Genomic DNA, 72,089 nt, shown 5'->3' with positions numbered 1-72,089 from the left:
TAGCGGGTCCCGCCCGCTTGTCCAACTGGTGGCGTGTATCACGCCGGCGCTCAATAGTGGTCCGAGCATCTTCGTGAGCTCGTTCTCAAAGAACTTGGCATTGGTCGCGGTGGGTCCGCGGGTCGGACGACCCTATAGAGATGTTATCACAAGCGTCGTCACGACGGGCTGACGCCCGTGGCGGCTGGCGAGGAGGAGGAGAGTGCACCGTGGCCGCAGCTCCCCTGGTCCTCCCAGCGCCAGCATGTGGTGGCTTGGTGGAGCACCGACCCGAGGGCCCCACCGGTCGCGGACCGTCTTTATTGGCGACGGCGACGAGGCTCCGGATGGTGTCCCTCCACTCGTCGAGCTTCCCTGCAGCAGGAGGGAAGTCAAGGAGCAGCTGCGCGTGCGCCAAAGCTTCCGCTGGCGTGGGTGGCGGCGATAGCTGCGTGGACCATGGCGTGCTTCGACTTCTAATCATGTTAGAAGGAGCTCCACCACGACCCAGCGCTGCGCGCCCTTTTCACCAGCACTTCGGCGGGCATGCTGAACTCCTTCATCCCGCGAACGACGCACATGGCTCTTCCTACGGCGGTGCCCAGGGTCGCCGGCGTGGTGACGCTGTTCGCCGCACACACCATGGAAAGAGCGCTCAATGGTCGCCGGCGTGGGTGTCTTGGAGGTCGCTGCGCCATCTGGAGGTGGCACAACGACACCCCTGGAGGGCCCCGCGCCGCCTGCGGGGGGGCCAGCTCCGTCTTTGGATCTGGCGACGTGCGGCTGGTCGTCGGGCGTGCGAACGACGCCGCTCACCAGGCTCTGACTGCCAGGGTGATGCTGATGCTCGCGGATCGCGGCCCGTGTCCTGTCCGCGACCGGGCCGCTGCTCGCCCGTAGTGGTACGGGCCGTTCAGCCCCTGACAAGCCGATCGCCGTGGCCGTGTTTTTCTTGGGAGCCATGGCGATGAAGAAACGCTAGGCTAGCTACTAGACCAGATTCTCACAATTGTGCCCCCTACCTGGCGCGCCAAAGATGTTGGTGTGGAACGACACCTATGGGATCACAAGAATCCCTACTACGGTTGCCGGGGTGCAGGGTTGCAAGAAGAGCAGGATCAGTAGTCAGCACAAGGATCGTTTACCCAGGTTCGGGCCGCGAGGATGCGTAAAACCCTAGTCCTACTCTGGTGGGTGTATTTCAGAGAGTTCTTGAGCTCTCGAACTAGCTGTGGTGAGTGTGCGGTTCCCAAGAGCCGAATCCTTCTCCAGTATGCCATGGGCCTCCTTTTATAGTCGAAAGGGGCTGCCATAGTGGCACACAGGAGGTGGAAAGGCGCACAGTGCTATGAGCTTATCGCTCATATTACAGGACACGACGCATTTAATGCGTAGCTTAGCTGTCCCTAGCTTTATCGGGGACGGGGACGAGGCCCGTCCCGTCCGTCGCCGCTCCTCCTTGCTTCGACACGCGCCCTAGCTAGCGACGCATGCGGCCCCACGTAGGCAGGCAGGCGGCTGAGGTGGCGCGGTGGTGGAGCCTCCACGAAGATCTGCATGCCACCACGCAGGCGCTTGATGAGTTGGCCTGGGAGCTGCATGTTGCCACGTAGGCACCCGCCCAGCTGGTTGGGCTGGCAGCCGCATGCGAACGGTGGAGACTTGGTTGGTGAGGGCCTGGCGGTGGCCCTGCTGGCATCTTCGGCGAGAGCCTGCCGGGGGGCCCGGCAAGGGTCTTGCCGTGGCGCGCTGTCGTCCCCGGCAAGAATCTTGCCGGGGGTCTCGTGGCTCTCCTCGGCAAGGATCTTGCCGAGGATCGTTGTCTTCTAATCCTCATCTGATCTTGAATATGTCTTCACAAAGATCTGCATGCCACCACAGAGGTGCCTCCCGAGCCCTGGCCCCACGTGGCTGATGGTGTTGGGGACGTGGGCTCAAGGGTGGCTCGCCCTGTTTGCGTTTGGGTGCGCTGCCCCGGCAAGGGTCTCGCCAGGGCTGCTGAGGTAGTCCCCGGCAAGGGTCTTACCGGGGGAAACTGCTCCGCCCTTCTGCTTCTTTGCGTTCTTGGTCTTGGCGTTGCTCTGGCTGTCTTGGGCTTCGGTTTTGCCTTGGTTCACCTCCCCTGCTCTATTTGGTGTGGCTGTGGGCGCGGCTCCGACTGCCCGTGCACAGGTAAAGGGGTTCAAAGGGGCGCCCTTTCTTTTGTACACCGACAGCAGGCAAGTGCTCCGTAGTTCCCTCGTCTTCCGGCAAACAACGGATCCTTTCCCCCGGTCAGATCTGACACCAGCTCTCTCCGCCGCCATGGCACCAAGCCGGAAGACGAAGGGGAAGAAGGAGTCCCGTACCTCGGATCCTATGCCACCGGTCTTCAAACCCGCTATCGAGCGGTCGGTGGTGCTCAACCAGGAGGCGATGGGCAAGGCGCCCAGCGCTCGCCACCGATTCCAATGACTGGGGGGGTGACGGTGGCCTGGCCTGCTTCCCGCGCTGAAATCGACATGACGGCCACCGAGGTCCCCCTCCATCTTCGTGCCCTCTGGGCTGGTCTGATCCCTCCCTTATCCAACTTCTTCAATGCGGTGCTTTCGCATTGTCAGATCAACGTGATGAACCTTGATCCCCAATCCATCATCCTCCTTGTTGTCTTCGCATTCGTCTGCAAGGCCATGGTGGGCATTGCCTCTTCCGTGGCCTTGCTCTGCCACTTCTTCTCTCTGCATCTGACAGACGCTCTCCAGCGCTCGGGATGTGTATCTTTCCAAGATGTGGCCGCGATGGCTGACTCGGGGATCAACTTCGAGCTCTCGTCGGTCGTCAGAGGTTTTCGGAAGCGATGGGTGTTTGTGGATGTTGGTGTGTGCAATCCCTTGCTGCTACTTCCACGGATTCCGGCTGCCCCAAGCTCCGGCTAGGGGCACGCAAGGCTCGCCGACCGGCAGCTCGCCCATGTCTGGCACCGGCTGGCCAGGCTGAAGGGCCCCAGGGTGACGGGCGCCTATGGTGGTGAAGGAGTTCATCCGGTGCCGTATTGCTCCGCTTCAGCGTCACTCTCAGCCGATGTGGACCTTCTCTGACTACCGGGACCGCATGAGGCTTCAGGTGCCGGCTCTTGCCCCTGAGGCGCGGCGCACGGTGCTCGAGCTCCTGACTGGCGACCCAACGCCAGCCAGCCTGCCGGAAGAAGGTTGTCTTCTATACTGCTGCTTGAACAAGGTGGAGTTCGCGAAGCAGATGCCCCCTTCGACGAATGGGGACTACGTCCGGCTGGCCTTGAAGGGCCTTGCGAGAGCCCTGTCTTCGTGGCTCCCTTGCCTACCGCCGGCGCGGTGATTTCCTCGGAAGTGGGCGCAGGGGGGCGACCATCGTCGGCTACTGGCGACGCGGCTGCTGAGGAACCGGCGCCTCTCGGGGCTCCTGAAGGGTCGTCCCACGGGCCGCTAGAGAGCCGTCCTGAGGAAGCGGCCGGAGGGCGACGCAGTCCGATACTCCTGAGGCTAAAGCCCCCGAGGCCCCGGCGAGTCGCCACGAGGCGGGGCCCGAGGTCTCCACGCAGTCCAGCACCCCTGAGGTCGCCTCCTCAGGAGCCACACCAGCCTCGCCCGGCGCTGGTGACCGCACCCAGGGCTTTGGCTGGCTCCGATCGAACTTCGACGTGCTCCGGAAGAGGAAGGGATCTCCAAGTTGCAGCGGCGATGCCTTCGGACCAGTGAAACAGAGGAAGTACATTGCCGTAGACGAGTGAGTGCCTTATCTTTGTAATTTCTCGAGGGCTGCTTCCCCTCCTGACTGTGGTTCCTCAGGGCCCCTTCTGCTAAGGCGACGAAATCTCCCGAGAAGCAACCTCCTCCTGCATCGAGTCCTCTGCTGACCTTGAGCGCCTCAAGCCAGCCTGCCACACTTGGCGCAAGGTCGTCCCGAGAGGGAGGCGTGCCGACCTGGCGTCTCGACCCCGCGTTATTGCCGTCCCTCCTTCGTGGCCCTACCTGCGATGCGAAAGGTGTGCCAAGGTCTCCTCCTCTGGTTATTGACCACGGCTGGGTGGCCTCGGCACTGGCCTCTTCTTCAGGCAACGAGCCTCCGCCCGTCTGGGCCCCTGACGAGGCCCGAAGGGCGACTGGAAAGGCGCCGGCCCCAGTCCCCTGCTGGGAGGAGGCGAGCTACCTCGGACCTCTTCAACGACTTCCGGCGTGGAGGACAAACCCGTTCGTGCGTTCGAGCTTGCGCGCAAGCGGGGTGCCGTCTGTCACGAGCTCTTCCGAGAGGCGATGGGTGCACTGAGCCGGCTTGGGCAAGAGATCGTGGACATCAACGCCCGCCTTGAAACCAAGGGTCTTCGGCTAGTGGACGAATGGCATCAACTGAAGGTGGCCATCAACCTCAGGCGTCTCCAGCGCAAGTGTCGGTGTCAAAACCGGCGGATCTCGGGTAGGGGGTCCCGAACTGTGCGTCTAAGGCGGATGGTAACAGGAGGCGGGGGATACGATGTTTACCCAGGTTCGGGCCCTCTTGATGGAGGTAATACCCTACTTCCTACTTGATTGATCTTGATGATATGAGTATTACCAGAGTTGATCTACCACGAGATCGTAGAGGCTAAACCCTAGAAGCTAGCCTATGGTATGATTGTTGTTGTCCTATGGACTAAACCCTCTAGTTTATATAGACACCGGAGGGGGTAGGGTTACACAGAGTCGGTTACAAGGGAGGAGATCTACATATCCGTATTGCCAAGCTTGCCTTCCATGCCAAGGAGAGTCCCATCCGGACACGGGATGAAGTCTTGAATCTTGTATCTTCATAGTCCAACAGTCCGACTAAAGTATATAGTCCGGCTGTCTGAGGACCCCCTAATCCAGGACTCCCTCAGTAGCCCCCGAACCAGGCTTCAATGGCGATGAGTCCGGCGCGCAGATTGTCTTCGGCATTGCAAGGCGGGTTCTTCTCCAAATTCTGAGTACCTGTTGAGTAGTGTCCGGCTTCCCAATATTGCACTCCTTGGCTTCCTTGCCTAATAATGGCTATCTTCCACGTGTCGAGCGAATGCGAGAAGCCAGGGCATTTTTGCATTTGCCACCCTAGCCATGTGAGTAAATCGTCCATTAAAGAGACGGGGATTCTCAGATCCAGATCACACCATCCTCCCACAGCGAGTATCCATCAGAGCGCGCCCGGAAAAAATCCATTCCAACATGGCCGGCCATCGCAGCTCCTCCTCTCGCTCCCGTAGCCCTAAGCCCGGCAATTGGAAGAAGTGTTCCGTCCGCCACAGCCAATTTGTAGAGTTACAGACCTAGGGATTTCTCCCTCCAGCGTATACGGTCCCTGTTCGAGCCGGGCTCGCCACCTACAATGGCGAGGAGCAAGCGGAGAGCTTTCCCAACCCATCCATGGGGGAGCGGGTATACCTTGTCCCTTACTTATTAAGAGGGCTTGGATTTCCAATTCATTAGTTCCTCCGCGGGCTCCTGGAGTTCTACGGCCTCCAGCTGCATAATTTTACTCCCGCCTCCATATTACACATCGCTGGCTATGTCGCCCTTTGCGAGCTATTTCTGGGCTGCGAAGCTCATTTCGAGCTATGGAAGAGGCTATTCTGCCTCGTACCCCGTACACAGGAGGGGTCAATATACCAAGTGGGTGGAGCCGAAATATGGCGCATCGCCGGGACCGGATACCTGTCCGCTACTCCGAAGAAGACATCCGAGGACTGGCCTTTGGAGTGGTTTTATATGGAGGACGTCCCCCTTCTGGACCCTATTCGGATACGCCTTCCTGAGTTCGACAACGCTCCCTTGAAGAAACACCACAGCTGGCGCCCTCGGAGCCCTCAGGAGGAAGATAATGGGGAAGTCCTTTACTTGATGAGTCAGATACAGACGCTGGCCCAGCTAGGTTTGACAGTAATTGAGGTTATGTCAATATGTATAATGCGGGGGTACAGCCACTTCAATATCGGGGGCAACCCATGTGGCACTTCAACGGAGAAGACGATGCCACCCGCTGCGGTCGTAAGGGACCGGACTCAGTCGCTGCTCTAGCAAAAATTATGTCTGATTTGTACAAAGGAGAGGAAGAGGAGTTCATCGGCATTAAGCCACGGGATGGATTCTTCATGTACAACCCTCCAAGCTGGGTGAGCTGCCACTTTTTACTCCCAACCTTCCCGCATTCTTCGTCATAAGTATTTACCTTGCTGTTTCATAGCAGGAACTGCGAAAAGCTGTAAGGGAGGTCCACAGCCCGCCTCCACAACCGGAGGACCCTGACCGGGCCCTCGACCCCGGACTTGAAGAAGATCCGGACACATTTGTGGACCTTATTGACAGGAAGTTCTATCAATTAAGCTGCGACGGTGCCATTGTGGCCATCATAGCCGATTATCCGGGACTACTCCCTACATCGCATGTAAGTAAAACCGGAGTCCTAACTTCCAAGAAGGATCCCTTTTTCTGCACTTCACCTACCGCACACATATGATGTTTTACAGGGAAGGCCCTCGGGACGCCATGCCGAACCCGCAGTGACTCACCAACAAGGGGCGCCGAAGCCAGGTAGGCTTAAAAGGAAGGCGGTCCGAACTGAGACGCCATCGCAGAGGTATGAAAGAGAACCCCGCTCCGTGGTGGTTGTCTTTTAAAACATAATAACGCCCATGTTTCCTAGTAGGAAAAACGCTCGCCGGACTATATCCGGAGAGGTTGCCGGTCACGCCTCCACCAGTCGGGTTCCAGAGCCGGACATAGAGGCGGACGCTAACATGGGGCGAATGCCGGATGTTCCTCCTACAGAGGTTGTGGATAGGCTATCCACTACAAATTCCGAAGTGGAGAGCGCCATGAATCACAGGCGTCGTCGGGCCGTACTCCGTGACGCTTGTTTCTCCCAAGAGGCGTTCGATGCCTTCAACTCAGGAGACGCGTACATCCGAGCTGCTCAAAATGGTCTTGCCAGAGCCACGGACCAGTATGTAAAGGATATACGGGCAAGGAAATCTAATAATTATGTATATCAGTAGCCCCTGAGACTTGAAATAGTTGGCACAACTGATTTAAGGATCATTGTTTGCATAGGTTCTTACGGAGAAGAATACCCTGTTGTCTCTAGAGTTGGAGGAGTGCAAAGCCCAGCTTAAGGCTGCAGTTGCCGCAGTGAAGGAGTCCGAGAAGGCCCCATCAGGTAACACTTGTTTTCATTGCAAAGAATGTCGTGTATCAGGTAGTATGCGGCATGCGCGCAAATCTGACTATAGATTCTGCAGAGGACTCTGGAGTGAATCCGGAGGTCGTGCGAGGGGATGAGCAACATGCTAACCGACAGCTAAAGGCTGGCGAGCGCGTGCTTACACGGGTTAGGCGGGAGAAAAACGATCTCGAAGACGCCAATACCCGGCTGGGCGTTGAACTTAAAGATGTTTGAGCCCAGCTTGCTGACTCCATAAAGGAGAATAAGAGGCTTCGACGCGGCATTTTCAGTAAGTGCTTGAACGAACTTTTAAAGAGTTTGGCAAAGAAACCGGTTGACAGAGTTATATCTGTAGGTATGCTGACGGGTCGTCCCGCAGAGGAGATGCCCGGGTCTACAGGCGATCTTCTGCCAGAGCTCTCACAACTGCACGAACAAGTACGATAGGTGATGCAGGGTGTTGCCCAAGCCTTGTGGCCATCCGCCTCCTTGCCAGGAGGAATGAGAGAGCTTGTAGAAAAGCTCAAGGGAGCGCGGCGGCGCTTCCGATTATGGAAGATATCAGCCTGCCGACAAGGTGCAAGGGAAGCCTGGGCCATGGTGAAGACGTGATATAACAAGGCTGACCCGAACCTCATGGTCGAGGTCGGACCTATGGGGCCTGACAGGAAAGAGATCCCCGTCAGTTTGGTTTATGACCAGGTAGAATTAGCCGCAAAGTATTCTCAACAGGACTATAGGCTAGACAGCCTGTTGGATGGTCTAGAAGAAGAATTTAGTCAGTCTAAGTGACTGTGTACTTCAAGTGACATATATTGTCCCTAGCCAGATTGTAAATCATTTGTCATGGCAGACCCTTTCGCTTCAACCTCCGGACCCGACAGTCCGGAGTGTATCAGAATACCCGCTCAGTTATGTAAAAACCGGGATATGCGTGGAAACCAGGCGTAGGGGTCATAAGTGCTTGAACAGACAAGTACCCAACTAGCTATGTTATATTACATGGATAGTAAGAAACATCTTCCAGGGAGAATAGTTCCGTTAAGGGTTCCTTTCCCTGGGTACGCATGCATTAATGTGCATGTCCGGACTGCGAAAAGAGACGCAGGATATAAACTTCTGGGGGCATGTAGTACAATAAATAGAAATCGTCTTTTGTTCACCGACCGAATATTCCCTTAAGAACGCTAGCTTTCAGCTTCACCCAGTCTGAGGTACACATCCGGCTGACCCGGCAGTAACAATCGCAAAGGTGCTCCCGTTATGCCCTAGCCAAATTAACGAGAACATAGGGCATAAACACAAGAGCCACGCAACCCAACTTGGCCAAAACTTAAGTCATATCGATGCATATAGTGGCGAAAAAAGGTACATGTGAAAAGTAACACATGTGTGGGGCCTAGAGCCCGGAACGTAGATATATTAAGCTTCTGTATAAGAAGCCCCGAGGTATCATGAGCGCAGCTAGCGCGTCAAGATTGTGTACTCAAGACACATTTTAGCCTTTGAAGGCCTTGAAGGAAAAAAGGGGAAGAAAGAGAGAAAGAAAGATAAGACAGATAACGAATATATAAAAAATTGACAGAGGTAAGGAGACGAACACCGAGTTGGGCGCTAGGCGTAGAACCTTCGGAGTCTGGCTGCGTTCCATGGGTTTGGCTCTAGTCGATTGTCCAAAGCATCCCGCGGACGGTACGCTCCACCGGTCAGAACTTGGTCAATAACGAAGGGACCTTCCCATTTGGGCTTGAGCTCGTTCTTTTTATTCTCCGGTAGGCATAGAACGAGTTCGCCAACGTTATAAGTTTTGGCCCGTACTTCTCTGCTTTGATACCCTCGAGCCTGTTGCTGATAGAATGCGGAACGGGCTTTTGCCACGTCACGCTCCTCCTCCAGGGCGTCCAAACTGTCCTGTCGATCAAGCTCGGCTTCTTTCTCTTCATACCTGCGCACTCGAGGTGAGTCATGAATTATGTCGCAGGGCAGTACCGCCTCTGCGTCGTACACCATAAAAACGGTGTGTATCCGGTAGTGCGATTCGGCGTGGTCCGCAGCCCCCATAGTACGGAGTCGAGCTCCTCTACCCAGTGCGTATCAGATTCCTTCATGGATCGCACTAATCTGGGTTTAATGCCGCTCATGATAAGACCATTTGTTCGCTTGACTTGACCGTTAGTTTGCGGGTGATAGACAGAAGCATAATTGAGCTTGATGCCCATGTTGCTGCACCAAAGTTTTACCTCGTCGGCTGTAAAGTTCGAGCCGTTACCGGTCATGATGCTGGGGGGGACGCCATAACGGTGTACAACCCCGGATATGGAGTCTATCACTGGTCCAGATTCAGCCGTTTTAACTGGTTTGGCTTCTATCTATTTTGTGAATTTGTCCACCATGACCAATAGGTATTTTTTCTTATGGCTTCCCCCTTTAAGGGGTCCGACCATATCAAGCCCCCAGACCGCAAAGAGCCAAGTGATGGGGATTGTTTGGAGAGCGGTAGGCGGCATATGGCTTTGGTTTGCAAAAAGCTGGCAACCGACGCAACGTTGAACGAGGTCATGTGCGTCTGTTCGGGCCGTCGGCCAGAAGAAACCCATACGGAAGGCCTTGCTTACAAGGGCCCGGGCTGCGGCGTGGTGGCCGCCAAGTCCAGCATGAATTTCTGCCAAAAGTTTCCGTCCTTCCTCTTCGGAGATGCACCTTTGAAGGACTCCGGTAGCGCTTTTCTTATAAAGCTCTCCCTCGTGGACCTTGTAGGCTTTAGACCGCCGCACAATGCAGTGCGCCTCGTTTGGGTCCTCGGGTACTTCCTGCCGAGTTAGGTAGGCCAGGAATGGTTCTGTCCATGGGGCGATGACAGTCATTATCACGTGGGCGGAAGGTGTTATTTCGGTGGCAGAGCCTCCGATTATGTCAGAGTGTTCGGTATCTGGTGTTGTGGCCGGGTCCGGACTATTGTTACCGGTCTCTCCTTCCCATACCACGGATGGCTTAAACAGCCTTTCCAAGAAGATATTAGGTGGGACAGGGTCGCGCTTAGCGCCGATGCGGGCGAGGATATCCGCCGCCTGATTGTTTTCCCGGGCCACATGGTGGAATTCAAGCCCCTTGAACCGAGCTGACATTTTGAGGACGGCGTTACGATAAGCCACCATTTTTTGATCCTTGGCGTCGAAGTCTCCATTTACTTGAGATATTGCGAGGTTCGAGTCCCCACGCACCTCCAGGCGTTGAATGCCCATGGAGACTGCCATCCGGAGACCATGTAACAGGGCCTCATATTCTGCTGCGTTGTTGGAGTCTGTGTATTGTATTTGGAGTACGTATTGGACTGTATCTCCGGTGGGGGATGTCAGGACGACGCCCGCCCCAAGACCAGCCAGCATTTTAGAGCCGTCAAAGTGCATAATCCAATTGGAGTACGCGCCGTACTCTTTAGGGAGTTCGGCTTCTATCCATTCGGCGACGAAATCAGCCAGTACTTGTGACTTAATGGCTCGCCGTGGTTTGTATATTATGTCGAATGGGAGGAGCTCAATAGCCCATTTAGCAATCCGGCCCGTGAGCTCGCGGTTGTTTATTATGTCGTTGAGTGGTACTTCAGAGGCCACCGTAATTGAACACTCTTGAAAGTAGTGTCGTAGTTTCCGGGATGCCATGAAGACCGCGTATGCTATTTTTTGATAATGTGGGTACCGTGATTTGCATGGAGTGAGGACAGTGGATACATAGTATACCGACTTTTGAAGCGGGAACTTATGTCCGTCCATCTCTCGTTCGACGACGAGCACTGCACTTACCACTTGGTGTGTTGCCGCTATATATAGCAGCATTGGTTCACCGACATTAGGTGCGGCCAAGATTGGGTTTGTGGCCAAAACACCTTTTATTTCTTCTAATCCGGCCGTGGCCGCATCCGTCCACTCAAAGTGTTCGGTGCATCGAAGAAGGCGATAAAGAGGCAGTGCCTTTTCTCCTAATCGGGAGATGAAGCGGCTTAAGGCAGCCACGCATCCAGTTAGTTTCTAGATTTGCTTGAGGTCTGTTGGGACGGCCAACTGTGACAGAGCTCAGATTTTAGCCGGATTTGCTTCGATTCCTCTGTTGGAGACGATGAAGCCTAAGAGCTTTCCGGCGGGCACGCCGAAGACGCATTTTTCCAGATTGAGCTTAATGTCGTATGTTCGGAGATTGTCGAACATGAGCCTCAAGTCGTCTATTAAGGATTCGACGTGTCTGGTTTTAATGACCACATCGTCTACGTATGCCTCCACTATTTTGCCAATCTGTGTCTCCAAGCATGTCTGAATCATGCGTTGATAGGTTGCACCAGCGTTTTTGAGCGAGAAAGGCATGGTGTTAAAACAGAAGGGGCCGTATGGAGTGATAAATGTCATTGCGGCTTGATCGGACTCCGCCATCTTAATTTGGTGGTATCCGGAGTATGCGTCGAGGAAACATAATGAGTCGTTTCCTGCGGTAGCGTCGATAATTTGATCGATGCGAGGGAGGGGGAAGGGATCCTTTGGGCAAGCCTTATTAAGGTCCTTGAAGTCGACGCATAGGCGCCAGGATTTGTCCTTCTTTGGTACCATCACCAGGTTTGCTAGCCACTCTGGACGTTTTATTTCTCGAATGAATCCGGCCTCCAGTAACTTGGCTAGCTCCTCTCCCATGGCTTGTCGCTTAGGCTCAAAGAAGCGCCAAAGAGTTTGCTTGACCGACTTGAATCCCTTTAGGATGTTAAGGCTATGCTCGGCCAGCCTACGCGGGATTCCTGGCATGTCTAAAGGATGCCAGGCGAATATGTCCCAATTCGCGCGCAAGAACTCCCGTAGCGCGGCGTCTACTGTGGGGTTTAACTGTGCCCCGATGGATGCTGTTTTTGTAGGGTCCGTTGGATGGACTTGGAATTTGAATATTTCATCCGCTGGTTTAAAAGAGGTGGACTTGGATCTTTTGTCAAGTATCACGTCGTCCCTGTCCACTGTGGAGCGTAGCGAAGTTAATTCCTCGGCCGCGAGGGCTTCGGATAACGCCTCGAGGGCCAGTGCGGCTGTTTTATTTTCGGCGCGGAGTGCTATGTCCGGATCACTAGTTAGAGTGATGATTCCACTGGGCCCGGGCATTTTGAGCTTCATGTACCCATAATGGGGTATAGCTTGGAAGATCGTGAATGCCTCCCGCCCTAGAAGGGCATGGTATTCGCTATTGAACGGGGCCACTTGGAATGTGATTTCGTCGGACCTATAATTCTCCGGCGTGCCGAATACCACATCTAGTGTGATTTTCCCAGCACATCGTGCTTCCCTACTAGGGATGATTCCTCTGAAGGTCGTGCTGCTTTGCTCAATGCGGCTTTTGTCTATTTTCATTTTTTGAAGAGTCTCCTCATAGATGAGGTTTAATCCGCTGCCGCCGTCCATGAGCACTTTAGTAAGCCGGAAGCCGTCCACAATTGGACTAAGGACCAAGGCGGCTGGTGCTCGGGCTGTTCGGAATTTAGGTTCGTCACTGGCATTGAAGGTGATATCCGTATCGCTCCATGGATTTATTGCTGCCACGTGGCAGACTTCGGCAAGGCTGCGAAGTGCTCGCTTATGCCTATTATTTGAGGTCAAGGTCTCGAAGACTGTCAATATTGTATTGTTGTTCTCCACGGGATGGTGCTCTGCGATATTGTTGATGAGGAGATCCTCACCGCTCTTGGCCACCTGTCGGAGTACCCAACATGCTCTAAGGCTGTGTGTTGGCATGGTATCCGTTGTACTGTGAATTTTGCATGGCCCATTAATCCATCCCTCCAATACAGTTCCACGCCCTGTAGTGGGGTTTTGCTTCTTTGTAATTGGATCGGGTGACTTACGAGAGTGCACCCTTTTAGTTCGGACTGGGGGTTTTGTCAGAGCCGGAGGATCCCAAATTTTTGTTTGTGTTTTCTAGGCGCTGTCCATCGCACAGTACTTCCGTACTATGGCCGCCAAGTCAGTGAAGTGTGCTATGTCACGACGACTTATGGCGTTGAGGATTCCCTTGTCTGTGCAATTTTTGCAAAAGAATGAAATTGCGTCTTCCTCGCGACAGTCCTTAACCTGGCTCATTACAAGGAGGAATCTGGCCCAATAGTGGTGTACTGTCTCTTGGGGCTCTTGTCTAATGTGGGAAAGATCACTTATATCTGGGTGGGTGGGTAGATTTAGGTCCAAACCCTGACCCGATCTGGGACCCAGGGGCGGAGGAGTTTCCTATCTTGGAAGCTCGGGCTCCGGGATGTTGCCCGCTAGGTCTGGCCCGCTGTCTGATTCTAGGTTCAAGGCTTGGGCCATGTCCTCCCATAGACGGGTATCCGGCTCGGAGAACTCAGGAATCTGGACATAGTTCGTCCTCAGGATGGAGGAAGAATTGCTGAGTTGCTCCTCCACCACCGCTATCTGATGGGTGACCGGCGGAGAGTTAATCTCCCTTTGGTCGGGTTTAAGCCCAGTCCGATCATAGTCCGTAGCGACTCCCAAAGCGGCAATGCGATCCAAGAGCTCGTTCAAGGAGGAGAGCTCCATTGGATCCATCTGCTCGGCGAGTCCCGAGCCGATGCGGAGGCGGTTTTTGATGACCTGAGAGGTCATCGTCGGCGCAGCGGCCGAACGGGCGGTCATGATGAAGTTGCCTAATCGGAGAGTTTGGCCTATAGCCAGGGCTGCCCCGGAAGTGATGTTGTCCTTGACAACAAGACGAGCCATCAAGCCTTATGATGACGACACAGTGGAACTCTCAATGAAAGCACCAATGTCGGTGTCAAAACCGGCGGATCTCGGGTAGGGGGTCCCGAACTTTGCGTCTATTGCGGATGGTAACAGGAGGCGGGGGACACGATGTTTACCCAGGTTCGGGCCCTCTTGATGGAGGTAATACCCTACTTCCTGCTTGATTGATCTTGATGATATGAGTATTACAAGAGTTGATCTACCACGAGATCGTAGAGGCTAAACCCTAGAAGCTAGCCTATGGTATGATTGTTGTTGTCCTACGGACTAAACCCTCCGATTTATATAGACACCAGAGGGGGCTAGGGTTACACAGAGTCGGTCACAAGGGAGGAGATCTACATATCCGTATTGCCAAGCTTGCCTTCCACGCCAAGGAGAGTCCCATCCGGACACGGGACGAAGTCTTCAATCTTGTATCTTCATAGTCCAACAGTCCGGCTGTCCGAGGACCCCCTAATCCAGGACTCCCTCAGCGAGCATGCCAACGTGAAGGCCGAGGCATCCCTTGCAACCTCACACGAGACCAGTGCCCGAGCCTTGGAGGAGGCCAGGGAGGCTGACCACCGCCACGAGGTCGCAGAGAAGCGTAGGCAGGAGCTCCAAGCCCTGAACGCCTCCCTGGAGCAGCAGGTCGAGGCCCGTTGGGCTGTTTTGGCGTCGATAAAGGGGGCGCCTTCTGAAGAGGAGGAGATCTTAAGGCGCGAGGAAGTGCTGGTGCTGGAGGCCATGGAGCGCAGCCTCGAGCTTGAACGGTTGGAGACGAGCGGGCGCCAGATCGCCTAGGCGGAGGACGCCGCAAGCGCGCGAGAGGCCAGGATCCAGGAGGAGATTGACCACAGGGTGGCCAAGGGCCATGCAGATCTTGCCAACAGATACGACCTGAAGTTGAAGCTCTTGGAAGCCATAGCTGAGGGTAGAACCGCTGCCCTCCGGTCGAAGCTGAATGAAGCGGAGCAGCGTGAGAAGGCCGCTGCTGCGGCCTTGATCTCCGTTCAGGCCGAGTTGGCCTCCGCCCGTGTTGAGCTGCTCCCGCTTCAGCGGCGAGTTACCGACGCCAGGTCCTTCGCGCAGCAGAGCAGGGAATAGGCGCTCCGCCGACTGACGTTACTGCGCAAGCACACTCCCATGCTCCGGGACCTCAGGACGAGGGCCAACAGGGCGCTAGGTGTCATCTGCGACGAGCACGCCCCTCACCCCCACGCCGAGGACTATGCCAACCATCTTCGCTTCTTCACCGACGTCATGACGCGCTTGGAGGATCGGGCCGAGAGGGCTCGCGAGCTTGTCGAGGAAAAGAGCCGGGGCCTCCTTGGATGTGCGTTCTTCCGCGTCTTCAGCCATCTTCAGAATGCCGACCCCAACTTCGATTTCAACGCCACCATCGCCCAGTTCCCAGCGTTATCCGGGACAACCAGGCGCGCTGGGTGAACGATAACATGGATGCTCTGGTCAGGGCTTTTGCTTCTGATGACGATGCAGTGGTGGTCGTGGCGGATGAAGGCGGCGTGGTCGATGATGGTGAAGACGACGCCAGCGACGACGCCAGCAGCATGTCTGGGAGCGACTCGGGAGATGCTGCGAGCGACATGTCCGATTGAGCCTATGCTCCTTTGTTCTAAACCTGCGCGCAAAAGCTTGGGCACGACCCTTCAAGATGTAAGAGCATTTTGGGGAGGGGGAGCCCCTCATGTAATCATACTATTGTTTTATTCCTTGAGCCGGACTTAAGACGTGCTTTTGCGAGTCCTCAATTTTTTCCGCGAGCTTACTGCAGTAACTTACCTCAGTTCAGACAGACCTCGGACTGGTCTTGTGGTTGCCGGTGTGTATTTCTCCCAAGGGGAGTCCTTCCCGGGCCCGCGAGGTGTTGGGCTGCTGAGGATCCTGCTAGTCCGCCCAAGAGGGCCTCGCGAGAAGCGAGCGCCTGAGCACAGCAGGATGCACGCACATGACACGCTCAGCCCCCACTCGTGAGGTCCTCATGAGGGAGGGGTAGCAGGCGCGGGACTCAAAATTAGGCACAGGGCCAGAAAACTCAAGAAACCAATGCGAACAATAAAAATACGCCCCCACACTTGTCAACGAAAATAAAATTTCAAGTTCAAATCCGAAAAGGTGGCAAACCGAGCTACAGAAAAAGGGGTTGAAAGTAAATGGCCACATCCGGCACCTAGCTAGTCTTCTTGTATTCCCACCAGCGCGGAGCTAAGTGCTTTCACAGGCCGTGGGCATAGTCATTGGGGGACAGTGTCGACGGCCAGCGCGGAGCATGGTGCTTCCTCTAGGACGTGGGCGGGAGCCCCCGAGGCCCGAGGGCGGCTCTCCGGAGACTCCGGGGCATGTACAGCCGCACTCATTATTGCGTGAGAGTGTCACGGGCGGAGACCTTCACAGGCGTGAGCCTTGCTTCATATCTCCAGATGAGGGCCCCGCCTTGCGCCACCCTCGACCGCCGTTGGGGCATCCGGAAACCAGGACGGTGCCAAGGGGCAAAGGGGACGCTAGCAGCGCCCTCGGCGACCACGGGCCCTCTGCCAGGGGGAGGGCTCGCCGGCGCCTCACCGGTGGAGGACCTACCTCCGGGCTACGCCTTGCTCCGTGTGGCATGGGGAAGGACCTGGCTCCAGACCCCTCCCGTGCAGCCCCCAGTGCGCTACCCCTGGTTGGAGAAGGGCTGCCGCGCTGGGGTCACCGTCCGTCGCCGTGGCCTGGTTCACCTGCGACCCATGGTTAGCATAAGCTTGCTCCTGAGATATCAGTGGTACCTGCGGTTGTCGTCGTTGGCGGGGTCGGTGAGGCTCCTGGGTGGCCTGTGGGAGGCCTCGGCTTCCAGCATCTCTTCCTGCTAGCCCGGCTCAAAAAACATGTACGGGCCATCCTCTGGTGTGTACTCCCAATCCACCATGCACGACACATAAGCTTCTGGAATCGCCGCTCCGGGACCCCCACTGAGGCGCCTTGCGCCCCGCGCCGCCGGGCCCAGCGCGTCCCCCTAGTGGCCGTAGGGTGGCGCCCCATTGTGTCCGTGCGGGGGAGCGCCAGCACCCGCGCCACCCGGGGGAAACGCAAGAGCGGCCGGATGTTCGACACCGTCGGCCGTGCTGCCGCTGGTGAACCCTCCTGGTGCGCCTGGGAGAACGTGGGTGCGACGAGGCCCGCCGTGCAATCTGGCCACAACTTGAGACGTAGGTAAGGAGCAGAAAGGCGGCGTACCCCTAGATGCGGCGTCCAACAGCTCAAAGACGCGCTCCAGCAATGCATCACGGCCGCTCTTCCCCAGCCGGCACCGCAGCAGCTCCCGTGCCACTATGAGCGCGGCTCGCATGTTCACTTGTTCCCGCCGGGTGTGTGGTACCGTTGCTGTTGCGTAGCTTGAGGCCCTTGCGGCGGCTCGCGCACACCGTGGCGTGAGGGTGGAAGGTGCCGGTCCGTGCCGCCCGCATCCCGCGGTGTTCGGCAGTGTGCGGGCCGCCTGGAGTGCGGAGTTGAGGTCTTCTTGGGCGGACAATGCCGCCCTGACGGGCCAAGATGCCCAATGGTCGGCATTGGTCCTTGGGTCGCCGGACATCGGAAACGCGGGGTGTCGGCGGATCAGCTGACGGAAGAGGGGCTTCGGCGCACCCCTACCTGGCACGCAAAACGTCAGATTCTGGGTTCCGGCAAACCCTTGCGGTTCGAACACTGGCATGCGCACGAAGATCTCTCTCCCTAGCTCGCTCTCGCAACGATCTCAAGGCCTAGCTCGACGAACCCAAAGAACAAGAGACACGAGGGTTTATACTGGTTCGGGCCACCGTTGTGGTGTAATACCGTACTCCAGTGTGGTGTGGTGGATTGCCTTGTTGGCTGGGGATGAACAAGTACAAGGGATGAACAGCCTCCTAAGGAGAGGTGTTCTTGAGCTCGGTGAGCTGGTGTGTGCGAGGATGGTCTGAATGATCCGTCCCCTCCTATGGTGGTCGCTAGTCCTATTTATAGAGGCCCTGGCCCTCTCCCCAAATATCAGGCGGGAAGGGATCCCACAACGACCAATTTGAAGGGGGACAACTAGTACAAGTTATCCTGACAAAAGGTGGTCTTCACCTGCCAAAGGCTCCAGTGGTGACGCCGTTGTGGGCTCCGCAGTGACCTCCATCCTGCTGGTCTTGGTCTCATTGCACCAATATGGAAACCTTGGCCTGATGCCTCTGGACTCCTCGCCAGCACTTGCCCCTTTAGCACCAAAGAGGAAACGGGTGCTCTGCGCCCGCTGGCGCCCGCCTAGCCTTGGTCGTCACAGCTCACATCACGTGCACCTCGCGAGGTGCCCCTTGCATAGATATCTCCGCTCCTCGGGAGCCAGTCTAGGGAGGCTGCCCCTGAGGAGGTCTTGCATCGTCCGCCTCGCAAGGCTTGGCCCCTCGCGAGGGTCTTGAGTGGTTGTTGATGAATATGGGCCGTACCAGGCCAGTTGATGGGCTACGCCCTGGGCCACAGGCAGGCAAGTCTGGGTACCCCCGTTCCCAGGACGCCAACACCACCGAGTTGACATGTCAGTCCCATCGAAAAGCCTAATGTTCACATTTTGAACTAAATCGGTCTGACCGAGTTTCATGATTCGGTCCCATCGAGTTTGGTAAATTGTGTATAATGGTTAGATTTTGTGTGGAGGCTATATATACCCCTCCACCCACTCTTCATTCATGGAGAGAGCCATCAGAACGTGCCTACACTTCCATCATACATTTTCTGAGAGAGAACCACCTACTCATGTGTTCAGACCAAGATATTCCAATTCAACCACAAGGATCTTGATCTCTAGCCTTCCCCAAGTTGCTTTCCACTCAAATCATCTTTCCACCAAATCCAAATCTGTGAGAGAGAGTTGAGTGTTGGGGAGACTATCATTTGAAGCACAAGAGCTAGGAGTTCACCATCATCACACCATCTATTACCTTTTGGAGAGTGGTGTCTCCTAGATTGGTTAGGTGTCACTTGGGAGCCTCCGTCAATATTGTGGAGTTGAACCAAGGAGTTTTTACGGGCAAGGAGATCGCCTACTTCGTGAAGATCTACCCTAGTGAGGCAAGTCCTTCGTGGACGATGGCCATGGTGGGATAGACAAGGTTGCTTCTTCGTGGACCCTTCGTGGGTGGAGCCCTCCGTGGACTTGCGCAGCCGTTACCCTTCGTGGGTTGAAGTCTCCATCAACGTGGATGTATGATAGCACCACCTATCGAAACCGCGGAAAAAATCTCCGCATCTATATTGCGTTTGCACCCTCCAAACTCCTCCCTTTACCTTCATGTGCAATGTTTTACATTCCGCTGCTATACTCTTAGACTTGCATGTGTAGGTTGATTGCTTGACTTGTGCTAAGTTGCTAAAATCTGCCAAGACTTAAAATTGGGAAAAGGATAGATTTTATTTGGTCAAGTAGCCTAATCACCCCCCCTCTAGACATACTTTCGATCCTACACTCATGTTCTATTACGGGCTAGATTTCCACGATATAGCCCCGAATTCATTCCTCAACATCTCGACGTTCATCGTCGTGTGCGAGGTGTTCCTTCGCATTCCCCCCCCCCACTTCGGCCTGTGGCTCAAGGTCTTCAACGTGAAGCCAAAAGTGGTCGAGGGTCGGCACATGGAGTGTGGCGGTGCCATGGTGAGCAAGCTCCCTAACGTCACCTGGCCCAATGGGACTGTCGGTGTCAAAACCGGCGGATCTCGGGTAGGGGGTCCCGAACTGTGCGTCTGAGGTCGATGGTAACAGGAGACAGGGGACACAATGTTTACCCAGGTTCAGGCCCTCTCTATGGAGGTAATACCCTACTTCCTGCTTGATTGATCTTGATGAATATGAGTATTACAAGAGTTGATCTACCACGAGATTGTAATGGCTAAACCCTAGAAGTCTAGCCTGTATGACTATGGTTATGAATCCCCCCTCCGGTCTAAGCTCTCCGGTTTATATAGACACCGGAGAGATCTGGGGTTACATAAGGTCGGTTACAGACAAAGGAATCTTCATAATCGGTCGCCAAGCTTGCCTTCCACGCCAGGGAGAGTCCTATCCGGACACGGGTGCAGTCTTCCGTCTTCATATCTTCACAGCCCATCAGTCCGGCCCATGGCTTAACAGGCCGGACGCCCGAGGACCCCTTAATCCAGGACTCCCTCAGGGACCTTCATAGAAACCGTGAAGGGATGGCAACATGAGTGGTTCTACATCACGGAACCTCGTGACACCACATGGGCCGCCACTCATGAATTCAAATCCGGTCCTCCAATGCGGCTTACATCATGATTCAAAAAGGGCCTGGACTGGGCGTCGTCCGATGAGGTGATGACACTGCAGAAGCGGGTCCAAAGCATGATAGATAAGAACACCAACCTTGCCAATGTGATCCAGGTGATGCTTTTTCGCAGGATTCTCCCCTGCCAGCGCCGGACTCTCCATATGTGGGAGTTTGATCTGGCCAGTCCCCGGACCTTGCAGCGGTTCTTCAGCACAACGCACGAAGATATATGGAAGCTGCTTTTCAAGGCCCATAAGTCGTGGCTGAAAATGACCGATGAGCTCGGCCTCGACCGCGCTCATCCGACTACTCCAGTAAGTTTTTCAGATTTCCAAACATATCCTCAACTTATTGATCCAAGGAGCATACTAAGCCTTCCCCTTATTCTTCAGGGCTGGACCAAGAAGGCGCAGTGGATTCGGTGTCCGGCTCCATTGCCCAAAGACCCAGCTATTCCTCTTCTGACAAAGATGCTTGTTCCGGCGCCGTACCACGTGCCGGAGAAGAAGGCCAAGAAGAATGGCAAGGAGGCCAGAAGTGGCCTTCGCCGTAAAGGTACTTCGGACATAACGTCCGAAGATACCAAAGCTCCCTCCTCCCACTAGGGAGACGAAGATGAAGAAGAAGAGGAGGAGATCAATTCTCCCCTTAAGGAAGGAAAGAAGAAAAGGGGGGCTTCCGCGGACCTAGAGGAGGAGGCGTCCAAGAAGGGGAAACTCTCCCTTTCGGACGATTCGGAATCGGACGTCGAAGCCGTCCCCGAATGGAACCCCTGGCCGAAGCCCCTAGCCGAATCATAAGTATTCAAGTATAATGTATATATTCGGCTTTTTATAAATTGTAGGGTGATATATCATCTATGTTTTCCAGTCCGGCTCATGTTCTCCCGCAACAATCATTGTCTTTGGGGAATTCTTTGGCGCCGGAGATGATGGAGAGCGAGTCGCCTCCACGAGCCTCCCCTCCACATGCCACGGATGACACCGAGGTGTTATCCCAAAGGACCTCTCCGGGCCAGGGAGAAGTGCGGAGGGCCGTTGAAACGTCGCCAGAGGTCAATGCCTCGTTGGCCGGAAACATGGAGGGCGTAATCCCCATGGAGAGTGACGGCGGGGGCCTTGACCAGTCCGGCCACCAGCCGAATATTGCTCCAAAGTCCCACACGGCTCCGGACCCGAGCGAGCAGCCCCCTTCGAAAGAGAGGGGAGTGCCGACTCCACCGACGACATCCATCAATCCGGAGGCGCCGGATACATTGAGGGAAGCACTTCACCGTGCTTCCATCGTGCATGAACACCGTGCCCTGGGTATGATGGTTGAAAAGGTTCAGTCCGCCAAAAGTGGACTGAATGAATCGTTCACTAGCCCTAACAGGCTTTGAGGTACGTGATGTAATATTTGTGGTCGCTTTTGCCTGTATAATCATACAACTGTGTATAGATAGTAGCCCCTGAGACTATGTTCGGCTTTTTGAAGAAAGGGCCGGATGATACGTCTCCAACGTATCTATAATTTTTTATTGTTCCATGCTACTATATTATCTGTTTTGGATGTTTAATGGGCTTTAATATACCTTTTTTATATTATTTTTGGGACTAACCTATTAACCGAAAGCCCAGTGCAAATTGCTATTTTTTGCCTATTTCACTGTTTCGCAGAAAAGGAATATCAAACGGAATGAAACCTTCACGAGGATCGTTTTTTGAACAAACACAATCCAGGAGACTTGGAGTGGACGTCAAGGAAGCAGCAAGGAAGACACAAGGCAGGAGGGCGCGCCCCAGGGGGGTGGGCGTGCCCCCCACCCTCGTGGGCCCCTTGCAGCTCCACCGACCTACTTCTTTCGCTTATATATACTCTTATACCCTAAAACCTTCGGGGAGAGCCACGAAACACCTTTTCCACCGCCGCAACCATCTGTACCCGTGAGATCCCATCTTGGGGCCTTTTCCGGCGACCTGCCGGAGGGGGATTCGATCACGGAGGGCTTCTACATCAACACCATAGCCTCTCCGATGATGTGTGAGTAGTTTACCACAGACCTTCCGGTCCATAGTTATTAGCTAGATGGCTTCTTCTCTCTCTTTGGATCTCAATACAAAGTTCTCCTCGATTCTCTTGGAGATCTATTTGATGTAACTCTTTTTGCGGTGTGTTTGCCGAGATCCGATGAATTGTGGGTTTATGAACTTGATTATCTATGAATATCATTTGATTCTTCTTTTAATTCTTATATGCATGATTTGATATCTTTGCAAGTCTCTTCAAATTATCCGTTTAGTTTGGCCTACTAGATTGATCTTTCTTGCAATGGGAGAAGTGCTTAGCTTTGGGTTCAATCTTGCGGTGTCCTTTCCCAGTGACAGCAGGGGCAGCAAGGCACGTATTGGATTGTTGCCTTCGAGGATAAAAAGATGGGGTTTATATCATATTGCTTGAGTTTATCCCCATACATCATGTCATCTTGCCTAATGCGTTACTCTGTTCTTATGAACTTAATACTCTAGATGCATGCTGGATAGCGGTCGATGTGTGGACTAATAGTAGTAGATGCAGAATCGTTTCGGTCTACTTGACATGGACGTGATGCCTATATTCATGATCTTTGCCTTAGATATCATCATAACTATGCGCTTTTCTATCAATTGCTCAGCAGTAATTTTTTCACCCACCGTAATACATGCTATCTTGAGAGAAGCCACTAGTGAAACCTATGCCCCGGGGTCTACTTTACATCCTATAAGTTTCCAATATACAATTCTAGTTTACTACTTATTTTGAAATCTTTATTTTCCAATCTATACCACAAAAATACCAAAAATATTTATCTTATTATCTTTATCAGATCTCACTTTTGCAAGTGGCCGTGAAGGGATTGACAACCCCTTTATCGTGTTGGTTGCAAGCTTTTAATTTGTTTGTGCAGGTACTAGGCGACTTGCGTGTAGTCTCCTACTGGATTGATACCTTGGTTCTCAAAAACTGAGGGAAATACTTACACTACTTTGCTACATCACCCTTTCCTCTTCAAGGGAAAACCAACGCATGCTCAAGAGGTAGCAAGAAGGATTTCTGGCGCCGTTGCCGGGGAGATCTATGCACAAGTCAAGACATACCAAGTACCCATCACGAACTCTTATCCCTCACATTACATTATTTGCCATTTGCCTCTCGTTTTCCTCTGCCCCACTTCACCTTTGCCTTTTCTTCGTCCTTCTTCCGTTCGTCCTTTTGTTTGCTTGTGTTGCCATGTACCTTTTTGCTTGCATCTTTGCTTGCTAAAAGTTTATGGATCCTCATAAACATGCTAATCTCTTTAAGAGATCCAATTATGATGAACCTATTGCTAGTGAGTTGAGTGCACTAGATTATCTTTATGAGGTTTTGCTTGAAATTCGTGAACCTGAAAAGTGTGATGAATTACTTTATGAAGCGATTCACGATAGATCTTTGAATAAAAATCATGATTGCAATGATTTTCTTATAAATTCTATTGATATAAATTGTGCTAATAATATGCAAAACCCTAAGCTTGGGGAAGCTAGTTTTGCTATGTCCTCTACTTGTTGCAATGATCATGATTGGGGTGATTCTTCTTATGATCTTGAAAATTTATTTAAGCCCCATGATGAATATGAGATTGATAATAATGTTTGCAATAATATTGAAAGTCAGTTTTGAATAGTGTCAACTTTAGATCCCACATATTTGGAGAATGTTCAATTTTATGATAAAAGTGGGTTTGGAGAGGTCATGACTTTAGTTAATGTTAATCCCACTATTTTGGAAGAGTGTCAACTTTGCATATATTTGGATCTTGTTAAGAATATGTTTTGCGATAGCTATATTGTTTAATTTGCTTATGATCCTACATGTAGTTATTATGAGAGAGGAAAATATGGTTGTAGAAATGTTTATCTTACTAAATTACCTCTCGTCATGTTGAGATTGCTATCGTCTCTTTCTTCTTCCTTGCATATGCTAATTTTTGCTTGCTATGATAATTTGTTTGCTTATAAAATGACTATGCATAGGAAGTATGTTAGACTTAGATGTGTTTATCACGTGCTATATGATGCTCTCTTTGTGCTTCAATTCTTGTCTTTCATGTGAGCATCATTAAAATTATCAATTACTGGGTAGGGGCGTTAAACGATAGCGCTTGTTGGGAGGCAACCCAATTTTATTTTTGTTCCTTGCTTTTTTATGTTTAGTAATAACTAATTCATCTAGCCTCTGTTTAGATGTGGTTTTATGTTTTAATTAGCGTTTGTGCCAAGTAGAACCTTTGGGAAGACTTGGGTGAAGTCTTTGTGATCTTGCTGTAAAAAGCAGAAACTTTAGCGCTCACGGGATTAGCTGCAATTTTTTACTGGAGAGTGATTTTAGGTTGATTCATTTTGCAGATGATTAAAATATAAATTCCTCACGTCCACCAATTTATTTAATAATTTTGGAGTTACATAAGTATATGTTTGATAAAGATTGCTACAGACTGTTCTGTTTTTTACAGATTCTGTTTATCGTGTGTTGTTTGCTTATTTTGATGAATCTATGGCTAGTATCGGGGGGTATGAACCATAGAGAAGTTGGAATACATTATGTTTAACACCAATATAAATAAATAATTAGTTAATTATAGTACCTTAAGGTGGTGGTTTGTTTTCTTATAGTAACGGAGCTCATGAGATTTTCTGTTGAGTTTTGTGTTGTGAAGTTTTCAAGTTTTTGGGTAAAGATTTGATGGATTATAGAATATGGAGTGGCAAGAGCCTAAGCTTGGGGATGCCCAAGGCACCCCAAGGTAAAATTCAAGGACAACCAAAAGCCTAAGCTTGGGGATGCCCCGGAAGGCATCCCCTCTTTCATCTTCGTCTATCGGTAACTTTACTTGAGGCTATATTTTTATTCACCACATGATATGTGTTTTTCTTGGAGCGTCTTGTATGATTTGAGTCTTTGATTTTTAGTTTACCACAATCATCCTTGCTGTACACAAATTTTGGGAGAGACACACATGAATCGGAATTTATTAGAATACTCTATGTGCTTCACTTATATCTTTTGAGCTAGATAATTTTGCTCTAGTGCTTCACTTATATTTTTTAGAGCAAGGTGGTGGTTTTATTTTATAGAAATTATTGATCTCTCATGCCTAACTTATATTAGTTTGAGAGTCTTTTAGAACAGCATTGTAATTTTCTTTGGCTATAAAATTAGTCCTAATATGATAGGCATTCAAGATGGGTATGATAAAAACTTTCATATAGAGTGCATTGAATACTATGATACTTGATATATGTTTTGAGATATAAAGGTGGTAATGTTAGAGTCATGCTAGTTGGGTAATTGTGAAATTGAGAAATACTTGTGTTAAAGTTGGCAAGTCCCGTAGCATGCATGTATGGTAAACGTTGTGTGACAAATTTGAAGCATGGGGTGTTCTTTGAGTGCTTTCCTTATGAGTGGCGGTCGGGGACGTGCGATGGTCTTTTCCTACCAATCTATCCCTCTAGGGGCATGCATAGTAGTACTTTGATTCAAGGGCTAATAAACTTTTGCAATAAGTATATGAGTTCTTTATGACTAATGTGAGTCCATGGATTATACGCACTCTTACCTTTCCGCAATTTGCTAGCCTCTACGGTACCGTGCATTGCCCATTCTCACCTCGAGAGTTGGTGCAAACTTCACCGATGCATCCAAACCCCGTGATACGATACGCTCTATCACAGATAAGCCTCCTTATATCTTCCTCAAAACAGCCACCATACCTACCTATTATGGCATTTTCATAGCCATTCCGAGATATATTGCCATGCAACTTTCCACCGTTCCGTTTATTATGACACGCTCCATCATTGTCATATTGCTTTGCATGATCATGTAGTTGACATCGTATTTGTGACAAAGCCACTTTCATAATTCTTTCATACATGTCGCTCTTGATTCATTGCATATCCCGGTACACCGCCGGAGGCATTCACATAGAGTCATATTTTTGTCCTAGTATCGAGTTGTGATATTGAGTTATGAGTAAATAAAGGTGTGATGATCATCATTATTAGAGCATTGTCCCATGTGAGGAAAGAATTATGGAGACTATGAAAAAAAGAGGCCAAATAAGCCCAAATAAAAAAAAGAGGCCAAAGAATCCCAAACAAAAAAAATGAGAGAAAAAAAGAGAAGGGACAATGTTACTATCCTTTTTCCACACTTGTGCTTCAAAATAGCACCATGATCTTCATGATAGAGAGTTTCTTATTTTGTCACTTTCATATACTAGTGGGAATTTTTCATTATAGAACTTGGCTTGTATATTCCAATGATGGGCTTCCTCAAAATGCCCTAGGTCTTAGTGAGCAAGCAAGTTGGATGCACACCCACTTAGTTTCTTTTGATGAGTTTGCATACACTTATAGCACTAGTGCATCCGTTGCATGGCAATCCCTACTCCTCGCATTGACATCAATTGATGGGCATCTCCATAGCCCGTTGATTAGCCGCGTCAATGTGAGACTTTCTCCTTTTTTGTCTTCTCACATAACCCCCATCATCATATGCTATTCCACCTATAGTGCTATATCCATAGCTTGCGCTCATGTATTGCGTAAGGGTTGAAAAGGCTGAAGCGCGTTAGAAAGTATGAACCAATTGCTCGGCTTGTCATCGGGGTTATGCATGATGGGAGCATTTTGTGTGACGAAAATGAAGCATGGCCAAACTATATGATTTTCTAGGGATAAGCTTTCTTTGGCTATGTTATTTTGATAAGACATAATTGCTTGGTTAGCATGCTTGAAGTATTACTATTTTTATGTCAATATTAAACTTTTATCTTGAATCTTTTGGATCTGAACATTCATGCCACAATAAAGAGAATTACATTGAAAATTATGTTAGGGAGAATTCCACATAAATTTTTTGGTTTTTATCATTTACCTACTCCAGGACGAGCAGGAATTATGCTTGGGGATGCTTGATACGTCTCCAACATATCTATAATTTTTTATTGTTCCATGCTATTATATTATATGTTTTGGATGTTTAATGGGCTTTAATATACCTTTTTCATATTATTTTTGGGACTAACCTATTAACCGAAAGCCTAGTGAAAATTGTTGTTTTTTTGCCTATTTCAGTGTTTCGCAAAAAAGGAATATCAAACGGAATCCAAATGGAATGAAACCTTCGCGAGGATCATTTTTGGAACAAACGGAATCCAGGAGACTTGGAGTGGACGTCAAGGAAGCAGCGAGGAAGCCACGAGGCAGGAGGGCGCGCCCCCCACCCTCATGGGCCCCTCGCAGCTCCACCGACCTACTTCTTTCACCTATATATACTCTTATACCCTGAAACCTTCGGGGAGAGCCACGAAACACCTTTTCCACCACATCAACCTTCTGTACCCATGAGATCCCATCTTGGGGCCTTTTCCAACGATCTGCCGGAGGGGGATTCGATCACGGAGGGCTTCTACATCAACACCATAGCCTCTCCGATGATGTGTGAGTAGTTTACCACAGACCTTCGGGTCCATAGTTATTAGCTAGATGGCTTCTTCTCTCTCTTCGGATCTCAATACAAAGTTCTCCTCGATTCTCTTGGAGATCTATTCGATGTAACGCTTTTTGCAGTGTGTTTGCTGAGATCCGATGAATTGTGGGTTTATGAACTTGATTATCTATGAATATTATTTGATTCTTCTCTGAATTCTTATATGCATGATTTGATATCTTTGGAAGTCTCTTCTAATTATCGGTTTAGTTTGGCCTACTAGATTATCTTTCTTTCAATGGGAGAAGTGCTTAGCTTTGGGTTCAATCTTGCGGTGTCCTTTCCCAGTGACAGCAGGGGCAGCAAGGCACGTATTGTATTGTTGCCATCGAGGATAAAAAGATGGGGTTTATATCATATTGCTTGAGTTTATCCCTCTACATCATGTCATCTTGCCTAATGCGCTACTCCGTTCTTATGAACTTAATACTCTAGATGCATGCTGGATAGCCGTCGATGTGTGGAGTAATAGTAGTAGATGCAGAATCGTTTCGGTCTACTTGACATAGACGTGATGCCTATATTCATGATCATTGCCTTAGATATCATCATTACTATGCGCTTTTCTATCAATTGCTCGACAGTAATTTGTTCACCTACCGTAATACATGCTATCTGGAGAGAAGCCACTAGTGAAACCTATGGCCCCCGGGTCTACGTTACATCATATAAGTTTCCAATCTACAATTCTAGTTTACTATTTATTTTGTAATCTTTATTTTCCAATCTATACCACAAAAATACCAAAAATATTTATCTTATTATCTTTATCAGATCTCACTTTTGCAAGTGGCAGTGAAGGGATTGACAACCCCTTTATCGCGTTGGTTGCAAGGTTCTTATTTGTTTGTGCAGGTACTAGGCGACTTGCGTGTAGTCTCCTACTGGATTGATACCTTGGTTCTAAAAAACCAAGGGAAATACTTACGCTACTTTGCTGCATCACCCTTTCCTCTTCAAGGGAAAACCAATGCATGCTCAAGTGGTAGCACCGGATAGAGGGTCGAATATTCCGGAGGTAACATACTTGTCTATTTTGGTGAACAGGCTTCGCTGCTAGCAGCTTCAGCCAAGAACGCGGAAGTTTCCGAACTCCAGCGGAAACTGAAGTTGGCTGATGATGAGATCGACCGTATTAACAAGCGATTCGATGAGGCCCAAGGTATGCTTTTTAAAAGATCCCTACAAGCCTGAATTATAATGCAAACTCAGAGTTTTAAGCTCATGCGCAACTAGTAATGATTGTAGGCAACGCGACCGAGGTCGAGGACCTCAAGAGTGCCCTTGCCGAAGCCAAGGAGGAGGCAAGGGTAAGCAAAGCAGCCGCAGAGAAGGTGGCTGCGGATGTGGAGGCCGAAAAGGCCGCCCGCCTTAAGTATGAGGTGAGGGTGACTGAAGTAGAGCAAGCGCTCCAGGAGGCCGCCACCAAGTGTGTGTCCTTGGAGGAGAGTAACAAGGCCCAAGCGGCCGAACTCACCAAGGCTCTTCAAGCTGCGAAGGAGGCGCGGTCCGAGTCCCGGGCTGATCGCGAGGAGATTAAGCAAGCCGGACAGATAGCGGCTGGTAAGCATTTTCTTTTACAGAGTATATTCGGCGGTCGAAGATATGCTTTGCTAAATCGACTGTGGAGTGCTCCAAACACTTTTGCGGATCTCCCAAGGAGTGATGCTGCTGCCGCCCAATATTTCCGTGCCCAAGATGGGAACGCGGCGGAGAAGCTCTTCTGGTCACAGTATTTGGCGCCGGAGCGACTAGCGCTGCTCAATAATAAAATGGTGCAGCTCACAGGATGTCCGGTTTGGCCATGAAGGACATCATAGTCCAGTTGTGGCCAGCCGGACCCATTCTGAGCAGCGACTTTGGCCTGGTCAAGTGACACGGCGACGCGTTGCCCTGATGAGAGGTAGTAAAGCGCTCGGCATGAATTAAGGGCGCGCGGATGGCCTTTGCCCGTGTCAAGATGCACTGGGCAAAGATGAAGGCCGCCAGCGTGGCCGTTGAAGGACCGCCCGGAGACAAGGTTCTCCGTATGCCGGAGCGCAACTTCGACGATGTCCTTGAGGGTGCCCGTTTGATAGAGGGTCAATGCTCGAAGGATATTATGTTCAAGTTAATGTATCCGAGCCACCCAGGCATTTTATCATAAACCGAGGCTTTTGTAAATATATTTGTGCCTGTGATCTTGAATTACTTCTCCTCCTGTGCGGCCATTTGTATCTTTGAGAGTTTGCCAGTCGTTGGCTTCAGCCCCCACGTAAATATTATGGGGGTGTCTGGGATAGCACATAATCACTCTTGACCCAACTCTTGGTCCGTAAAGGAGGTGTTAGTGCGGCGAGCGAGGCAATCGGACTATGTGGCTTTACCACTCTCACTTAGCCATAGGAGTTTGACAATGGGGTTGTAAGATATCCCCTGGTGTGTATGCGGCTATCGAACTTAGTTGCCCTTAGACGCGTGACTGAACAAAGCCAGACCTTCGTGTAATACGGAAGAAATCGTGACAGATTTAACAAGTCACCGAATTGCTGACCAGCTCTCGCTGCATCACGACAGTCAGTTTTCGGCTTTCTCTACTGAGGTGCTTGACCGGGCTATCTAGAAACACAATCGTAGTAGTTCTCCCTTTACTACCTTAGCCAAAAAACGGAACGTAAGGTGGCAAGCACAGGAGCCGGGCAACCCAACTATTGACCAAAGACGTGATTCGGAGCCAATGCATATAATGCATTATTTGGGACGCCGAAATATACTCTAAGAGTGTTCAGATTTTCTATTGTTGAAGATATGTATATGGCTTGAATAGAGCCCCTGGCGATTTAAGTCGTACCAAGGTGTATATGCCAATTTGAACGTAAAGTGGGAAAACAGAAAAAGGCCAATACCAAACAAGGCTGGGCGAAACTGTTTCCATTATAATCTGATTGGTACATCAAAACGTATTTTTACAGAAGATGCAATAAGCATCATGGCTATTTTACATGCCGAGAACAAGGGAAAGCTGTATACAGGTCCTAAATTTGAAAAGATGATCTAGAAGATCCTTTGGACATTCTGCCGCACGTCTGCGCCGCTTTTCACCTTGGTGTAGGATCCTTTGAGAGGATCGACAATCGGGTATGTATAAGGGGCCTAGAAGGGGGCCCTTGTTAGCTCCAGAAATTGATGTGGGCTGTAAAGAACTTGAAAAATAAAAACAAAAAGAAAAAGTTGGAGCAATATGTAGGTCCGGATAGGGTCAAGCCGTATCGTGGACCCTATGTTTAGCATGCCTCCGTCCTTGCCCATGGTATTTTTAACGTGTAGTTATGTACACGTGGTACGTATGCTGCTATCAGGCTGGGGTATTGGCGGAGGCCGAATTGCTAATCTAGCTCTAGATCAGCCAGACTGTCGTTCTGCAGGGTAGACCGGACTCGTTTAACAGTGTCCGGGGGCTTGACTGCCAGTGTGGTTTTCGTCTTAGCGAGGCCACCCTGCACCTCGTCCGCGAGGGCTATGGTATGCTCCTCTATACAGAGGGAGCGCTCCATTGAATGTTATAATGCCACGTGGTCCAGGCATCTTAAGCTTGAGATAAGCGTAGTGCGGGATTGCATTGAAACGGGCGAAAGCGGTTCGTCCGAGTAGTGCGTGATAGCCACTTCGGAAGTTATCTGGTGAGCCGAAGACAACTTCCAGCGTTATGGACCCTGTGCAACAGGCCTCTATGCCGGGTATTACCCCTTTAAAGGTCGTTGTAGTGGGCTTGATTCTTGATTGATCAATGCCCATTTTACGGACGGTGTCATGATAAAGCAGATTGAGACTACTACCGCCGTCCATATGGACTCGTGTGAGGTGGAATCCGTCGATAATTGGATCGAGGACCAATGCAGTCGAACCCCCATGACAGATACTGGTCAGATGGTCTCCGCGATCGAAGGTGATCGGACAGGCTGACCACGGAATAAATTTTGGGGCGACTGGCTCTAAGGCATAGACGTCCCTTAACGCGCGCTTGCGCTCCCGCTTGGGGATATGTGTGACGTAGATCATGTTCTCTGTTTTGACCATGGGTGCAAATTTCTTCTGTCCCGCTGTGTTCTGTGGGCGAGGCTCTTCATCGTCGTCCTCGCTGGGCGGCCCTTTCCCCTTGTGTTCGGTGTTGAGCTTGCCGGCCTGTTTAAAGACCCAACAGTTTTGGTTGGTATGATTGGAAGGTTTATCGGGGGTGCCATGTATCTGGCAAGGCCGATCGAGTATTCTGTCCAGACAAGATGGACCATCTCTGTTTAATTTGAAGGGCTGTAACGCCCACGATGAGGCTATATCTCCCACGTGTCGAGGCACAACTTAGAGGTATAACCGCATTGTAGGTATTGTCGCAAGAAGGGTCATCTTCACACAATCCCATTTAATGAACAAGAATGGGATAACGAGAGTTGGCTTACAATCGCCACTTCACACAATACATAAATTAAATTCATACATCATCCAAAATCCACACATAGACCGACTACGGTCAAATCCAAAAGAAAGTAAGATAACCCCAAATGGTAGATCCCCGATCGTCCCAACTGGGCTCCACTACTGATCATCAGGAAACGAAACATAGTAACGACCACGTGCCTCGTCGAACTCCCACTTGAGCTCGGTTGCGTCATCTGCACTGGTATCGTCGGCACCTGCAACTATTTTGGTAGAATCTGTGAGTCAAGAGGACTCAGCAATCTCACACCCGCGAGATCAAGACTATTTAAGCTTATAGGAAAAGATGGGGCAATGAGGTGGAGCTACAGCAGGCACTAAGCATATGGTGGCTAACATACGCAAATGAGAGCGAGAAGAGAAGCAACGCAACGGTCGCGAAGCTAGAAATGATCAAGAAGTGATCCTGAAACTACTTACGTTCATGCATAACTCAAACCGTGTTCACTTCCCAGACTCCGCCGAAAAGAGACCATCACGGCTACACACACGGTTGATGTATTTTAATTAAGTCAAGTGACAAGTTCTCTACAACCAGACATTAACAAATTCCCATCTGCCTCATAACCGTGGGCACGGCTTTCGAAAGATAATACCCTGCAGGGGTGTCCCAACTTAGCCCATTATAAGCTCTCACGGTCAACGAAGGATAAACCTTCTCCCGGGAAGACCCGATCAGTCTCGGAATCCCGGTTTACAAGACATTTCGACAATGGTAAAACAAGACCAGCAAAGCCGCCCGAATGTGCCGACAAATCCTGATAGGAGCTGCACATATCTCGTTCTCAGGGCACACCGGATGAGCCAGACGTCGGGTTGGCATAGACCCTGGTTGCCCAGGGGGCGCCGGACATCGCTCGGTTTGGGCCAGCACTCGAAGGAGCACTAGTCCGGGGGTTTAAATAAAGATGACCCTCGGGCTCGCGAAAACCCAAGGGAAAAGGCTTAGGTAGGCAAATGTAAAACCAAGGTTGGGCCTTGCTAGAGGAGTTTTATTCAAGGCGAACTGTCAAGGGGGTCCCATAAATCACCCGACCACGTAAGGAACGCAAAAACAAGGAACATAACGCCGGTAAGACGGAAACTAGGGCGGCAAGAGTGGAACAAAACACCAGGCATAAGGCCGAGCCTTCCACCCTTTACCAAATATATAGATGCATTAATTAAATAAGAGATATTGTGATATTCCAAAATATACATGTTCCAACATGGAACCACTTCAACTTCACCTGCAACTAGCAACGCTATAAGAAGGGCTGAGCAAAAGCGGTAACTTAGCTAAACAATGGTTTGCTAGGAAAGGATGGTTAGAGGCTTGACATGGCAACATGGGAGGCATGATACAGCAAGTGGTAGGTAGCGCAGCATAGCAATAGAGCGAACAACTAGCAAAGCAAAGATAGAAGTGATTTCGAGGGTATGATCATCTTGCCTGCAAGGTTCTCAGAGTTGTGGAAAGATTGATCCTCGTAAGCGTACTCAACAGGTTCCTCGTTCACGAACTCGTCTCCCGGCTCTACCCACAGCAAGAACACAAGCAATGGAACCACAATCAATCACGGGAAATGCACAAGCAACATGATGCAATACATGCATGATATGCGAGATGTGATATGCGATGCATATGTGTGCTCCGGAAGAAAAAGGATGAACAAGGCATCAACCTGGGAAACCAAGTATGCCACTGGAAAGATGAGATGATTTCGGTCGAAATCGATATAAAGATCACCGGAAACGAATGCACGGTTTGCAAATGGCAAGCAAAACAAGAATGACACAATTCTGCGATTAACAGCATGATAGCACTTAGAATACATCAAGTAGCTATGCTACAGCACCCCAACATAGCAACCAAGCATATGGCAGTCATCTACAAGAGATGCTTGACAAAATATGAACACTGAGCTACGGCTAGATCACACAATAACAGGTTCAAAGAAGAATGGCAAAAGTGCAAAAGATATAAGCTTCACAGACTGAAAATATTGAACATGGCTGAAACAGCATCAGGTAGCAATGTTCATAGCAAGCAATCAACATTCTACAGGAACTTATCATAGCAAAACAAGGCATGACATGAATCTACTAAATGCATAGAACAAAAGTCCCTTACTGACCATGAGCCAAAAAGGATCAGAAGATATGATGGCACCCATGTAAACATAGCAAGTTTCGTTAACAGGTTAGACACTGCAGAAAACAGAGCATGGCATTAGCAGAATTATGACGGCATCTTTGTGAGCTCGATTCACTCATCACAAAGAAATGCATGACAAAACAAGCATACATACAGCAAGATGGCATGTTCGTGAAGCTAACCATGGCAAGAGCAAGTTTATAGCATGTATGGATCAACTACAACAACCTTGGCAAAATTGAATATCATGTTAACCTTCTGCCAGGAGCATTTTATAGCAAAAGCAGAGCAAGATTGGACATTCTAGGGCACTCCATAATTGCAACCAGGGGCATGGATGGAGAGAGCACAACTATATCTACAAAACATCCTTACTGAACATACCCAAAAGAAGCATGGATCTCACTGTAGACACATGGATACATGGCATCAAAATAACAGCAGTAAAAGACGGCAAAAACCTAAGTCCCTGAAAACAGAAACATCACGATGCCTAGTTTGCATGCTTGTGCTAGTCACTACATAGATCACAAAAATACATGGCATTCACCTCTGTCAAGATGGCATGGAATACATAAAAACACATGTAGAGCTCATGCCCAAAAGATGCACACATCAAATGCATCAAAAATAACAGAACATCAAGTTCTGATAAGTAACAGCAGTAACATCATATAGCACTCTTGCATCAGAGATTTGGGCATCAAGATGAACCCAAACAAGCAGGTCACAATGGAACAAAGTGAAGAGCATCTCCTGATGAACATTTCGATATATCATTCATGCAAAACGGAGCAGTATGCAATGAGATATGCCATGATGAACAGAGCAACATAAAGTGATATATTCGGGACTTAGCAGAAACAGACGGGGAAATCGACCTCGATCTAGGGTTTGACCGTGCACGGATTTCGAGGCGGCGGCGGATCTTGCCGGATCCCCGCCGGAGAAGTGGCCGGAGTCGGACGGAGAGGAAGGAGGCCGGGGAAGGCGCGGGCAGCGGCGGTCGCGGGCGATGGGGAGGCGGGCCGCGGGGGCCAGGCGTGGGCCTCGCGGGCCGGCGGCGGTGGAGCGGCGGCATGCCACGTGGCGCGTCCCGATTGGCGTAGGCGCGTATTCGTCCAGCGCGGACCGGACGCGTCCGGCCGCGGAGAGGGAGCGGGCTAGGGTTTCGTTTGCGCGAAAAATCCGAGGGGATCACCTATATATAGGTAGAGGGAGCTAGGAGACTCCAAATGGAGTGCGGTTTTCGCCCACACGATCGTGATCGAACGACCGAGAGCATGGAGGTGGCTTAGATGGGTTATTGGGCTGTTTGGAGGGGTGTTTGGCTGCAACACACTAAATGCCTTTGCGGTTACCCGGTTAACCGTTGGAGCATCAAACGACCTCCAAATGGAACGAAACTTGACAGGTGGCCTACTGGTGGTGTACCAAGGCCACTTGGCAAACCTCGGTCCATTCCGGGAACTTTTAACACCCGCTCACGAAAAGAGACAAGAGGGGTGTGTCGGTGCGTGTGGGAGTGTCGGATTGCAAAACGGACAACGGGGAAAATGCTCGGATGCATGAGACGAACACGTATGCAAATGAGATGCACATGATGACATGATATGATATGCATGACATGAACAAAATGCAAAACAAAAGACAAAACCCGACCACGAAGGGAATATCATAACACATAGCCGAAAATGGCAAGAGTTGGAGTTACAAATATGGTAAGTTACATCCGGGGTGTTACAATGGCTTCTTCCGCTGACCGGGTTTAGAGCCACTGAATCCGGTGTTAACCGCCGTGTCTTCGGTATCTTGGTTGTTGCTTTGATGCTTGTGCTTGTTGCGTCGTGGCTTGCCATTGCCTTCTCTGGCTTCGGAGGTGCCAGGGTCGCTGGTGCTATTGCTTCTTCGGGCTAGCCAACTATCTTCTCCCATGCAAAAGCTGGTCATAAGTGCGGGAAGGATTGCCATGGACTTCGGCTTTTCTTGGCCGAGGTGTCGGGCGAGCCACTCGTCTCGGACGCTGTGTTTAAAGGCCGCGAGGGCTTCGGCGTCCGGACAGTCCACAATTTGGGTCTTTTTAATTAAGAACCTGGTCCAGAGTTTCCGGGCTGACTCTCCGGGCTGTTGGACTATGTGACTAAGGTCATCGGCGTCTGGAGGCCGAACATAGGTACCTTGGAAGTTGTCTCTAAAGGCATCCTTCAAGTCTTCCCAGCTTCCAATAGAGTTTTCTGGGAGGCTGTTCAGCAAGTGTCATGCTGGCCCCTTGAGTTTTGGTACTTGATGATGTGGAGGTCGTCACCGCGAGCCATGTGAATGTGGAGAAGAAAATCTTCGATCCATACTGCGGGATCCGTCGTACCATCGTATGATTCAATGTTCGCGGGTTTAAAACCTTCAGGGAACTGATGTTCCATCACTTCATCGATGAAGCACAAGGGGTGTGCGGCACCTCTGTACCGGGCGATATCACAGCGTAGTTCGGACGAAGGCCGTATGCAGTTTTCGGCCCGGGTGAGGTTGTGTTTGTCACGCCAGGTCTGATGGCCTTCCTCTTGTGTTGGAGCACGCCCCCTCGGTCCATAGATTGATCTTGTCTGACCGGCTCTATTGTCTAGGTCTTTGCGTAGGTCGTAGGTATAGCCCGGGGCCGTTGCCTTGCCTCGGCGGTGGGGTGGCGCGAGCTGGTGTTCGGCATGAGGAGCCGGTCTATCCCGTCCATGTGGTGGTCGGTCGGGCTCGTCAGCAGTTTTGTGCTTTGGCGGTATTGGCTCAAGGGCCTCCTCGTCAAAATGTGGTAGTAGCTTGCGCTTCGGGTAACTCTTAGTTGGGCATTCGAGGTAACATTAGTCCATCTGTCATTGAGTAAATCCTGATCATCTTAAAGCGCTCTTGTTCGAGGGGTTCCTCCGGCAGGATGAAATCTTCGTCGCCGAGGCTCACGTCCTCTTCGGAGATCGGTAGGTAGTTAATGTCCTCTGAGCTCTCGTTCGCAGCCGGATCGTCGGGGTTAACTTGCCCATCCTCCCAATCGTCTTGTTCGGATGTTGGCTCGATAGGGGCTTCAGGGTCTTCGACATTCTCCGGAGTGTTATTGTCTGCGGTGCCGGCATTGCTGTCTTTGTCGCGACGCGATTTTGAGCGGCGCCGCTGACGTCGACGTTTTGGAGGTGCTTCAGCAGGCTTGTCCTCAACAGGATCCTTCTCGCCGTCGTCCTCCTTGGGTGTGTCCACCATGTACACGTCGTATGTGGAGATGGCCGTCCAACGTCCGGTAAACAGAGGGTTTTGGCCTTGATTGTCTTCGGCATCGTCGTCCATACCGTCGATGTCTTCGGAGGCGTAGTCCAGCATGTTGGTTAGAGCTTTGACAGTGTCTATGAAGTGGGTGGTGGGTGGGACGTAAAATTCCCCGCTCTCAGCCCCTAATCCGGGCTGGGCCTAATTCTGAAGCGATTACTTTGTAATGGCGAGGGATCGCATTAAGTCGAGAGCCTCGTTTAGGAGCGAGGTTTGGACAGAGAAGCGAGAGTCCGCTGGTCCGACCGGGGTGAGGGCCTCCTCGCTGCGCCCGCTTGTCTCAGACCTTGAGAGTTCGGATTTAGAGTCCGAGGGAGAGTTTGGCGCTTTAGCGACAAGGGGAGTTCGGTTCGTCTTTGGGTTTGCTGATGACGCCGCGTCGGGGGAAATCGACACCTATGGAATCACTGGGATCCCTTCTACGGTTGGCGAGCGCGAGGTTATGCGAAGAGCGGGCCTGACAGGAAGCACACGGATCATTTACCCAGGTTCGGGCCGCGGAGATGCGTAATACCCTAGTCCTGCTTTGGTGGATGTATTTGAGTGTTCTTGTGTTCTTGAGCTAGCTACGGGGTGCAACTTGCCCAAAAGATCCGAATCCCTCTCCTGGACGCCTCAGGCCTCCTTTTATAGGCAAAAGGGGTTGCCACAGTGGCACACGGGAGGTGGAAAGGTGTACAGTGGATAAGTCTATCCTCTGGCACCATCGGACAAACACATTTAATGCGCTACCGACGTGCCCCTCTCGCTTCATCGGGGACGGCAAGGAAGCACGTCCCAGCTGTCGCCGCCTCGCCTGCCTTCGACACGCGTCCGAACTAATGAGGCGCCGCGGCGCCACGTTGGCTAGCTGCTGGGCTGGCGCGGTGGTGGAGCCTTCACGAAGGCCTGCATGCCACCACGCAGGTGCTTGCTGGGTCGGTGTAGAGGCCGCTCGTCGCCACACAGGTGCCTGCCCAGCTGGTTGAGCTAGTAGCAGCACGGGGCCGATGGTCGAATCTTGGCAGGCGCGGGCCTGGCTGTGGCCCCACTGATGCCCTTGGCAAGGGTCTTGCCGGCGACCCGGCAAGGGTCTTGTCGTGGCGTCATGGTCGTCCCCGGCAAGGATCTTGCCGGGGGTCTTGTGGATTTCCTCGGCCAGGATCCCGCTGGGGGTCGTCGTCTTCTGGTCCTTATCTGATCTCGTGTGTTTATGATCTTGACAAAGATCTACATGCCACCACGGAGGTGCCTCCCAAGCCTTGGTCCCAATGTGGTTGATGGCGTTGGTGCCCTTGGGCTCAAGGGAGGCGCGCTCCGTTGGCGTTAGGCAAGTTGCCCTGGCAAGGCTCTTGCCGGGGCAGCGGAGGCCGTCCCGGCAACGGTCTTGTCGGGGGAGTCCACCTTGCCCTCTTGCTCTTTGTGTCTCTGGTCTTGGCGTTGCCTTGGTTGTCTTGTACTCTGGCTTCCCTCCGGCTTCCCTCCTCTGCCCTGCTAAGTGTGGCCGCGGGTGCGGCTCTGACTGCCCGTGCACAAGTAAAGGGGTCAAAGGAGAGCCCCTACTTTTGTACACCGACAGGAGCCCCTGGGCCTGGGCCACACATAAGCGCGAAGCGTTGTTCGGCTAGGCCCAGAACGGTGCGCTGGCAGGTGGGGCGGATTTTTACCGTAGTAACTTTTTCGTCCGCTGCGCTTCCCCACGACCCGCGTTGAATGCGCGACGTGGAGGGTCGTGCGTGACGTGGGGGTCATGCGTGGGGCGGTTCGCGCATGCATGCGTCACATCGTGGTAAAGAGGCGGCTCGCGCCTTCCCCATAAAAAGAGGGATGCGCAGAGGCGCTGCTCATTTACTAAGTGGACTCGGGTCGTGGTCTTCAAGGCGTCCGCGCCCCACGATCACGGGGTAGGGAACGGTCGCCTCACCCGTCCCCTCGATCCTGCTCGCTCGCCATGTGTCCCCCATGCAGGTGGCAGGCTGTGGAGGCAGGAAACCGGGTTGTTGCTGATTGGAGCAGTGGGTCGGTCCCGATTCCTGTGCCCCCAATGGTCGGATTGGTTGAGTGGGGCGGCCGAGCCCCGACCCCGCCCCTTTATAAGAAGGGGGAGGGGGATGTCATCCCACATTATTCCAGCATCCATCTCCTTCCACTTCCGCTCCTTTCTTCCATCTGCCATGGCGAGAGGGGGCGCATTCCCTTCAACGGTGGCGGCGAGGGTCGCTGCTCGACAACGCGTCCCTCCTCCCCAAGAGCTCACAACGGCGGAGCTGGCCACGAGAGCAAGGGGGAGGGGGCGAGGCCGAGGTCGTCGTGGCGCTCGGGGGAGAGGGGGAAAGGGCGGCGCACCGGCCTTGCCTCTGTCGGCGATGCCTCTCCCAATGGAGGGTCACGTTGGGGACCAGCCTCGTGAGTCCTTCATCAGGCAGCGCCGGCCACCGTGTCGTCGTCTTCGTCTCCCTACCCCATTTGCTCAGCAGATGGAGCTCGATCCGCCCCAGACCCTCAGGTTGCACATGAGGGGCTGCGGGAACGGCGGCACGCGGGTCGACGTCGACTTCCCCGCTCCTCACATCATGTACCTCCGTCGCAGATGGAAGACGTTCGCTCGTGTCCACAGCCTGACGGCGGGGCTCGTTCTCTATTTCAAGTTAATGGAGAACGGCCTGCTCTCCGTCAAGGTCTTTGGAGATCTTGGAACTCGCCTAAAGTGCTGCGTGGAGAGCTCTTCCGACGATGAAGATTCCTCCTCAAGCGGGAGTGACGAGGAGGACAGCGACAGCGACGGCGAGGGCGTCGAGCGGCGGGACGCCGACCTCGACTCTGACTGACCGCGTCGCCCCTCCCTCGGCCACGCGACCTGTCGAGGGCCTTCCTCGTCAAGCTGTCCATCGGCGCGTTCCCCGTCGCCTCCTTGCGTGACTAGCGTAGGGGGGTTGGAGAAGGCGAAGAAGGCGAAGAAGGCGGGTGGCGGCCGTCAAGTCAGAGTACGCATGCACCGACGCCTTCGTCGCGTATTGTCGGCCCGCTGCCTCATCTTCCAGCTCCCCTCCCGGCACCGGGATGTTCTCTTGGTGCCTTATGCTCCTCGTACCTCGCCTAGGTGCTCTTTTTGCCCTCCTGCTATCTTTTTCCACCTTCTGAGGAGAGGGACAAGAAAGGGATTACGGGCACCTTATCTCTTTTTAGTTTGAATCCTGCAGGCACTTGTTAATTTTAAGACTTGTAATCCCCTTGCTCATGTTTTTTATTCCGTATGAACTTTACCTGTATGGGATGTTTTTAATGAAAAAGGGTGCTTGCCGGGTTCTTTGTGCGTGAGCGAGGCCCATGCCAAGGAATGAATCCTTGTTATTTTTAAGATAAACATTGTTTCCCGGCAACAGGCCTTGCCGTCCCCTTACTTCAGTCGACTATTTTCACGCTTTTGGCGGAGGCAGGGCGAAGTAGAGTTAAGCCCTTCGTTTATTTCCTTGCCACCGTGACTACGACCCGGTTCTGACCCAGGGAATTGGGTACAGGAAAAAAAAGGGAGCACGGTGGTCTAGGAGCAAAACGAGGTTTCATATCTCCCACCTTTATACGGAAATGCACAATAGAGGATAAAAGACGTGTCTGAATCTGCAGGTCCCGGCAGCCTTGGCCTGCCATGGTCGAATTCTTGTATCTGCAGCCCCCTGCAACCTTGGCTTGCCGAGGCCGGAGCGCCGGCTCGTTCTCTTTCTTCCAAACAGCTCAGCAGAAATGTCCATGTACCCTGTGAACCAAAGAGGACGGAAAGTAACAGAGAAAACGCACACTCGACCTCTATGCTAGGGGTTAGTTGCTGCTAAGCACTATCAACCCTAACCGAGGGAGAGACTTAACCTAGCATGCATGGTAAAACTTAGGGCGCCAGCGCTTCATTTATTTATGCTCAGGGTCTGCGCCTGGCTTTGTACATAGGGTTACATGCCTTACCGGCAAGGCTTGTACAAAAGGTGGTTTGCCGGGGGGCCCGGCAACCGCGCCTTATGGGTAAAACTTGCGAAGATGTTCAATGTTCCAGGAGTTGCTCACTGGAATAGCATCTTTGGTCTCCAGGCGGACTGCGCCGGGCTTGGTGACTCGTATTACCCGATAAGGGCCTTCCCAGTTTGGTGTCAACTTGTTGGAATTCTTGGCCGATTGAACACGCCGAAGAACAAGGTCACCTTCCTCAAAGCTTTGGGCATGAACCTTGCGGCTATGGTAGCGGCGCAAGGCTTGCTGGTAGCACGCTGCTCTCACAGCCGCCCGAAGACGATCTTCCTCGAGGAGCGTTGGGTCATCTTGCCGCAATTGCTCTTGCTCAAGCTCGTCATAAGAGAGCACTCGAGGTGACCCGTATGTGAGTTCCATGGGGAGAACTGCTTCTGCCCCATATACCAGGGCAAAGGGTGTCTGGCCGGTGGCTCAATTTGGTGTCATTCTGATCGACCAAAGAACCGCCGGCAACTCATCAATCCAGCGCTTTCTGCTCTGGTGCAGCCTATCAAAAGTCTTGGTCCTCAGGCCTCGCAGTACGTCAGCATTTGCCCTCTCCGCCTGGCCATTGCTCCGTGGGTGTGCCATGGAAGCGAAATAGACCTTGCTGCCCAGGTCTTGGATGTATTGCATGAAGGTGTGGCTTGTGAACTGGGTGCCGTTGTTGGTGATGACTCTGTTTGGCACACCAAAACGGCAGACTAGCCTCTTGAAGAACTTGACGGCTGACTGTGTTGTCACCTTCCTCACTGCTTCCACCTCCGACCACTTTGTGAACTTGTCGATTGCAACGTACAAGTACTCAAAGCCCTGACAGCGCGGGGGAAAGGGCCCAGTATGTCGAGCCCCCAGACCGAAAATGGCCAGGAGAGAAGAATTGTTTGAAGGGCTTGAGCTGGTTGATGAAGCTTCTTCGAATGGAACTGACACGCTTCAAACTTGGTTACTAGTGCCATTGCATCCTGGAGGGCAGTGGGCCAGAAGAAACCTTGCCGGAATGCCTTGCCGGCAAGGGCCCTCGACCCTATGTGGGAGCCACATATGCCTCCGTGTATCTCCGCCAACAGCTTCAGTCCTTCCTCCCGGGGAATGCACTTCAACTTCACACCGTTCGGTCTTTTCCTGTACAGGACGTCATCGACGAACTGATACATAGCAGACTGACGGGCTACTTTCTCCACTTCTTCCTGCTCCTCAGGAAGCTCCCTGTTTGGAGGAATCGGACGGTATGATGTGCCCATGCCGGAGCCTGCGGCTCGACGGCAAGGACCAAAGGCATTTCTTCTGCCATGGGAGCGGCCGTCTCTACGGCCAGGGCTTGATGCCCTGTTGGAGTCAGTTGCCCCTCGGCAGGCTCAGTACCCACGGCAACACCCTTGCCAGTGGCCCCAGGGGGCTCGACGGGAAAGTACTTGCCGGGGCCTGATTTCCTCCGCTTGTTCTGCTCTGTTGATGGTTCGACGGATGGTTGAGTCAACCGAAGCACAAAAGTACCTGGTTCCATAGGTAGTTTGAACGCAGCGTGCTTCGACAGGTAATCGGCGATGTCGTTCTCCACTTGGGGAATGTGCTCCGCTTGTATACTGTCAAAGCGCTCTTCCAGCTTCCTCACCTCATCTACGTAGGCCTCCATCAACGGGCTCTAATAATCTTTGTTGACTTGCCTGTCGACAAGCTGTGAAGCACCCCTGACGATGAGCTTCTTAATCCTAAGGTCTGCCGCGATCGTGAGACCTGCAAGCAACCCCTCGTATTCGGCAGTGTTGTTCGTGGACATCTCCCTGGGAAAGTGCATCTAGATCACATACTTGAGGTGCACTGGCGCCTTGTAGCGAGAAAGCCCCATCAAAGTACATGATCCAGTTGCGACTTGCCTCCTTGCCGGGGAGAGTGGTCTCCTGGATCTCTTCGTCGGGCGTTGAGGTCCATTCCGCAATGAACTCCGCCAAGACTCTGCTATGGATTGTCGAAGTACTTTCAAACTTCAAACCAAAGCTCGACAGCTCCAAGGCCCACTCCACGATCCTCCCGGTTGCGTCTGGGTTATGCAGTATCCGTTGCAATGGGAGGCGGGTGACGACGGCGATTTCGTGTGCCTGGAAGTAATGACGCAGCTTCCTCGAGGCCATAAGGAGGCCGAAGAGCAATTTCTGCACACCGGAGTACGTTGACCTAGCCCCTGCAAGAGGGAGCTGACAAAGTAAAACCGGGTGCTGCATCATCTTCTTCCTCTGCACCACTTCATTTGGTTGCACGGGCCTTGTCCCGATGGCGTCAGACTCTGCCGAGGGCCTTGCCTTGCCAGCGCCAGGCCCTGCCGGGGGAATCTCTGGCTTGCCATCTGCCAGTCCCGTCGTTGCCACTGCCTCTTCATCGACCTCCCTCTGTGCCACTAGCGCGGCGCTGTCCACTTGATTCGTCGCCGCCAGATACAGCAGCAACGGTTCTTGTCGTTTAGGCGCAACTAGTATCGGTGTAGAGGAGAGGTATTTCTTCAGATCTTGCAGCGGTGCCTCGGCCTCTGGGGTCCACTCCATTGGGCCCGCCTTTTTAAGATTTTGTAAAAGGGAAGGGCACGCTTAGCAGACTTGGAGATGAATCTGCTCATGGCAGCAACGCAGCCAGTGAGCCGATGCACATCCTTGATTCTCTTGGGCACCTCGATCTGCTCAATAGCCTTGATCTTGTCTGGATTTGCCTTGATCCCACGGTGCGACATGAAGAACCCGAGAAGTTTGCCGAACGGAACGCCAAAGACACACTTCTCAGGGTTCAACTTGAGGTTGATCTTGCGTAGATTTGCAAATGTCTCCTCTAAATCTTGTACAAGAGTTGCCTTGTCCTTGGTTTTGACCACTATGTCATCCATATAAGCTTCATATTTCTATGTAGCTGGGGCTCAAAACCAATTTGGACCGCCCTTGCGAACGTTAAGCCAACACTCTTCAACCCAAAAGGCATCCGTAAAAAGCAATACGTACCACATGGGGTGATGAATGTTGTCTTCTCTTCGTCTTCTCTTGTCATGAAGATCTTCTGGTAGCCCGAGTAGGCGTCGAGGAATGATAACAGATCACACCCGGCCATGGAGTCAACAATCTGGTCAATGCGCGGCAACAGGAAGGGGTCCTTAGGACTAGCCTTATTGATATCTGTGTAGTCAATACACATCCTCCACTTCCCGTTTGCCTTGCGCACCAGCACCGGATTGGCCAACCACATCGGATGGAGCACTCCTCTCACCAAGCCTGCCGCTTCCAACTTCCGGATCTCCTCTGTGATGAACTCCTGCCATTCCAAAGCTTGCTTCCTGACCTTCTGCTTGACGGGTCGCGCATGGGGACAGACAGCAAGATGGTGCTCAATCACTTCCCTAGGAACGCCGGGGATGCCGGATGCTTCCCATGCAAACACATCGACATTTGCCCGCAGGAAAGTGACGAGCGCACTTTCCTGTTTGCTATCGAGGGTGGAGCTTATGGTGAAAGCCCCTCCCGTGCCATCCTCCTTGACGGACACCTTCTTGGTCTCTGGTGGTGCAGCTCTAGATTTCTTGCTCTTGCCGGTGGAGCTCTCTGGCATGTCCTCGACGCGAGCACAACACTCCAAAGAGGTGCGCCTGCCGGAGTGGGTGCGAGAGGTCTTGCCGGTCTTCTTTCCTCCCGGGGCTTCAGTGGCAGTAGCAAGTGCCTTGGTGGCAGTTGCTGCAACTGCTTCCCGGTAGAGTTGGTCAGCGCAGATCTGCGTGTCCTTCTTGTCGGAGGGGACGGTGATGATGGTCATTGGCCCAGGCATCTTCAGCGTGTTGTAGGCGTAGTGCGACTCTGCCATGAACTTGGCTAGTGCCGGGCGGCCGAGGATCCCGTTGTAGGGCAAGGGGATCTCGGCTACATCAAAGACAATCCTCTCCGTCCTGTAGTTCAACTCGCCTCCAAACGTGACAGTCAGCGTGACCTTCGGCTGACTCCTTCCCGGATTGACCCCTTGAAACGTGCCCATCTCCTCGAGGTCTCCATCAGGAATCTGCAGCCTCTTGATCACAACGGGCGAGATCAAGTTCAGACCGGCCCCGCCGTCAACTAGCATCTTTGTCACCCTGAGGTTGTGTATCGTTGGTGAAACCAACAATGGAAAACACCCGACCGCAGTTGTGCGATCAGGGTGGTCCTCTGTGTCAAAGATGATAGGCGTGCTGGACCACTTCAGTGGCTTCTGAGCGTCGAACGATGGCCCCGCCGCTGTGATCTCATGCGCCCACTTCTTGAGCTGGCGGTGAGAGGTATGCAGCGAGGCGCCACCGTCGACGCACATGGCCTCCGTAGCTTTCTGGAACTCATGCTCGCCGGACTCATCGTCCTCGTCATGATCATCGTCTTCCTGCTTCTTGTCGCGGCCCCGAGCGGGCCTCTCTTGCTGGTTATCCTTGGAGGCCGCCATGCTTCTTTCCGGATCCTTCAGCTCCATCCTGACCCTTTTCCTTGTCCTGCCTCTCATACTCGGCTTTTTGCTTTTCAGCAAGCAGCTCGACTTGTTGGCAGTTCTGGACGTCGTGGCCCTTGGTGCGATGGATCTTGCAGTACTGCTTGTCGGAGCCTCCTAGCTTGAGAGCAGCCGCCAAGGCCTGGCAAGCGGCGCACCCGGCAATCTCCTTGCCGGGGTCGTCTGCCTTGGCCTTCTTGGCAGTGCCGGTGTGCTACCTCTTGAGCACTGCGTTGGTTTTCCCTTGAAGAGGAAAGGGTGATGCAGTAAAGTAGTGTAAGTATTTCCCTCAGTTTTTGAGAACCAAGGTATCAATCCAGTAGGAGACCACGCGTGAGTCCCACGCACCTACACAAACAAATAAGAACCTCGCAACCAACGCGATAAAGGGGTTGTCAATCCCTTCACGGTCACTTACGAGAGTGAGATCTGATAGATATGATAAGATAATATTTTTGGTATTTTTATGATAAAGACTAAAAGTAAAGAAAGCAAAATAAACGGCGCCAGAAATAGCTTGTTGTCGGGAGATTAATATGAGGGAAGATAGACCCGGGGGCCATAGGTTTCACTAGTGGCTTCTCTCAAGATAGCATAAGTATTACGGTGGGTAAACGAATTCCTGTCGAGCAATTGATAGAATTGAGCATAGTTATGAGAATATCTAGGTATGATCATGTATATAGGCATCACATCCGTGACAAGTAGACCGAAACAATTCTGCATCTTCTACTATTACTCCACACATCGACTGCTATCCAGCATGCATCTAGAGTATTAAGTTCATAAGAACAGAGTAATGCTTTAAGTAAGATGACATGATGTAGAGGGATAAACTCATGCAATATGATATAAAACCCATCTTTTTATCCTCGATGGCAACAATACAATATGTGTCGTTTCCCTTTCTGTCACTGGGATCGAGCACCGCAAGATTGAACCCAAAGCTAAGCACTTCTCCCATTGCAAGAAAGATCAATCTAGTATGCCAAACCAAACTGATAATTCGAAGAGATTGCAAAGATAACCAATCATACATAAAATAATTCAGAGGAGATTCAAATATTGTTCATAGATAATCTCGATCATAAATCCACAATTCATCGATTCTCGAAAAACACACCGCAAAAAGAAGATTACATTGAATAGATCTCCAAGAAGATCGAGGAGAACTTTGTATTGAGATCCAAAGAGAGAAGAAGCCATCTAGCTAATAACTATGGACCCGAAGGTCTGAGGTAAACTACTCACACATCATCGTGAGGCTATGGTGTTGATGTAGATGCCCTCCGTGATCAATGCCCCCTCCGGTGGAGCGCCGGAAAAGGCCCCAAGATGGGATCTCACGGGTACAGAAGGTTGCAGCGGTGGAAATAGGGTTTTGGCTCCGTATATGATGTTTGGGGGTATGTAAGTATATATTGTTGGGGAACGTAGTAATTTCAAAAAAAATCCTACGCTCACGCAAGATCACGGTGATGCATAGCAACAAGAGGGGAGAGTGTTGTCCACGTACCCTCATAGACCGATAAGCTCGATGACGTCCCTCGAACTCCGATCCAGTCGAGTGTTGAGGGAAAGTTTCGTCAGCACGACGGCGTGGTGACGATGATGATGTTCTACCCACGCAGGGCTTCGCCTAAGCTCCGCAACGATATTATCGAGGTGTAATATGGTGGAGGGGGCACTGCACACGGCTAAAATATCGTATATCCAATTGTGTGTAGAGGTGCCCCCTGCCCCCGTATATAAAGGAGCAAGGGGGAGGCCGGCTGCCTTGGGCACGCCAAGGAGAGGGGGGGGTCCTCCTCCTAGTAGTAGGATTCCCCTTTCCTAGTCCAACTAGGAAGAGAGGGGGGGAAGGAAAGAGAGGGAGAGGGAGAGGGAAAGAGGGGCTGCGCCCCCTCCCCTAATCCAATTAGGACTCCTCATGGGAGGGGGCGTGCCACCTCCTGGCTGCTGCCCTCTCTCTCCCCTCAAGGCCCACTAAGGCCCAATACTTCCCCGGGGGGTTCCGGTAACCCCTCCGACACTCCGGTTTTATCCGAAACTTCTCCGGAACACTTCCGGTGTCCGAATATAGTCGTCCAATATATCAATATTTATGTCTCGACCATTTTGAGACTCCTCTTCATGTCCGTGATCACATCCGGGACTCCGAACAACCTTCGGTACATCAAAAATATATAAACTCATAATATAACTATCATCGTAACGTTAAGCGTGCGGACCCTACGGGTTCGAGAACTATGTAGACATGACCGAGACACCTCTCCAGTCAATAACCAATAGCGGAACCTGCATGCTCATATTGGTTCCTACATATTCTACGAAGATCTTTATCGGTCAGACCGCATAACAACATACGTTGTTCCCTTTGTCATCGGTATGTTACTTGCCCGAGATTCGATCGTCGGTATCTCGATACCTAGTTCAATCTCGTTACCGGCAAGTCTCTTTACTCGTTCTGTAATACATCATCCTGCAACTAACTCATTAGTCACAATGCTTGCAAGGCTTATAGTGATCTGCATTATCGAGTGGGCCCAGAGATACCTCTCCGACAATCGGAGTGACAAATCCTAATCTCGAAATACGCCAACCCAACAAGTACCTTTGGAGACACCTGTAGAGCACCTTTATAATCACCCATTTACGTTGTGACGTTTAGTAGCACACAAAGTGTTCCTCCGGTAAACGGGAGTTGCATAATCTCATAGTCATAGGAACATGTATAAGTCATGAAGAAAGCAATAGCAACATACTAAACGATCGGGTGCTAAGCTAACGGAATGGGTCAAGTCAATCACGTCATTCTCCTAATGAGGTGATCCCGTTAATCAAATGACAACTCATGTCTATGGCTAGGAAACATAACCATCTTTGATTAACGAGCTAGTCAAGTAGAGGCATACTAGTGACACACTGTTTGTCTATGTATTCACACATGTATTATGTTTCCGGTTAATACCATTCTAGCATGAATAATAAACATTTATCATGATATAAGGAAATAAATAATACTTTATTATTACCTCTAGGGCATATTTCCTTCAGTCTCCCACTTGCACTAGAGTCAATAATCTAGATTACACAGTAATGATTCTTACACCCATTGAGTCTTGGTGCTGATCATGTTTTGCTCGTGGAAGAGGCTTAGTCAACGGGTCTGCAACATTCAGATCCGTATGTATCTTGCAAATTTCTATGTCTCCCACCTGGACTAAATCCCGGATGGAATTGAAGCGTCTTTTGATGTGCTTGGTTCTCTTGTGAAATCTGGATTCCTTTGCTAAGGCAATTGCACCAGTATTGTCACAAAAGATTTTCATTGGTTCCGATGCACTAGGTATGACACCTAGATCGGATATGAACTCCTTCATCCAGACTCCTTCATTTGCTGCTTCCGAAGCAGCTATGTACTCCGCTTCACACGTAGATCCCGCCACGACACTTTGCTTAGAACTGCACCAACTGACAGCTCCACCGTTCAATGTAAATACATAGCCGGTTTGTGATTTAGAATCATCCGGATCAGTGTCAAAGCTTGCATCAACGTAACCATTTACGATGAGCTCTTTGTCACCTCCATAAATGAGAAACATATCCATAGTCCTTTTCAGGTATTTCAGGATGTTCTTGACCGCTGTCCAGTGATCCACTCCTGGATTACTTTGGTACCTCCCTGCTAAACTTATAGCAAGGCAACATCAGGTCTGGTACACAGCATTGCATACATGATAGAGCCTATGGCTGAAGCATAGGGAACATCTTTCATCTTCTCTCTATCTTCTGCAGTGGTCGGGCATGGAGTCTTACTCAATCTCACACCTTGTAGCACAGGCAAGAACCCTTTCTTTGCTTGATCCATTTTGAACTTCTTCAAAACTTTGTCAAGGTATGTGCTCTGTGAAAGTCCAATTAAGCGTCTTGATCTATCTCTATAGATCTTAATGCCTAATATATATGCAGCTTCACCGAGGTCTTTCATTGAAAAACTCTTATTCAAGTATCCCTTTATGCTATCCAGAAATTCTATATCATTTCCAATCAGCAATATGTCATCCACATATAATATCAGAAATGCTACTGAGCTCCCACTCACTTTCTTGTAAATACAGGCTTCTCCAAAAGTCTGTATAAAACCAAATGCTTTGATCACACTATCAAAGCGTTTATTCCAACTCCGAGAGGCTTGCACCAGTCCATAAATGGATCGCTGGAGCTTGCACACTTTGTTAGCTCCCTTTGGATCGATAAAACCTTCCGGTTGCATCATATACAACTCTTCTTCTAGAAATCCATTCAGGAATGCAGTTTTGACATCCATTTGCCAAATTTCATAATCATAAAATGCGGCAATTGCTAAAATGATTCGGACAGACTTAAGCATCGCTACGGGTGAGAAGGTCTCATCGTAGTCATTCCCTTGAAACAATGCGGAATCTGGGCTCACCATCGCTTCTTCATAGTTCGTAGGTTCGTCATGGTCTAGTAACATAACCTCCAGAACAGGATTACCATACCACTCTGGTGCGGATTTTGATCTAGTTGACCTACGAGGTTCAGTAATAACTTGATCTGAAGTTTCATGATCATTATCATTATCTTCCTCACTAATTGGTGTAGGTGTCGCAGAAACTGATTTCTGTGATGATCTACTTTCCAATAAGGGAGCAGGTACAGTTACCTCATCAAGTTCTACTTTCCTCCCACTCACTTCTTTCGAGAGAAACTCCTTCTCTAGAAAGGATCCATTCTTAGCAACGAATATCTTGCCTTCGGATCTGTGATAGAAGGTGTACCCAACAGTCTCCTTTGGGTATCCTATGAAGACACATTTCTCCGATTTAGGATCGAGCTTATCAGGTTGAAGTTTCTTCACATAAGCATCGCAACCCCAAACTTTAAGATATGACAACTTTGGTTTCTTGCCAAACCATAGTTCATAAGGCGTCGTCTCAACGGATTTCGATGCTGTCCTATTTAGAGTGAATGCAGCCGTCTCTAAAGCATAACCCCAAAATGATAGCGGTAAATCAGTAAGAGACATCATAGATCGCACCATATCTAATAAAGTACGATTACGACGTTCGGACACACCATTACGCTGTGGTGTTCCGGGTGGCGTGAGTTGCGAAACTATTCCGCATTGTTTCAAATGTAGGCCAAACTCGTAACTCAAATTTTCTCCTCCATGATCAGATTGTAGAAATTTTATTTTCTTGTTACGATGATTTTCAACTTCACTCTGAAATTCTTTGAACTTTTCAAATGTTTCAGACTTATGTTTCATTAAGTAGATATACCCATATCTGCTCAAATCATCTGTGAAGGTGAGAAAATAACGATATCCGCCACGAGCCTCAATATTCATCGGACCACATACATCTGTATGTATGATTTCCAACAAATTTGTTGCTCTCTCCATAGTTCCGGAGAACGGTGTTTTGGTCATCTTGCCCATGAGGCACGGTTCGCAAGTACCAAGTGATTCAAAATCAAGTGATTCCAAAAGTCCATCAGTATGGAGTTTCTTCATGCGCTTTACACCGATATGACCCAAACGGCAGTGCCACAAATAAGTTGCACTGTCATTATCAACTCTGCATCTTTTGGCTTCCACATTATGAATATGTGTATCACTACTATCGAGATTCATTAAAAATAGACCACTCTTCAAGGGTGCATGACCATAAAAGATATTATTCATATAAATAGAACAACCATTATTCTCTGATTTAAATGAATAACCGTCTCGCATTAAACAAGATCCAGATATAATGTTCATGCTCAACGCTGGCACCAAATAACAATTACTTAGGTCTAAAACTAATCCCGAAGGTAGATGTAGAGGTAGCGTGCCGACGGCGATCACATCGACTTTGGAACCATTTCCCACGCGCATCGTCACCTCGTCCTTAGCCAATCTTCGCTTAATCCGTAGCCCCTGTTTCGAGTTGCAAATATTAGCAACAGAACCAGTATCAAATACCAGGTGCTACTGCGAGTATTAGTAAGGTACACATCAATAACATGTATATCACATATACCTTTATTAACCTTGCCATCCTTCTTTTCCGCCAAATACTTGGGGCAGTTCCGCTTCCAGTGACCAGTCTGCTTACAGTAGAAGCACTCAGTTTCAGGCTTAGGTCCAGACTTGGATTTCTTCTCCTGAACAGCAACTTGCTTGCTGTTCTTCTTGAAGTTCCCTTTCTTCTTCCCTTTGCCCTTTTTCTTGAAACTAGTGGTTTTACTGAACATCAACACTTGATGCTCCTTTCTGATTTCTACCTCCGCTGCCTTTAGCATTGCGAAGAGCTCGGGAATTGTCTTATCCATCCCTTGCATGTTATAGTTCATAACGAAGCTCTTGTAGCTTGGTGGCAGTGATTGAAGAATTCTGTCAATGACGCTATCATCCGGAAGATTAACTCCCAGTTGAATCAAGTGATTATTATACCCAGACATTTTGAGTATATGCTCACTGACAGAAATATTCTCTTCCATCTTGTAGCTATAGAACTTATTGGAGACTTCAGATCTCTCAATTCGGGCATTTGCTTGAAATATTAACTTCAACTCCTGGAACATCTCATATGCTCCATGACGTTCAGAACGTCGTTGAAGACCCGGTTCTAAGCCGTAAAGCATGGCACACTGAACTATTGAGTAGTCATCAGCTTTGCTCTGCCAGACGTTCATAACTTCTGGCGTTGCTCTTGCAGGAGGCCTGGCACCTAGCGGTGCTTCTAGGACATAATTCTTCTGTGCAGCAATGAGGATAATCCTCAAGTTACGGACCCAGTCCGTGTAATTGCTACCATCATCTTTCAATTCAGCTTTCTCAAGGAACGCATTAAAATTCAACGGAACAACAGCACGGGCCATTTATCTACAATTAACATAGACAAGCAAGATACTATCAGGTACTAAGTTCATGATAAATTTAAGTTCAATTAATCATATTACTTAAGAACTCCCACTTAGATAGACATCCCTCTAATCATCTAAGTGATTACGTGATCCAAATCAACTAAACCATGTCCGATCATCACGTGAGATGGAGTAGTTTCAATGGTGAACATCACTATGTTGATCATATCTACTATATGATTCACGCTCGACCTTTCGGTCTCCGTGTTCCGAGGCCATATCTGCATATGCTAGGCTCGTCAAGAGTAACCTGAGTATTCCGCGTGTGCAACTGTTTTGCACCCGTTGTATTTGAACGTAGAGCCTATCACACCCGATCATCACGTGGTGTCTCAGCACGAAGAACTTTCGCAACGGTGCATACTCAGGGAGAATACTTTTATCTTGAAATTTTAGTGAGAGATCATCTTATAATGCTACCGTCAATCAAAGCAAGATAAGATGCATAAAAGATTAACATCACATGCAATCAATATAAGTGATATGATATGGCCATCATCATCTTGTGCTTGTGATGTCCATCTCCGAAGCACCGTGCTCGTGATCTCCATCTCCGAAGCACCATCATGATCACCATCGTCACCGGCGCGACACCTTGATCTCCATCGTAGTATCGTTGTCGTCTCGCCAACTTATTGCTTTTACGACTATCGCTACCGCTTAGTGATAAAGTAAAACAATTACATGGCGATTGCGTTGCATACAATAAAGCGACAACCATATGGCTCCTGCCAGTTGCCGATAACTTGGTTACAAAACATGATCATCTCATACAATAAAATATAGCATCATGTCTTGACCATATCACATCACAACATGCCCTGCAAAAAGAAGTTAGACGTCCTCTACTTTGTTGTTGCGAGTTTTACGTGGCTGCTACGGGCTTAGCAAGAACCGTTCTTACCTACGCATCAAAACCACAACGATAGTTTGTCAAGTTGGTGTTGTTTTAACCTTCGCAAGGACCGGGCGTAGCCACATTCGGTTCAACTAAAGTGAGAGAGACAGACACCCGCCAGTCACCTTTAAGCAACGAGTGCTCCCAACGGTGAAACCAGTCTCGCGTAAGCGTACACGTAATGTCGGTCCGGGCCGCTTCATCTCACAATACCGCTGAACCAAAGTATGACATGCTGGTAAGCAGTATGACTTATAGCGCCCACAACTCACTTGTGTTCTACTCATGCATAGCATCAACGCATAAAACCAGGCTCGGATGCCACTGTTGGGGAACGTAGTAATTTCAAAAAAATTCCTACGCTCACGCAAGATCATGGTGATGCATAGCAACGAGAGGGGAGAGTGTTGTCCACGTACCCTCGTAGACCGAAAGCGGAAGCGTTATCACAATGCGGTTGATGTAGTCGTACGTCTTCACGATCCAACCGATCAAGTACCGAACGCACGGCACCTCCGAGTTCAGCACACGTTCAGCTCGATGACGTCCCTCGAACTCCGATCCAGCCGAGTGTTGAGGGGGAGTTTCGTCAGCACGACGGTGTGGTGACGATGATGATGTTCTACCGACGCAGGGCTTGGCCTAAGCTCCGCAACGATATTATCGAGGTGTAATATGGTGGAGGGGGGCACCGCACACGGCTAAAATATCGTATATCCAATTGTGTGTAGAGGTGCCCCCCTGCCCCCGTATATAAAGGAGCAAGGGGGAGGCCGGCTGCCTTGGGCGCGCCAAGGAGAGGGGGGAGTTCTCCTCCTAGTAGGAGTAGGACTCCCCTTTCCTACTCCAACTAGGAAGAGGGGGGGGGGGGGGAAAGAGAGGGAGAGGGAGAGGGAAAGAGGGGCTGCGCCCCCTCCCCTAGTCCAATTAGGACTCCTCATGGGAGGGGGCGCGCCACCTCCTGGCTGCTGCCCTCTCTCTCCCCTCAAGGCCCACTAAGGCCCAATACTTCCCCGGGGGGTTCCGGTAACCCCTCCGGCACTCCGGTTTTATCCGAAACTTCTCCGGAACACTTCCGGTGTCCGAATATAGTCATCCAATATATCAATCTTTATGTCTCGACCATTTCGACACTCCTCGTCATGTCCGTGATCACATCCGGGACACCGAACAACCTTCGGTACATCAAAACATATAAACTCATAATATAACTGTCATCGTAACGTTAAGCGTGCGGACCCTACGGGTTCGAGAACTATGTAGACATGACCGAGACACCTCCCCGGTCAATAACCAATAGCGGAACCTGGATGCTCATATTGGTTCCTACATATTCTACGAAGATCTTTATCAGTCAGACCGCATAACAACATACGTTGTTCCCTTTGTCATCGGTATGTTACTTGCCCGAGATTCGATCGTCGGTATCTCGATACCTAGTTCAATCTCGTTACCGGCAAGTCTCTTTACTCGTTCTGTAATACATCATCCTGCAACTAACTCATTAGTCACAATGCTTGCAAGGCTTATAGTGATGTGCATTACCGAGCGGGCCCAGAGATACCTCTCCGACAATCGGAGTGACAAATCCTAATATCGAAATACGCCAACCCAACAAGTACCTTTGGAGACACCTGTAGAGCACCTTTATAATCACCCATTTACGTTGTGACGTTTGGTAGCACACAAAGTGTTCCTCCGGTAAACGGGAGTTGCATAATCTCATAGTCATAGGAACATGTATAAGTCATGAAGAAAGCAATAGCAACATACTAAACGATCGGGTGCTAAGCTAAGGGAATGGGTCAAGTCAATCACGTCATTCTCCTAATGAGGTGATCCCGTTAATCAAATGACAACTCATGTCTATGGCTAGGAAACATAACCATCTTTGATTAACGAGCTAGTCAAGTAGAGGCATACTAGTGACACACTGTTTGTCTATGTATTCACACATGTATTATGTTTCCGGTTAATACAATTCTAGCATGAATAATAAACATTTATCATGATATGAGGAAATAAATAATACTTTATTATTGCCTCTAGGGCATATTTCCTTCATATATAGGAGGAAGAAGTACGTCGGTGGAGCAACGAGGGGCCCACGAGGGTGGAGGGCGCGCCCCTGCCTCGTGCCTTCCTCGTTGATTGCTTTGCGTAGACTCCAATCCCTCTGGATCACGTTTGTTCTGAAAATCACGTTCCCGAAGGTTTCATTCCGTTTGGACTCCGTTTGATATTCTTTTCCTTCAAAACACTGAAATAGGAAAAAAAACAGCAATTTGGGCTGTGCCTCCGGTTAATAGGTTAGTCCCAAAAATAATATAAAAGTTTATAATAAAGCCCATTAAACATCCAAAATAAAATATAATATAGCATGGAACAATCAAAAATTATAGATACGTTTGAAACGTATCAAGCATCCCCAAGCTTAATTCCTGCTCGTCCTCGAGGAGGTAAATGATAAAAACAGAATTTTTGATGTGGAATGCTACTTAGCATAATTTTCAATGTAATTCTCTTATTTGTGGTATGAATATTCAGATCCGAAAGATTCAAGATAAAAGTTTAATATTGACATAAAAATAATAATACTTCAAGCATACTAACTAAGCAATCATGTCTTCTCAAAATAACATGGCCAAAGAAAGTTATCCCTACAAAATCATATAGTCTGGCTATGCTCTATCTTCATCACACAAAGTATTTAATCATGCACAACCTCGATGACAAGCCAAGCAATTGTTTCATACTTTTGATGTTCCCAAACTTTTTCAATCTTCACGCAATACATGAGCGTGAGCCATGGACATAGCACTATACGTGGAATAGAATGGTGGTTGTGGAGAAGACAAAAAGGAGAAGATAGTCTCACATCAACTAGGCATATCAACGGGCTATGTAGATGCCCATTAATAGATATCAATGCGAGTGAGTAGGGATTGCCATGCAACGGATGCACTAGAGCTATAAGTATATGAAAGCTCAACAAAAGAAATTAAGTGGGTGTGCATCCAACTCGCTTGCTCATGAAGACCTAGGGCATTTTGAGGAAGCCCATCATTGGAATATACAAGACAAGTTCTATAATGAAAAATTCCCACTAGTATATGAAAGTGATATCATAGGAGACTCTCTATCATGAAGATCATGGTGCTACTTTGAAGCACAAGTGTGGAAAAATGATAGTAGCATTGTCCCTTCTCTCTTTTTTTGGGCCTTCTCCCTTTTTTTATATGGCCTTTCTTTTTTTCGTCCGGAGTCTCATCCCAACTTGTGGGGGAATCATAGTCTCCATCATCCTTTCCTCACTTGGGACAATGCTCTAATAATGATGATCATCACACTTTTATTTACTTACAACTCAAGAATTACAACTCAATACTTAGAACAAAATATGACTCTATGTGAATGCCTCCGGCGGTGTACCGGGATATGCAATGAATCAAGAGTGACATGTATGAAAGAATCATGAACCGTGGCTTTGCCACAAATACGATGTCAACTACATGATCACGCAAAGCAATTATGACAATGATGAAACGTGTCATAGTGAACGAAACGATGGTAAGTTGCATGGCAATATATCTCGTAATGGCTATGGAAACGCCATGATAGGTAGGTATGGTGGCTGTTTTGAGGAAGGTATATGGTGGGTGTATTATACCGGCGAAAAGTGCGCGGCATTAGAGAGGCCAGCAATGGTGGAAGGATGAGAGTGCGTATAATCCATGGACTCAACGTTAGTCATAAAGAACTCTTATACTTGTTGCAAAAATCTACAAGTTATCAAAGAAAGTATTACACGCATGCTCCTAGGGGGATAGATTGGTAGGAAAAGACCATCGCTCGTCCCCGACCGCCACTCATAAGGAAGACAATCAATAAATAAATCATGCTCCGACTTCGTCACATAACGGTTCACCATACATGCATGCTACGGGAATCACAAACTTCAACACAAGTATTTCTCAAATTTATAACCACTCAACTAGCATGACTCTAATATCACCATCTTCATATCTCAAAACAATTATCAAGCATCAAACTTCTCATAGTATTCAACACACTCATAAGATTTTTTTTTTACTAATCTTGGATGCCTATCATATTAGGACCAATTTTTATGATTAAAGAAAACTACCATGCTGTTTTGTAGGACTCTCAAAATAATCTAAGTGAACTATTAGAGAACAATAGTTTCTATAAAACAAATCCACCACCGTGCTCTAAAAGATATAAGTGAAGCACTAGAGCAAAAACTATATAACTCAAAAGATATAAGTGAAGCACATAGAGTAATCTAATAATTTCCGAATCATGTGTGTCTCTCTCAAAAGGTGTGTACAGCAAAGATGATTGTGGTGAACTAAAAAGCAAAGACTCAAATCATACAAGACGCTCCAAGCAAAACACATATCATGTGGTGAATAAAAATATAGCTCCAAGTAAAGTTACCGATGGAAGTAAACGAAAGAGGGGATGCCTTTCGGGGCATCCCCAAGATTTGGCTTTTTGGTGTCCTTAGATTATCTTGGGGGTGCCATGGGCATCCCCAAGCTTAGGCTCTTGCCACTCCTTGTTCCATAATCCATCAAATCTTTCACCCAAAACTTGAAAACTTCACAACACAAAACTTTGCAGAAAATCTCGTGAGCTCTGTTAGCGAAAGAAAACAAAAGACCACTTCAAGGTACTGTAATGAACTCATTCTTTATCTATATTGGTGTCAAACCTACTGTATTCAAACAATTTGAATAAATATATTTTTATTCAAAACTTTATCTATTTTTTTTATTCAAAACAATTTGAACACAAAACTTTATCTATTTTTTTATTGATCTACTGAAATTTGAATAAATATTTTATCACGTTCTGGTGATTTTAAACAATTGTTTTCGTGAACAGAAAGTTTCTGGAATTTTCAGCAAGATCCAATAACTATCATCCAAGAAGATCCTATATGTTTAACTTGGCACAAACACTAATTAAAACATATAAAAAATCTAACCAGAGGCTATATCAAATATTTATTCCTAAACAGAAGCAAAAAGCAAAAAAAAATTGGGTTGCCTCCCAACAAGCACTATCGTTTAACGCCCCTAGCTAGGCATAAAAACAAGGATAGATCTAGGTATTGCCATCTTTGGTAGGCAATCCATAAGTAGCTCTCATAATAGATGCATATGGTAATTTTATTTTCTTTCTAGGAAAGTGTTCCATACCTTCCCTTGATGGAAATTGGAATCTCATATTCCCTTCCTTCATATCAATAATTGCACCAATCGTTCTAAGGAAAGGTCTACCAAGAATAATAGGACATGAAGGATTGCAATCTATGTCAAGAACAATGAAATCTACGAGCACATAGTTCCTATTTGCAACAATAAGAACATCATTAATTCTTCCCATAGGTTTCTTAATAGTGGAATCCGCAAGGTGCAAGTTTAAAGAACAATCATCAAATTCACGGAATCCTAGCAAATCACACAAGGTTTTTGGAATCGTGGAAACACTAGCACCCAAATCACACAAAGCATAGCATTCATGATCTTTAATTCTAATTTTAATAGTAGGTTCCCACTCATCATAAAGTTTTCTAGGGATAGAAACTTCCAACTCAAGTTTTTCTTCATAAGATTGCATCAAAGCATCAACGATATGTTTAGTAAAAGCTTTATTTTGACTATAAGCATGAGGAGAATTTAGCACGGATTGCAACAAGGAAATACAATCTATCAAAGAGCAATTATCATAATTAAATTCCTTGAAATCCAAAATAGTGGGTTCATTAATATCTAAAGTTTTGACCTCTTCAATCCCACTTTTACCAATTTTTGCATCAAGATCTAAAAACTCCGGATTTATGGGACGCCTTCTAGGTAAAGGTGACTCATCTCCAGTCCCATCATTATCAAGATTCATATTGCAAAACAAAGATTTAATAGGAGACACATCAATAACTTTTAGATCTTCATCTTTATTTTCATAGAAACTAGAAGAACACGCTTTCACAAAGCAATCTTTCTTAGCATGCATCCTAGCGGTTCTTTCTTTGCACTCATCAATGGAAATTCTCATGGCTTTGAGAGACTCATTGATATCATGCTTAGGTGGAATAGATCTAAGTTTCAAAGAATCAACATCAAGAGAAATTCTATCAACGTTCCTAGCCAATTCATCAACCTTAAGCAATTCTTCAAGCAAAGCATTGAAATTCTTTTGCGAATTCATAAACTCCTTAACACTAGTCTGAAATTTAGAGGGCATCTTATTAAAATTTCCATAGGAATTGTTGTATGAATTACCATAATTATTAGAGGAATTACTAGGGAACGGCCTAGGATTAAAGTTTCCTCTATACGCGTTGTTACCAAAATTATTCCTACCAACAAAATTCACATCCATAGATTCATTATTATTCTCAATCAAGGTAGACAAAGGCACATCATTAGGATCAGAGGAAACACTCTTATTAGCAAACAATTTCATAAGTTCATCCATCTTTCCACTCAAAACATTAATTTCTTCTATCGCATGCACTTTTTTACTAGTAGATCTTTCGGAGTCCCATTGAGAATAATTAACCATAATATTGTCTAGGATTTTAGTAGCTTCTCCTAAAGTGATTTCCATAAAAGTGCCTCCTGCGGCCAAATCTAAAAGATTTCTAGAAGCAAAATTCAATCCGACATAAAAAATTTGTATAATCATCCAAAGATTCAAACCATGTGTAGGGCAATTACGTATCATTAATTTCATCCTCTCCCAAGCTTGTGCAACATGTTCATGATCAAGTTGCTTAAAATTCATGATATTGTTTCCAAGAGAGATGATTTTAGCGGGAGGAAAATACTTAGAGATAAAAGCATCTTTGCACTTATTCCATGAATCAATACTATTTTTAGGCAAAGACGAAAACCATGCTTTAGCACTATCTCTAAGCGAAAAAGGAAATAGCTTCAATTTAACAATATCATTTTCCACATCTTTCTTCTTTTGCATATCACACAAATCAATGAAGCTATTTAGATGGGTAGCAACATCTTCACTAGGAAGGCCGGCGAATTGATCTTTCATGACAAGATTCAACAAAGCAGCATTAATTTCACAAGATTCAGCATCGGTAAGAGGAGCAATCGGAGTGCTAATAAAATCATTGTTGTTGGTACTGGTAAAGTCACACAATTTAGTATTGTCTTGAGCCATCGTGACAAGCAAGCAATCCAACACACGAGCAAACAAGAAGCAAGCGAAAAAGAGGCGAACGGAAAAGAGAGGGCGAATAAAACGGCAATGGTGAAGTGGGGGAGAGGAAAACGAGAGGCAAATGGCAAATAATGTAATGCGAGGGGAAAGAGTTTGTGATGGGTACTTGGTATGTCTTGACTTGTGCGTAGACTCCCCGGCAACGGCGCCAGAAATCCTTCTTGCTACCTCTTGAGCACTGCGTTGGTTTTCCCTTGAAGAGGAAAGGGTGATGCAGTAAAGTAGCGTAAGTATTTCCCTTAGTTTTTGAGAACCAAGGTATCAATCCAGTAGGAGACCACGCGCGTGTCCCACGCACCTACACAAACAAATTAGAACCTCGCAACCAACGCGATAAAGGGGTTGTCAATCCCTTCACGGTCACTTACGAGAGTGAGATCTGATAGATATGATAAGACAATATTTTTGGTATTTTTATGATAAAGACTAAAAGTAAAGAAAGCAAAATAAACAGCGCCAGAAATAGATTGTTGTCGAGAGATTAATATGATGGAAGATAGACCCGGGGGCCATAGGTTTCACTAGTGGCTTCTCTCAAGATAGCATAAGTATTACGGTGGGTAAACGAATTACTGTCGAGCAATTGATAGAATTGAGCATAGTTATGAGAATATCTAGGTATGATCATGTATATAGGCATCACGTCCGTGACAAGTAGACCAAAACGATTCTTCATCTACTACTATTACTCCACACATCGACCGCTATCCAGCATGCATCTAGAGTATTAAGTTCATAAGAACAGAGTAATGTTTTAAGTAAGATGACATGATGTAGAGGGATAAACTCATGCAATATGATATAAACCCCATCTTTTTATCCTCGATGGCAACAATACAATACGTGTCGTTTCCCTTTCTATCACTGGGATCGAGCACCGCAAGATTGAACCCAAAGCTAAGCACTTCTCCCATTGCAAGAAAGATCAATCTAGTAGGCCAAACCAAACTTATAATTTGAAGATACTTGCAAAGATAACCAATCATACATAGAGGAATTCAGAGGAGATTCAAATATTGTTCATAGATAATCTTGATCATAAACCCACAATTCATCGAATCTCGACAAACACACTGCAAAAATAAGATTACATCGAATAGATCTCCAAGAAGATCGAGGAGAACTTTGTATTGAGATCCAAAGAGAGAGAAGAAGCCATCTAGCTAATAACTATGGACCCGAAGGTCTGAGGTAAACTACTCACACATCATCGGAGATGCTATGGTGTTGATATAGAAGCCCTCCGTGATCAATGCCCCCTCCGGCGGAGCGCCGTAAAAGGCCCCAAGATGGGATCTCGCGGATACAGAAGGTTGCGGCGTTGGAAATAGGGTTTTGGCTCCGTATATGATGGTTTGGGGGTACGTAGGTATATATAGGAGGAAGAAGTACGTCGGTGGAGCAACGAGGGGACCACGAGGGTGGAGGGCGCGCCCAGGGGGGTAGGCGCACCCCTGCCTCGTGGCTTCCTCGTTGATTGCTTTACGTAGACTCCAAGTCCTTTGGATCACGTTTGTTCCGAAAATCACGTTCCCGAAGTTTTCATTCCGTTTGGACTCCGTTTGATATTATTTTACTTCGAAACACTGAAATAGGCAAAAAACAGCAATTTGGGCTGGGCCTCCGGTTAATAGGTTAGTCCCAAAAATAATATAAAAGTGTATAATAAAGCCCATTAAACATCCAAAACAGAATATAATATAGCATGGAACAATCAAAAATTATAGATACGTTGGAGACGTATCACGGTGTCGTCGGATCCCTCGACGGCAAGCACGGCCTTGCCGTTGCGTTTCCTGTTGCGACGCCGACCCTTCTTCGTCGGGGCGGCGGTGTCTTCATCGGTAGAGTCGGTTTCCGCGCCGGCGTCCTCGCCGGGTTACTTCCTCCCCTCTTCAGCCTGAGCGCATCTATCGGCCAGAACGTAAAGTTCGGCCACATCCTTGACCTTGTTCATTGCCAGCTCTTCACGCATCTTGCGGTTACGCACATTCTGATGGAATGCGTTGATCACAGCGGCAGGATCAACATCTGGGATGTTGTATTGCACTCGGCTGAACCTCTGTATGTACTTGCGCATGTTTTCACCTTCCTTCGGGGGGATGATATGCAAATCACTCGCCTGGCCATGAGCTTGGTGGCCTCCAGTGAAGGCACCAACGAACTCATGACACAGATCCGACCAAGAACAAATGGAATCCGCCGGCAAGTGCATCAACCAAGACATGACATTGGGTTTCAGGGCCAACGGGAAATAATTGGCAAGCACCTTGTCGTCGCGAGCTCCAGCGGCTTGCATCGCGATGGTGTAGATGTTGAGGAACTCCGACGGGTGGGTCTTGCCGTTGTACTTCTCGCCGACGTCGGGCTTGAACGTGCGGTGGGACGGCCACTGGAACTGCCGCAGCTCACGGGTAAAGGCTGGACAACCCACCTCGTAAGGTAGGCCGCCGGAGCCTCCCGGTGCTGGGTGGTCCATAGCTGCCCTGCCCGCCTATCTGACTGGTGGCGTGTATCGCGCCAGCGCTCGATGGTGGTTCGAGCGTCTTCATGGGCTCGCTCCCGAAGAACTTGGCACTGGTCGCGGTGGGTCCGTGGGTCGGACGAAGCTATGGAAATGTTATCACAGGCAGGAGGAGGGAAGTCGAGGAGCAGCTGCGCGCGCCAAAGCTTCTGCTGGCGTGGGTGGCGGCGAAAGCTGCGTGGACCATGACGCGCTCCGACTTCTAACCACGTTAGAAGGAGCTCTATCATGGCCTGGCGGCTATGCGCCATTTTCGCCAGCACTTCGGCGGGCATGCTGGCCTCCTTCGTCCCGCGAATGATGCACATGACTCTTCCCACGGCGGCATCCGGGGTCACTAGCATGGTGACGCTGCTCGTCGCGCACACCCTGGGAATAGCGCGTTGTGGGCGCCGGCGTAGGCGTCTTGGAGGTTGCTGCGCCGCCCGTAGGTGGCACGACGCTACCCCTAGAGGGCCCCGGGCCGCCTGCGGGGGCGCAGCTCCGTCCTTGGGTTCGGCAACGTGCGGCCCGTCGTCTTGCGCACGAACGACGCGGCTCGCCAGGCTGTGACTGCCAGAGCGATGTTGGTGCTCGCGGGCCGCGCCTCGGGTTCTGTCCGCGACCGGCCCGCTGCTCGCCCGCATCGGTATGGGCCGTCCGACTCTGGATGAACCGATCACCGTGATCGTCTTCTTCTTGGGAGCCATGGCGATGAAGAACTGCTAGGCTAACCGCTAGACCAGAATTTCACAACTGCGCCCCCTACCTGGCGCGCCAAAGATGTCGGGGGAAATCGACACCTATGGAATCAGTGGGATCCCTTCTACGGTTGGCGGGCGTGAGGTTGTGCAAAGAGCGGGTCTGACAGGAAGCACACGGATCGTTTACCCAGGTTCGGGCCGCGGAGATGCGTAATACCCTAGTCCTGCTTTGGTGGATGTATTTGAGTGTTCTTGTGTTCTTGAGCTAGCTACGGGGTGCAACTAGCCCAAAAGATCAAAATCCCTCTCCTGGATGCCTCGGGCCTCCTTTTATAGGCAAAAGGGGTTGCCACAGTGGCACACAGGAGGTGGAAAAGGTGTACAGTGGATAAGTCTATCCTTTGGCACCGTCGGACAAACGCATTTAATGCGCTGCCGACGTGCCCCTCTCGCTTCATCGGGGACGGCAAGGAAGCACGTCCCAGCTGTCGCCGCCTCGCCTGGCTTCGACAGGTGTCCCAACTGACGAGGCACCGCGGCGCCACGTTGGCTGGCTTCTGGGCTGGCGTGGTGGTGGAGCCTTCACGAAGGCCTGCATGCCACCACGCAAGTGCTTGCTGGGTCGGTGTAGAGGCCGCTCGTCGCCACGCTGGTGCCTGCCCAGCTGGTTGAGCTAGCAGCAGCACGCGGACGGCGGTGGAATCTTGGCAGGCGCGGGCCTGGCTATGGCCCCGCTGATGCCCTCGGCAAGGGTCTTGCCGGGGACCCGGCAAGGGTCTTTTGTGGCATCGTGGTCGTCCCCGGCAAGGATCTTGCCTGGGGGTCTTGTGGATTTCCTCGGCCAGGATCCCGTCGGGGGTCGTCGTCTTCTGGTCCTCATCTGATCTCGTGTGTTTATGATCTTGACAAAGATCTGCATGCCACCACGGAGGTTCCTCCCGAGCCTTGGTCCCAATGTGGTTGATGGCATTGGTGCCCTTGGGCTCAAGGGAGGCACGCTCCGTTGGCGTCAGGCAAGTTGCCCCGGCAAGGCTCTTGCCGGGGCTGCGGAGGCCGTCCCGGCAAGGGTCTTGCCGGGGGAGTCCACCTTGCCCTCTTGCTCTTTGTGTCTCTGGTCTTGGCGTTGCCTTGGTTGTCTTGTACTCCGGCTTCCCTCCTCTGCCCTGCTAAGTGTGGCCGCGGGTGCGGCTCTGACTGCCCGTGCACAAGTAAAGGGGTCAAAAGGAGAGCCCCTACTTTTGTACACCGACAGGCCGTCCCCTCCGGATCTCCGGTAGCGAGTTCCATAATTGCAGGGAGTCCGGCGGGTTCTAAGTTCCCGTCTTCGGACCCAGTGGTCTGCTCTGGATCTAAGGCCAGAGCGATGGTCGGGGCCACGGATCCTTTGAAGATCAAGTCTCCTCGGATATCGGCGACATAATTTAGATTCCCGAAACTGATCTGATGACTAGGGGACAAGCTATCGATCTACTCAAGGTGGCTAATCGAGGTGGAACGCAGTGCGAAGCCGCCAAATATGAAGATTTGGACGGGGAGGAAAGTCTCCTCCGAAACAGCATCATTGCAGATGATCAAACGAGCCATTGAACCTTCCATCAACAACACAGAGGAACTCTCAATGAAAGCACCAATGTCGGTGTCAAAACTGGCCGATCTCGGGTTGGGGGTCCCGAACTGTGTGTCTGAGGATCGAAGGTAATAGGAGGCAGGGGACACGATGTTTACCTAGGTTCAGGCCCTCTTGATGGAGGTAATACCCTACTTCCTGCTTGATTGACTTTGATGAGTATAAGGGTTACAAGAGTTGATCTACCTCGAGATCGTAATGGGTAAACCCTAGATGTCTAGCCTATAGGATTGTGATTGCCTCTACGGACTAAACCCTCCGGTTTATATAGACACTGGAGGGGCCTAGGGTTATACAGAGTCGGTTTACAGAGAAAGGAATCTTCATATCCGAATGCCAAGCTTGCCGTCCACGTAAAGGAGAGTCCCATCCGGACACGGGGGGAAGCCTTCTATCTTGTATATTCACGACCCACCAGTCCGACCCACGTCACACAGCCCGGACGCCCGAGGACCCCCTAATCCAGGACTCCCTCAGCCGGATCACTGACCAATGGTGTGAGAGAGAGGCCATCGCCGCCTTGTGTGAGATGGTGTGGCGAGAGATAAACCCCGGCAGGCAGGCTCTGTTGTATATAGTGGAGCGGATTTTTCTTTTTTCCCGACAACAATCATTTTATATTCTGTACGTGCCATTGAGGAATATAACTTTATTTAATACTAATGCGTCAAGTCGAACTTTGTTCCGTCTACGCGTGGTACACGACCCTCCTTCGAGTAAACAACCGCTACACGCGTCAAATTATCATGTGGTCTGCCTTTTCGTACAGAAACGAACTCCACCGTGTACCCGCACGGGTGTGGCCGGGAACGATACGTGAGTATGTGCGTCCTGCGTGCATCTCTTCTTTAGGTGCAGGTACGTACGTGGGTGGGTGTGAGAGAGATGGTTTGTGCGAAACAGAGGCAATGTGTCGATGATATCTCAAACAAAAAAAATGTAACATATGCAATGTGTATGAAACAGAGTCATGGATATATCATATATAGATTGAGCGATCCACGAGATGAGAGTGGAGGGATCATCGGCGTGAGATATCGATAGAATCGAAAACAGGGATGAAGTGTGTGGCTGCGCGATCGATAAAGAGTGCCATCGAATTTGTGTTTGCCCGCGTCAAAGATACAGGGCGGCTGGCCTACTGGAATTTGAGAGGGGGAGGTGCAGCTTTTCTCTATGGCATGGATACCTACCTACAACGTTCGACTATCATTGTTTGGGATGGGAGGGGGCAGAGACCTAACTATAGAGAGGTAGATCGACTAGTATATGTGTGGAGAAAGAGAGAGACCTAGCCATGTAATGAGGGAGATCGATCGACATCCATGCATATGTGTAGCAGAGGGATAAGGTTGGGAGAAAGACAAAGGTAGAGTGTCGGAGGGTTGGTGGTGGAGTGGCTTCTCACAAATGGTGGGAGAGGCCTGCTAGAGAAACGGAGGGTATGAGTGCAATATCAATAACAGAGGATCGGGGATGTCTGCATGTCTATGCACGTGCATGTGAGAGACAGGTCAGGAGGTATGCAAGGATGATGAGGGGGGACGATATGGTTATGGTAAGCATACGTAACTACATAGGAAGATCAATCGTCGTATGTCCGATAAAGGGAGATACATAACTAGTGAGGTAAGTCTATCGGTGCGTGGGGAAAAATAATTATAGTCGACCTGGCTATATGTAGGGAGATCAGTACGTATACATGCATGCATGTGTTAGAAGCAAATAAGGTCGAGAGAGACGGATAGGGTGAGAGGGGTGGGGCTAGGAGGTGGTGCGAGAGGCCTACTATGTCGAGGGGGGAGGAGTGTGCGAGTATGAGATCGATGGAAAGAGGGGCGGGAGTGTGCACCTGCGTGGAACCATATTGGACATAGGGTGGCATGAAAGGTGAGAAGAGAAGAGGGGAAGTGCGTGTTTGTGGTAGGCACACTTGGCTAGAGAGGTATATCAACCGGTGTGTGCCGGAAAGAAGGAGCCGGGGGGGCTACACACACCGTGGGTGAATGACCTACAGAGAAATAACGAATGTGCGCTATGGAGGGGACGCTGAGGGAGGCTGAGAGGGGGGCGGCGTGTGCCTGCACGATAGAAAGTTAGCGCTAGCTAGCTACAAAGAGAAGATGACCGTGAAGGTGTAAAAGACGAACAGAGATCATAATTCATTATAAAAAAGTGGATACGGATACTTGAAGAAGATATCATAATGTAGAACATTGATTATAATTTGGGATAATGTGTGGCTTTTGCAGCTTAGGGCTAAATACTTGTCATAATGTAGGGGGTGGGGCACTATACTTTGTGTGATAAACACGGTGTACATATGGAATATGGTGTAGATTAGGAATATCTAGTTACTACATCCAATGTACTATTATTTGGAATCAACATCAAGTGTATTCAAAAAATTGAATTTGAGTTCATATAGTACACATAGTTCATATTTATCTATATAGTAATCATGTGGTGTGTTGTTAAGGTAATACAATGATGGTTGAAGTTGGCAACAATCATGATTGTAGATTCTTATTCAAATAGAGAAATGAATTCAAATTTAGTTCGAATTGCAGCGGTATTATAGACATTTGGAATGCACTAAATTGTTGGTATGAGTAGGTTACATGCATTATAAGGCCACCGAAAAAGTTTAATTGGACATAACATGGATTCATAGCTTTGAATAGCATTTGTATAGTAAAATGGGACAAGACTCTCTCTTTGTGTGGTGTGAATAGTTTTATTTTTTTCATTTTTTTCGTTGAGGGAAATGTGAATTGATTTGGTACGTACAAGTATAATATTACACGTTAGGTTGTCCCTAAAATTCAACCTGCGCCTTGTTATATCCCAAAAATTCAGATATCGTGCTCCCAAAACTCGCGCCTTCACAACCCGCGCCTTGCTATCCTGAAATTACAACGCGCGCGAAAACTCCCTCCGCTGCCAAATCTCGACACCCAAAATCCCCCATCTAACCCTGAGCCAAAAGGGCCGCAAGTTCAAATCAGTGGGTTACTTTTGTATAACACCCTACATTTTGGACAAGCGCATCCCTAAGTCATGGTTCCCCCCTCCCATCGCCTCCTTTTCGCCATTCGAAATCCCAGGCTGCAATAACCTCTCCGCTCTAGCCGTGAAACCCCACCCTCCTCCGTCCGCCACCTCACCGCTGCCCAGCCGGAGCCTCTTCCCTGACGACGTCGTCCACCACAACAGCTCGACGTCCCTCATCCACCTCCTCGGATGAGGATCCGTCATCCATCTCATCATCCCACCGGTTCAACCGCCCCATCCTCCACCTCCAAGGAGTTGCTCCGATGAATGCCTCATCTATCGTGGCTACTCCATCCCCACAGCGCCGCATTAACCCGCTCCACTGGAACTGCAGCATCGTCACCGACTCATCGGACGAAGCCGAGGCCTACTCGGTGCCACCAAATAGGGTGTACACTCATCGCATCGCACCTTCTCCTTAACTCGACCTCCCGACACCGACCGTGCTCCATCCCGCACCCCCATGGCACGGCTACCTCGAAGCCGGCGCCGTGGGCGACATCTCCACGGTGGCTTTCCCCCAGTGTGAGGCCCCTTCGGCGACAGCGTCCATACCAGCCGGATCTGCTGCTGCTGCTCCGGCTCTCAGTCGCTCGCGCTACTCCTGCTCCGTCTCTCGATCACTTGCTCGCGCTGTTACTGCTGCTCCGGCTCTCGCTCGCACTGCTGCTGCTGCTCTCCCCCTCGCTCGTGCTGCTGCTCTGCTCCGATTTAGATACACTTCAGTCGACTGAATCGACTTTTGGGTCAGTCGATTTTCAAGGGGTGGGCGGGGCTCGCCGGAGTTAAGGAAGAACCACCCGCAGCAGGGAGGGGGGCTCGCTGGAGAGGTACCCCACTATCTATCTTAGGTTTCAGGGTGGGGGCGATGGGGGGCGCGGTGGTGGGGCGGTGGCGTGGGGATCGCCGGAGAAAAAGCTCGGCGTGGGGGGGCTAGAGGGCTGGTCGGGAGCACCGTCGGCCGCGGGCGGCGGGGGCCGGCGGTTCGGCCGGTTGTGGCTGGCGGCTCAGGGGGGTGCTGGTTGAAGATGAACTACAGGCCCTCCCTAAACTACATGTGAAGTGCCTCTCTGCTACCATTGTGTTCAGTTTCATTAGTAAAATTCAGATTCCACAGTAAATTTCAGTTTCGATAGTTAAGTTCAGAGTCAATAGTTTTTACCTCATCTGTTGGAGTCAGGTCGTTTTTGGTGATGTAAATTTTGGATCTATCACTTTTTGGTAATGTATTTTACATCATCTATTGGAGATTCTATTAGAATCCCACTTGAGATTAACGATGTCTGTCTTCTGCTGCTTCAGGCTCGACGTCTTACGGCTCGCCGGAGCTGCTCCAACGACGGAACGATCCATCACAACAGAGCAGTGCCCTGGACGCCATCTACAGATTCCTCAGATCTTCCTCCACACCTCCGACAGCCACCTCTGCCTCAACTATTTCAGCGACCGACCCAATGATGCTGAGGTCGACACGGCTACGACAAAGAGGTTGTACACTTCTCGCATCACTTATTACTCTACATTCATGTCGATCCATTACGGCTATTTTGGTTCAACGGAAAAACATAGCAATAGGAAATTTTCCTATGGCACTCTACTATTCAATTATTCATGCATTTTGTTGAAAGGAATGGAGCGAAACATCCACCTGGGCCTACTTTTCAAAATCCTATGCATGCAAACAAGACCAAGTGCATTAGTGGTAGAATAACATTCTAACTGGACACGCTTTCATATGGTTTCACTTTATTTTGGCCATGTTTCTTGCATTCCTCTGCTCTTCCAATTCCTGTGAACCAAACACCCAAGTTGGCAGAAATCCTGTGTTTACAAATGCTCTGTTATCAATGTGCATTGCTATCCTATTCCGGTGTTTTTCCTATCCCTGCGTTTGTAGAATCATGCATGCCAAATGAGCCCTTACAGAATTACTACAGTTACAAGTAGGTCTCGAAGAAAACTTTGTGTGGTTTGTCCTGTGATACGTCTCCAACGTATCTACAATTTTTGATTGTTCCATCCTGTTATATTATCAATCTTGGATGTTTTATAATCATTTTATAGTCATTTTATATCATTTTTTGGTACTAACCTATTGACATAGTGCCAAGTGCCAGTTGCTGTTTTCTGCATGTTTTATACATCGCAGGAAATCAATATCAGACGGAGTCCAAACGCAACAAAACTTTATGGAGTATTTTTGGGACCAGAAGGAACGTAATGGGCCCTGGCTGCGGCTGGGGGTGCCCCGAGGAGGGCACAACCCACCAGGGTGCGCCAGGAGGCCCATGCGTGCCCTGGTGGGTTGTGCCCACCTTGGGTGCCCCCGGACCGCCTGTTTGATCTATAAATACCCCAATATACCCAAAACCCTAGGGAAGTCGACGAAATATTCATCATGCCGTTGCAGAGTCCAGAACCAGCAGATCCAATCTAGACACCATCTCGGATGGGGTTCACCACCTCCATTGGTGCCTCTTCGACGATGCGGGAGTAGTTCTTTGTAGACCTTTGGGTCCGTAGTTAGTAGCTAGATGGCTTCATCTCTCTCTCTCTCTGAATTCTCAATACAATGGTCTCTTGGAGATCCATATGATGTAACTCTTTTGCGGTGTATTTGTTGGGATCGTTGAACTTTGAGTTTATGATCAGATCTATCTTTTTATATCCATAAAAGTATTTGAGTTTCTTTGATCTCTTTTATGCATGATCCCTTATAGCCTCGCATTTCTTCTCCAATATTTGGGTTTTGTTTGGCCAATTTGATCTATTGATCTTGCAATGGGAAGATGTGCTTTGTACTGGGTTCGATCTTACGGTGCTTGATCCCGGTGACAGAAAGGGAACCGACACGTATGTATCGTTGCTACTAAGGATAAAACAATGGGGTCTATATCTACATAGATAGATCTTGTCTACATCATGTCATCATTCTTATTGCATTACTCTGTTTTTT

The sequence above is a fragment of the Aegilops tauschii genome, chromosome 2, assembly GCF_002575655.3.
Source record: "Aegilops tauschii subsp. strangulata cultivar AL8/78 chromosome 2, Aet v6.0, whole genome shotgun sequence".
NCBI classification, from domain to species: Eukaryota; Viridiplantae; Streptophyta; class Magnoliopsida; order Poales; family Poaceae; genus Aegilops; species Aegilops tauschii.
The sequence above is the reverse complement of the archived record's forward strand: the minus strand, read 5'-3'. Positions refer to the sequence as shown.